The sequence below is a fragment of the Neltuma alba genome, unplaced genomic scaffold (genome assembly GCF_004799145.2).
Source record: "Neltuma alba isolate B1F8T4 unplaced genomic scaffold, ASM479914v2 tig00001566_pilon, whole genome shotgun sequence".
Lineage (NCBI taxonomy): Eukaryota > Viridiplantae > Streptophyta > Magnoliopsida > Fabales > Fabaceae > Neltuma > Neltuma alba.
The window spans coordinates 151,351-223,439 of NW_021632513.1; the positions used below are offsets into that span (position 1 = coordinate 151,351).

Sequence of the window (72,089 nt, forward strand, 5' to 3'; positions counted from 1 at the left end):
AAACATTTAAGGGCCAAAAAGGATCAGGAGAAATAGAAGCATTATAGTGGAAAATAAGTAGTATGATTTTCCAAGTCAATTATGAAATGTTTGACTAATTAAGAAAAATTGGTCAAGAATAATTATGAAAAAATATTTTCAAATATCAAAAATTAAGAAAAATGTTCCTTGAGAATTATATGAGGTTATATAATTAGTTTTATGACTAAATTAACCTTAAAGAAATTACAAAAGAATTTAAGGGTGATTTAGCCTAATTTAAGGCCTTTTATTTGGAAAATTTCCAAATAAATATTTAGAAGGAGAATAAAATCCTACGAAAATTCTTATGATACCCCAAGGAATTATAAGAGATTATAAAATTAAAAGAAGACTCTCAATTATCCAAGATTTTTCTAATTATTCAGAAAAGTGGAAAAATCACTAAAGAGGAGGAAATTAGTTTTTCTTTTCATTTAATTATTGAGAAATTGATTTTTGAGACAAAGAGGGCATTTTGGAAAGAGAAAAATAAGGAGAATAATTTATGAATCTGATAGAAAATAATTATAGAGACCAGAGTACTGTAATTATAGAAAAGCAATTAAACCCAGAATAAAAGTATACCGATAAAATGAAGACTAGAGTCTTGCACTTTACTTGGCTCACAAGTTGCCACTTGTCAAGTCACCAATAGAGAAGATTTAAAGTTACCAAGTGTCAAGCCTTGATTAGAGAGGATCTTAACTTTTGAAAATTAATTATCTTTGGGTTTATTTAATTAAGAGAGAGGTTACAAGATTAATCAGGCAAGTGACACATGGCATCTCATTAAATGGTGGTGGTTGAGATATTTGTGTTGGCATTAGATGAAGTTCATCCTCCCCCTTTCAAGATTCCCTCATTCAGCCAAAGAAGAAAAGAAGAGCAAGTTGGAGTTCTTGAAGAGTGATCAAGAGAAAGACAAGTTATTTTGATCCACCAAGTTAAGATATAAAGTTAGTAAGTGGCTCTATGTTGTAGCTTACTTGTTTTTCTTGAGATTGATGGTTGAAAACTCTTCTTTTTCCTCTTGTTGGTGTTGGCCGAATTGGTTAATGTTAGGGGAGGGAAGTTTTGAAGTTAAATATAGCTAGAATACTATGATTCAAGATAGTTTCAAGTGGTTCCAAGTAGTTATATGTTGTTTTGAAAAGTTTTTTCTTGGTTGAATCTTGAGGAGTAGGGTTCGGTCACTTCAAGAACTATGAGCTAGGATGAGTTTTTCAATGTTTTAATACTTCTATTGTGTTTAAAATGGAAAATGGTGTTGGATAAACCTAAAGAATGAGTGTTGGAAGCATTAAAATCAAAGTTGTGATTTTTGGAAAACCTATACCCCTATTCGGCCAACCTTGGTTCTTGAGGAAAAAAGTTTCTTTTCTTAAATCCAAGCCTATATTTGGATTCTACATGAAAAATCATGTAGGAATGGGTCAAGAGAGAATTTTTAGGGTTAAGGAAACAAACTCTAAAAATTCAAAGAACAAAGATGCAAGCTTTAAGGGGTTTAGGAGTACTTGAGCAATGTTGTTAATTTTTATGTGAAATGGTTGGTAATCTTACTGCCCTTTTGTGATTTATCATGTTAGGGTTCATTAATTATGGAGAAGAGGAAGAAGGTCAAAGAATTAAAGAGCATTGGATTAAGATATTGGGATTTAATTAGCTACTAATGTTAACTTTGCATTATTATTTATGGCATGAATGCTTGCTATTGTATGGTTAAACTATGATGATTGTAACATGGTTGCTCCTTTCATTTGTTGCCATGACCTTGCATATTGAGGTTGCCTATTTATAAGAAGATTGGTTCTCCTATGATAGCTAATATGAAATGCTTTATAATGATGCATGTTGATGTTTTGGTTGATTGATCTTGCTATTAGGATTTCATTGAAATCTCATCCCCCATATGTAACCTAACATTTTAGGGCTAAATCACAAAAAGGGAAGCTACAAATTCAATGGTATTTGTGGTGCTGTTCCATGAGGAAACAATGGTTATGTAAATGTATGATGATGGGATGTTGTAACTCCAAGCAGGACACCAACTTGGAGCTATGCTTTTATTAAGTTACCAAATGCATTAAATCATGAAATTTGGTATGAATGTAGATCAAGTTCTAAGCTTCAGATCAATGGGTAGCATGTTAAAAGTAGACAACTATATGACTTTTGGTGATTTTTCAAAGTTAAGGTTTAGAATATGAAAAAAGGTTTTTACCAAAATGACAGAGTTGATTTTCACAAAAATCTAGCACTTTCTCATAAGGAATTAATTTCTAAGATTATTTTTCTTGAAAGGGCATTCAAAAAAATTTTTACAAAATTTTGAACCACTCAATTTCTATTTTTCTGGATTAAGTTATGAATTTTTGAATTTGGACCAGAAAATTGGATTTTTACCACATGAACAGTAAAAATAAAAAAAATAGCATTTTTTAGATATTTTTGAGCCCAAAACCATCCAAGGTAGTCTAAAATGCCTTAGAATAAATTCTAAACTGTACTAGAAGTAAGGTGTAACACCAAGTGACCGAACCACCGGATTATTGAGGAGCACCTTGTTCAATATTTCTATAATGGTTTATTGCCCCACGATACTGAAGTATTAGATGCTGCAGCTAACGGATCAGTTAAGTTAATGGAGCCACAAACTACTTGGGCCTTAATTCGCACCTTTGCTTTGAACTGCCAACATGTTAGCCCTAGAGATGCTAGAGGGTACAAGGGAGACAGGGATCCACTCTTGTCAAACTAGCCCAAGACGTGGCTAAATTGGCTTCCATAATTTAGAATCTAAGGAGCAACTAACTTCATACTGAGCATCTAGCCTTGGTCACTGCTTCTTACAGCATATGTGACTCCCTAATGCATAGAACTTAAGATTGTATCGGTCTCGCTGAAAGTGTATCTGCTATGTATCAACAGAGGCCGACTCAATACCAAAAACAGGATCCAGATTCTAATACTTACAACCCTAGGTAGAAGGATCACCCTAACTTCAAGTGGGAAAGAGGCAACAGTCAGGGTCAAGTTGGGAATGATCAAGGAAATAACTACCAAGGTGGTTCCTCAGGTAACTATCGGAGACCTAATCCCTCTACTGTTGTAGTTTTGGTTAATCCCGCACAACAACTAAGTGGTGGGAGCAGTGAGTTGCAAATTATTTTGCAAGGGATTGAGAACTTGTCTAGCCAAATGTCCAAGAGTGATAGCAAGATAGCTTCCCTAGATAATAAGATGAGGCAAGTGGAAGAGAAGATGGTGGCTATAGGAAGTCAGTTTGAGAACAATTTTGTCACTGTATATTCAAAGATTGAATAGCTTGAAACTAGATATGAGAATCTGAATGGGTTTGTCACTCAAATGTCCAATACCATGAATGATCAAGAAGCCAAAGCTAGCTATACAATACCTTCAAACACTGTCATAAATCCTAAGTCTCTCAACACCACTGAGCTTAAGAGTGGGAAGTGAGTTCAGTTCGCTCAAAAGGAGGGCAATGATGATGAAGTAGAAAGCCCATCTCTTTCACCCATAAAGCTTTCTAAAAGCTCTAAAAAGAAGGAATTGCTCAAGAAATCCAAGGATCCACAAGGAGATGATCAAGAGGGTAATGACACCAATGAATGCCAAGAGGAGCAACCCAAGGAAGTTCAGAAAAATCAAAGAAAAGATGCTACAAAGAAAGGAGAAACAAGTAAAGAGGGAGCCTTAATGCATAATGGTAAGGAGGTAAATTCTAAAAAACTCCCTTTTCTTAATTCATATCTTACGTCAAAAAAGGTTGTAGCATCTAAAACTTTGAAAGAGGTTATGGATTGCTTTAGTAAGATTGAAATGAATTTAACTTTCATAGATTTGATTAAGAATTCCCTACCTTTTGCTAAATACCTAAAAGAGCTTTGCACTAATAAGAGAAGATTTAAACCCAATGAGTTAGTTCAAGTTAGCCTAAATATATCAGCTTTGTTTAAACCCCAAATCCTAGTCAAATGCCAAGATCCCGGTGCTTTCACTATTCCCTACACTGGGAAAAGTTGCCATAGCGGGAGCCTTACTGGATTTAGGGGTGGCCATAAATGTTATGACTTTATAGGTGTATAGAGCCTTAGGAGTTGGTGTCATGCGAACCATTACTGTTACACTCCACTTGGCCGATAGAACAACTAGGAAACCTAAGGGAATTCTAGAAGATATCCTAGTTCAGGTCAAGTGTTTGCTTTTTCCTACTAACTTTTATGTGCTTCACATGGCTAATGAGTTGTCTCATGAATCCACACTTATTCTTGGTAGACCATTCTTGAGGACTTTGAATATGATGATTAGAATGAAAGATGATGTTATAACCATGGAGGTAGGAGAGCAAGTATTTCTTTTAATATGTATAAGGCAATGAGGCATCCATATGAGGATTACTCTCTTTTGGGTCTAAATGTTATTGATGTTGTTGTTGATAATGCTATTTCTGAATTTGAATTGCCTGAGAGGTTATCTCTGATATCTCTGAATTTTATTCATGTGAGTCCTTACTAATTGAGGATGAAGCCCCCACTTCATTTTCTTCCATTTATTCTTTTTCCTCTGTATGTTCATATGGTGGCAGCGAGACGTGTCTTAACTGTGTAATAGTTAATTGTACACGACTGGCCCCATGTCCACTTTTATTGTCATCTGGTGAATCTGAATCTTGCACTAGCACCATACCTCCAATTATCAATATGACTCTTTAGGGAGGAACTTTCTGTTAGTGTTGCAAGAGATTTAGATCTGGAAGAGAGGTAGAGCATTACAATTTCTGAAGATGAAGCTTACTGTCGTCCTTATTCACTACGATGAGTTGAAGATTTGACCATGACGAACAATTCTATCCTGAGAGATGTTAGCTCTACTCTTTCATCTCATCATGACGAAATGTACTGGTTGCCGTGACAAACACCTCACAATGCTGCAAACCCAGAGTGCCCATCTACTGTTGTTGTCCCATCTTCGCATCTGCTCCATAGAAGGAGCCTCAATTTAAGGGCCATAGAAATTCCTACTTCACCTTGTGAACCAATTTCTTACACCATTTCTTCTCATACTTTGAAATATCTGTTTGATAGTGTCCTAACTTGTTGTTCAAGTGATGCATATATAGTGCCCAAGGCCATTGCTAACAATGATCAACAAATGGTTGATTCAACCCTTAGAGAAATAGAGGGATCAGTAGGGGACTCAATCAATCTTGGGGTTCATACTATAATGGATTGTTAACATACGTTGCCCAAGTCCTGGATGCCACTGCGAATGGATCCATGGAGAATATGGAACCACGGGCTATATAGCACAAGATATGTCCAAGCTTGCAAACATTATTGAAAGTCTTTGCTCCAATAAGCCGTAATCTCTTGCTTTAGTGGCTACAAGTTGTGGGGTTTGTGACTCTCTGATGCACACAACTCAGAATTGTCCCAGGCCGGTTGAAGAAGTTTATGCTATGTACCAAGGAAGAGAGGGGTAATATCAGAAAAGGGACCCCTACTCAAATACATACAACCCTGGTTGTAAAGACCACCTAAACTTTAAATGGGAAGGAGGAGCAAATAGACCAAATCAGTTCCAAGGCAATCAATTTCACCATGTTGGAGCTTCCTCAAGCAATCTTCAAGATCCTTCAAGAGCAGTAGCAACAACTCCACAAAATGCTATGGTATCTCAACCACCGCCAAGAGGGGATGACACTTCTCAACTCTTGAAAAGTATGGCTGAACAGATGACAAATATCGAAGGATGAATAAAGGAGAGTGATGACAAATTTGTCTTCGTAACTAACATCTTGCAAGGGATGTAGAAGGATAACTCAGATGTGCACAAGAAATTGGAGGAGCTTACTTTAAAGAACACTGATATCACTAGTCATTTGACCCAACTGTCTAACGCGGTCAATGACATACAAGCCAAGAGTAGGGGAAGCATTCCCTCCAATACAGTGATCAACCCAAGGGGGCTCAATGCCATAACCCTAAGAAGTGGTGGAAAGGTTCATTTTGAATGCGAAAGAACTGATAGAGTTGAAAGTGATCAAGATGTAGAAAGCCCTCCACTTTCCCTAATGAGGCTTGGCAAGTCTAAAAGCTCAAAAGAATAAGAGCTCATGAAGAGGGAAAGAGTACAAACTAATCCAGAAGAGGAGTAAACTCAAGTACAAGACTAAGCACCTTAAGAAGCCATGCCAGAAGATGAAAGCACTATAAAGAGCTCAGCTTACAAAGGCAAACAAAAAGAGGACAAGGCAGAGACTAGCATGTAAGGAGTCTCTAAGCCTTCAGTGAAGGAGGTAAGTGCTAAAGATCTTCCTTTCCCTAAAGCCTATTTCTATGGTAAGAAAAAGTTTGATGCTGAATTTGCCATTGATGCTTACACTTTTTTAATAAACTAGAAATCAATGTGCCCATAATTCAATTCTTTAAAGGAAACCCTAAATACTTTAAATTACTAAAGGAACTGTGTAATGATAAGCAAAGGTTTAGGCCTCTTGAGAGAATTCAGGTGAGTGCCAATGTGTCATCCTTATTCAAAACTGAACTACCAGTTAAGTGCCAAGATCCTAGAGCTTACGCCATCCCCTATACCATAGGAAAGGTTCACATTAAGCGTGTGTTTAGTATGAGGGATTTGGAGGGGAGGGGAAGGAAGGGGAAGGATTGTAATCATTTCCTTTTATTTGGAAACACACAAATTTTTGGAGGGGAGAAATTTTTTTAAAAAATTTTCCCTCCCCTCGGCTCTAAAATTAGGAGGATTTGGAGGGAAAGGGCAATATTTGCCATGTTGTGAACATTATGCCCATATTTTGTCATGTGATGACCATTATGCCTATATTTTAAATAAAATAAGGGCGAAATTGTCCATATCAAAATATTTTTTCCTCCCCTTTCCTCATGAATCAAACAAGATAATACTAAAACTCCTACCTTCCCCTCTTTTTTCATAAATCCAAACAAAGTAATATTAAAATCCATTCAGTCTCTTCCCCTCCCCTTCCCTTCGATAAAATCCCTCCCCTCCCCTTCCTCTCATTGAACCAAACAAACCCTAAGGGAGCATTTTTAGATTTAGGAGCTGCTATAAATGTCATGCCTTGGTCAGTTTATTTAGCTTTAGGGATAAATGGCATCAAAGACACAAGTGTAGTACTCCAACTAGCAGATATGTCTATGAAGTACCCTAAGGGAATCATAGAGGACATTCTTGTTCAAGTTAAAGACCTAGCATTTCCTGTTGATTTCTATGTCCTAGACATGTCAAATGAACTTGCAAATGAGAGTACTCTAATTTTGGGAAGACCTTTCTTGCAAACTTCCAAAACCATTATAAGTATGAAGCATAGCTGTATAATAATGGAAGTAGGAGATTATGTTGTAACTTTTAATATGAATGAAGTCATATGTTACCCCCTTAATAATTCTACATTTATGGGTTTAAATGCCATTAATTTAGCTATTGAGCAAGCTAGGGATAAGCATGAGCTGCATATGCATGATGGTTATGACATGTGTTCACCTAAATTGACTGATTCTTCTGCTGCACCATCACATGAATTTGATGAGCTTGACTTGTCTTTGAGTGTGTATGATGAATATTTCAATTCCCTCTCTTCTGTTTATTCATCTTTTTAGTTCTTGTGGAGATGTGGTGCCATGTATTAATTATTTAGAAATTGATAGCATACTTTTCATTTCTCAAGATTTTTCTTTTCTATCAAGTTTTGATTCCATTTCTGCATTTACAAATGATGTTGGCCTTAAAAAGGGTCTCTTAGCTGATGATGCAGGTGTTTAAGATGTGGTGGGTGCTGAGAGTGGAGTAAAATCTAATGATATGAGCATCTGTGACATGAGGTTGTGACCTGAGGGTTCTTAAGTCGCCACTTCAGACCAAACCTATCAAGAGGGTGGCCTTTGTGAAGTGTGGTCGTCACTTGGAGATGTGAGGTCTTAACCTGAGCCCCCTGTTTCACCTCCTAAACTTCAGACTTCAATTGCTTCACCACCTCATGTCTTGAAGACTTTGTGAGCCTCTGTGACATGAGGTTGTAACCTGAGGGTTCTCAAGTCGTGACTTCAAACCAAACCTGTCAAGAGGGTGGCCTTTGTGAAGTAAGGTCGTGACCTGGAGATATGAGGTCCTGACTTGAGCCCCCTGTTTCACCTCCTACACTTCAGACTTCAATTGCTTCACCACCTTATGTCTTAAAGACTTTGGTTAAAGGGCCAACACTTTCTGACTCAATTGTTACTCATATACACTCTAAAATTACACCCTATGCCTTGTGATTTTAAATTATCTAATCTCTAACAATGATGTAGGTATGGAGGTGAACCAACCCAAGGTTGTTGCTGCTATAGACCAACTTGAGCTTGGTGCAACATTTGATAGGGTTGAGGCAAGCATAGTAGATCCAAGTAAAGCTGGAAAATGCATTTCACAAGAGTCGACAAAGGGCAGTTTCTCTAACTCTATTGATCTTTCCACTGTAATTCCCTCTATTGTTCAACCCCCAACTTTAGAACTGAAAGACTTACCTCCCAACCTCAAGTATGCTTATCTTGAACCTGAGAATAAATTTCCTGTTATTATTTCTAATTCTTTAACTGAATATGAAGAGACTAGTTTAATGGGAGTCCTTAGCACGATGCATTGAGAAAAAGCTGGTTTTGAATTATGAAAAATGTCATTTCATGGTTAATCAAGGCATCGTGTTAGGTAATTTGCTCTTTGAAAAAGGAATTGAGGTAGATAAAGCCAAGGTAGAGGTGATATCTTCTTTGCCCTATCCTACAACTTGAAAGAGTTGAGGTCCTTTTTAGGACATGTGGGGTTCTATAAAAGGTTCATCAAGGATTTCAGTAAAATTAGTTTACCTCTTTCCAAACTGCTATAAAAAGATGTTGATTTTCAATTTGACTATGCATGTGAGCTTGTTTTTGATGAATTCAGGAATAGGCTAGTTACTCCTCCTATTTTGATGTCTCCCAACTGGGATTTGCCTTTCAAAATTTTTTGTGATGCTTTGAACTTGAGTGTGGGGGCAATGTTGGGTTAAAGGGAGAATTCTGTTTCAGAGCATCATAAGGACAAGGACAATGAGCCTATGGAATTTTCACATTAGAAGAAGTATGGGTTTTTTCCCCCTATTTTAATAAATATTAAAAATTCAATTTGTTTTTTAATTTATGTATTTGTACAATTTTAATTTAGCTGTTTCATTTTAACTTTCACATAATTTTCATTCAGTTGTTCAATTTTAAGTTTTATGCAAGTTCAATTTAGTTGTTTAATTTTAAGTTATTTGTTTAGTTTAACTGATTAAATATTGTATTTATACAATTTTAATTGAGTTGTTTACTCAAGTTGTTTAATGAACATATTTTTTATATAAAAATAATAAAAGCAACAAATATTGATAAATTTAATGAAAAGAAAAGATAATAATAGTTAAACTAAAAGTACAAAAAAGGACACACATTTGTAGTGATATTGATAAATTTTTTAGCAATCATCAAACCACTACAAAGTGTTAGATTTAGGCAAGAAACTGATTTTGGAGTGCTACACAATTCAATCTAAACAAACTAATCAAATTTTGAATTGTAGTAGTTTTAAAATCAATATAAGTATTGAAATTTGAATTTCAAATTTCTTTCCATGTTGAAAATTATTTATAGAATTAACATGCATATTTTGATATTAAACATATAGATTTTTAGGAAAATTGAAATCATATGTCAGGAATAAATGTCACCATCTGGGTCAATAGTAGAAGGTAATTCTAAATGAGGTTCTAACCTTCTATAACCTTCTATTCAGGGTAGTTTGATGACATCGAGACCTCTTTCAACAACTCACTTTGCATTAATGATTATCCAGCTGGTCCTTCCATATTAAGCAATTTCTTCTCTCCTATTGGGAATCCAGTTGGAGAATTTGAGCACTTCAAACTTACTCCTACAAAGAAGTTCCAAGCACACAGGCATATTTTGATAAATTGCAGTCAAGTTGAACCGTTCATCCAATAACTACTACACTCATTCACTTTATGTAATGCAAACCTACACAATAATTTCAGGCAATTTAGGCATGGTCTTGCATATTTAGGCCTAAGAAGCATTACTTAAAGATCAGTACAGCTAGAGTCTATTTATTTTCTTTAAGTCATTATATTTTCTGTTTATTATGTAATTTTTGTTTTTTTCCAATAAAGCCATGAGCCAAGAGTCAACAAGTAGTATTTAGGCGCCCTTTAATCATTAATGGCATATTAGGATTTATTTACTATTATATGTTTAATCTTTTAGTTTAAAAGTCCATAATATTATTCATGATCTAATTCCATATCCTTGTCCTATATCGCGTTAGGGTCTGTCAAAGAATTTATCAAATTGTAAGGATTGTAGCACAATGATGCAACTTGAGTCGTATTCAATTTTGGAAGCCTTTATTGATAACCTAAGTTAGCTAAATGCAATGAAAACATGTAATTGAAAAGGGGTAAATGGGTTTTTGGTTTAGAAAATCAGCTTGAACTATAACTAAATAAATGCATGAAATTAAACCTATGCTACCATATTTTTAGTATTTTTTTGGATAAAGTGTTGATAGAATGAAAATGGATGATAGGAAACCTCTTGAAATTGGTTTAATGGCAATCATAGTCTACTTAAGATATTGGGAGTTTTATAAAATTATTACATTTTCTTGAATAACAACCTCAATGACCCATTGAGTCTAATGTTTAAATCAATAAACCTTATTAATGAAAACATTGTTAAGCTATCCTAATGTTCAATTTGAAAATGATCAACGCAATTGGTCCCTAAAATCAACTCAATATAAAAACATAACCATGCAAGATAAGAGAGAATCAAGAAGGTTACAAAGAAATATATATGTAACCACATATATTGAAGTACAAAATTCAACATTAACTAATCCAAACTACAAATATAAATCATTAAACAATGATTACAGCAACAATCCAAGTGTCTAACTAAGAATTACAAATCTTAAGACCCACAAAGCCATAAATACATAGCTAAAAACTAAAGATTGAAGCTAAACTCCCCTTTGAAGCTTAGAAACTCAAGCACCATCTTCCATTTTCAAGAGGGTGGAACCCTAGCCCTTCGTAACTTCTAAAATAGCTCTAATTAGAGTAGAATCATAGGCCATAGCAACTAGGGTTAGAGGTAGATGAGATGGGATGAAAAAAAAGTGAAGGAAATGGATGGGAAAGTAGAGATGGAGAGGTAAGAAGATGAGAGAATAGAGATGTAGAAGATGAGATAATGGAGTGTTCTTTCAAAAATAGGGTTTTTGAGGGTTTAAGGGGTCAATCTAAGTCAGATCATATGAGTAGATGCTCGATTTTCATGTTCTGATTCGAATCTGATGTTACTAATATGAGGACTTTGCTATGGTGAAGTAAAATATTGGCTGTGACGAAGCCTTCCTAAAAGGATGTTTAGCAAAATCATGAGAGTTTGCCTTGGTGAACTATCCTAGAATAGACACTTATGCACATTTTTACACTTATGCTATGGCAAAGGATTTTCTTGGCTATAGCCAATAATTCCAGAATCAATACTCTTAGTTCTCATGTTGTGTAATCCTTTGGTCTTCAATCTTGGCTCTAATTCTCAAGTATCCTATAATGAAAAGCAACAATTTGAAGCATTAATTGTACTAGAAATTAATCAAATACAATTAATAACCAATTATGACAATTGTATCGTAAAAAAAACACTAACTCAAAGCAGAGACTCTTAATCCAAATTAAGCATAATTCTCACAAAAAAAGCCACTAACCCATGATAAAAACCTGAAAATGATAGGAAAAGATATAGAAGAATTGGATTCAATTAATTTCCCCACACTTAAACTTTTGTACTCCTGGACAAAGGTAATATAAAACCAAAGCAAGAGAATAGAATTGATACAAATAGGAGCCCCTATGAATTCAAAGTAAGAGAGCAATAGTGTCATTAACCCAACTCTTGAAACAAGCAATCATAAGGATCCAAGTTAATGAGAAGAAATCAAGCAGAGCACAATCAATACGATAGTGGAAGGGCTAAATGAAATAAAGTAAAGTGAAAATATATGAAAAGACAAAGCACCAAGCATTTCAAAAAAGATTTCCAACTATATTTACTCTATTTCTCTTAAAGCACAACTTTGTTCTTCAAACCACTAATGAACTGCTTTATTTCAAAACTTTATTCTTTAGTACCATTTTATTTTTGATCTTTCATTCTTTGATTTTTCTTGTCACATCCTACAAAAATTGACCCTGGTAATAGAGATGGAAAAATAAGTCAAGGGCCAATATGGAAGGGAGACCAGTTGACAAGCCAAGCAAGCCATGAAATCTAGATATGGTCTGGACCAGCATTTTTGAAATTATCGGTCCAAGAAGGGCAAAATGGAAAAATTTGGAAAAAATTCTAAATTTTTTAAAAAAAAATAGTAAAAAGGTAAATTAGAAGTTTTGAAACCTCAATGGAGGCCCTAAAGGTAAAAATGGTATAAAGATAGATTATTCTGGAATTTCCTGAAAACAGAGGTTTTTCAGGAAAAACAGTAGAAAATATGTGAAAGTAATTATTTTAAATAGTTAGAGGCCTCAATTGAAACGTCCTACCTTTAATCCCCTCAGAGCACGCATTCGTAAGTATTATGGTTCAAGCAGATCATGACACAAGCCCATGGATTTAAAATTTCAACATAATTACTCGGGTTACTATTTACTGTTTAAGTTCCAGATTACAGGCTCAACTTCAAAAATTTATAACTAATTCCATAAAAATCGTATTGAGGTATTCTAAAATTCTACAGAAAGATATTTTAATGATATTTAAGTAAAAAATATCCAAGTAGACTTATCCTTACCCAATTTATACAGTTTAATCAATAAATATTACAGTTCATTTCGTAAAATCTGGAACTTCCAGATTCTATGCCTCAATTTTGGAAATTCGTATCTCCTTGTGTACACATCCAATTGAAGTGATCTACCTCTCATTTTAAAGCTTGGGATGTGTATTATGAATCTGCCAAATCTCATGAATTAACTAATTCGTTTGATATGTCAAACTAGAGCTACAAACTCACTGCTCTAGGACCTACGTTTTATCCCTTAACATCTCTTTACTTTAATTCTTTTTATTTCTTTGGCATACATAACAAGGGCTTGCTCTTTCCCGTTTATGCTCATAAATTTCTATACATGTCATAAGCATTATAATTAAATACATGGCATCATTGGCATCCACAACATAAATTACATAATAGGAGAATTACACATTGAATAATAATATCATTCATTAACATGAACAATTCTCCACTTTCTTCTCCTTGCTTCTCATGTCATTATTACCCATTGATGATTGACCTAAATGGTTGGTTAGGGAGGGGTGAGATTCAAGGGAATCTTAGTAGCAAACAATACTATATTAATCATGCTAGATGGATGCTAATGTACTACACGTAACTTGTTTATTCTCTTCTTAATTAGTGACATATTAGCATGCTTAAAGCTACCTTCTTGATGCATGGCCATAGAAACATAATCTACTCATCATGAATAGCAATTATAGCAGCTAAAACTTGTCATAATGACATTGAAATAACATGTACACAGCAACACACAAGCATACAACATCAAGCAATGACAATAGGTAAGTTCACTACCTTACACACCTCAAGCTTTCCTTTTACTTTTCCTTTGACTCCCTTGACTTTCCAACCATGTGGACATCCGGTTAACATCACCAAATGTCTTCTTGGATGTTCTAAGGTCCTAAACATAGTCACAATGATCATACAATCTATTAGGACCACTATATTACATAAAGTTCAAGACTAGCTTTCTTGAACCTCAACCCTTTCTCTTGGTTTTAGGGTTTTCTTTCTAACTTTTCTAACATAAATCTCATCATTTCCCATCCTTAAGATCTATTTCTTGTCAATTAGGACCACTTTATATGGCCTTAGGTTCGAGAAGATCAAATCTGAAAATTTTGCTTCACGGGCACTGTTCACGCAGAAATTCCAGAATTTTTGCTCAACTTTGAAAATTTATAATTAATTCTAGAAAAATAAAAAATGAGTGGTTTCAAGTCTCAATGAAATATCCCTGAGTTCTCCTTAAAGGAAAAATATTTTTAGGAACCAATTATATTCCGAACAGTACCAGAATTGTACAGAATTTGACACTCTTTCAAAGGTTAAACACTATTTCAGATTTCAAATCCTAACTTTGAAAAATCACCATAAATCATACACATATCCAAATGAAGTGTTCTACCCATGGATTTAAATCTTACAGAGTGTACTTTAATCATGCCAAATTTTAGAATGAGATACAAAAAGTAACTTATTGAAATAGGCATCAAGTCAGATGCTATAACCATCACATACATGATCTTGAAGCTTGAATCTTGTTCCTTCTTCTTGGCCTTCACCCCTACGTTTTTCTCTCTAAATTTTGGCAGAGTTTTCCCTCTATAAATGGCTGCCAAAATACTCTTCTAAGGTGGTATTTATAGCCAAACTTTGGCTTGAATGGACCAAAATACCCTTGGTGGCTAATAGAAAGAGCAAGGGCAATCTTGGAACTTTAAGTTGACTTTTACATCATCATTGCATCATCTTCTTGCATCATCCTTAACTCATTCTTCTAGAAGGTGTAAGTGTCACAAATGTGGTAAGGAGAAGGGAGATTAGATCCTAGCCATTTGATCAAACTTGTTCCCTAAGTTTCCTCTTAATTTACTTGGCCTACTTTTCTCCAACTTTCTTGACGGCCTTCCGAAGCTCAGAAAATTCTTCTATCTACTCCATAAATTCTCTTTAATTCTAGAGAGTGTCTATGAATTTTCTTAGGCCATGACACTTTCTTTAAGCCTTGCATAAAAATTCATTTACTAAAATATCCTTTTATCAGTACAACCGGCTTTTTAATTTATTAAAGCCATTCCACTGGCCTTTGTGTACATTTTTGAGGTCTCTTGCTATTTTAAATAATTACCTCGAACCATGTACTTTTTGCCGGCCATAACCTTATACATTCTATTTAAGCTGCCTCAGGGGTATTTTCGTATTTTCTCTTTACAGGAGAGCCTTAGAATATTATTTCCCATTTTCTAGGATTTTCTTGAAATTCTCTGTATGCTCTTCCATTTTTACCCCTGTTGGTCATAACTTTCTGAATTTTGCGGTTTAGTCCCTCCTTGGACTTAACTTCATACAATCCTCTCTGAGGTTTCTGACTTAACCCCTGGCCTATTTTTTCTCTCTTTTCTCTTTCTGGGCCCTTAAGACTTTACTAGAGCCTCTAGCCTTGATTATACTTGAGCCCCTGAAAACTTTTATTTTGCAGTTTAGTTTCTAAAACTGCTTTGACTTCCTTTCTCATCTTTGGGACTTCTGCTCAAAAGGGGTCTAGTAGCCTATCCAATTCAGGCTATTTCTGGTACTTCTAAGCCCAAAAGTTTAGACGTTACATCAATAATTCTTAAAAAAAATATGAAATAATTGTCTAAATATTTGATTGAATTTATAAAATTAATTTTAGGCCTTAGAAGTACAGGAATTTATTTTAAGAAATTTATTCTCCCGCAATTTTACCAACAAAGGCCTAATGAGGAAAAATTCAAAATAAATAGTTAGAGGTGGAAAAAAATCCTAAAAATTTCTAGATCATGTCCTTATATTAAAATGGGATTTTTCATAAAGAGCAATGAATCTTTGGAGGCCTAGAAAAATTATGAAATGTTATTAGTGAATAATAACTGATAAAGTTTTGGAATGGTTTGGGATTGTGATTTAGTTTGTGAGCCATCTTTATGGACCAACCTAAAGTATTTGTGGGCCCCACATTGAGCCTAAATAAGGCCTAATTTTGTGCATATTCTGGACCCTTCCATTTAATTGGATTTAAGCCCAATTTCAGTAAAAATATCAGTTGGAAAGTTCTGGAGACTGGATACTTGGCATGATCTAAAAATTGGGGCATTGGATGGCAGCCACATGGCCATTTTGCTGGCTAAATTTTGTCCATAGATGGTGAGGGGAGGTCAGATTTATTTTTCCTATAAATACCCCCTAAATACCTAGAAATAGTTAGAAAATTGGTAAAACAAGAGGAGGTGCTGCCCATTTCGTTTCTTGAGTTGGAGACTGAATTTGATAAGGGCTTTTGGACAAGAAACCATCAAGCTTTAGTCAAGGATTCACCAAGATATGTCTAAGCTTTACTATGATTGAGATTAAAGCTTGTTTGATTAGGTTTTTGAATTGAAATTCCAAGGGGGAAGATGCTGTAATTTTTGTTTAACATGCCTATACTTTAGGGAAGGATAGAAACCTTAAATATGATGTGCAATAAGAATGTTTAAATGGTGTTTGGATTGACTTTTGGAAGAAAACCAAGATAGGGTCCTTAATGGTTCAATTCGACCACTATGCTTTCTTGGGGTAGGAGTTTGTTTTGATGTGTTTTGATGATTCCAATAAGTTCAAAAGGTGTTTTTGTGTAAGGAAACACTAAAGAAAAGTGTTTAAAATTAATGGAATCAAAAATAGAATTTTTAGAACATATACTATCCTATTCGACCAAGCTTAAATGAAAAGGAAGAGGTTTGATTTTCATAAACTTGAATTGATATTTGGACTCTACATGAAAAATTGTATAGAAATGGACTAAGAGATTAATGGAAACAAAGAAGAAATAATTATGTCAAAAATCAAGGAAAAAGGGGCTTAATTGAGTTTAATGTCAAATATTAGTGTTTATGCTCTTATTATTGATGAATTAGAATGTGTTTATGCATGAATCAAAGGCATTGTGCGAGAGAACAAGAAGGAACCCAAATGAATTGAAGAGGGTGAATTGGTTCGAGTATAAAAGAGGTAGCTTTGAATCTAATTTGATTGTTTTTCTTGCTTACTTAATGTGTATGTGTTGCTTGCTTTATGTTTCTATGAATTGATTGATTTATACCATAGTATGAACTGCTCTTTGATATTTGATATGCTTTGGCCAAATGCACATTGATATGAAATGTGAATATGTACTAATTTTCTTAATGGAATAATGTGCTATTCATGGTATTGAAATTGATTATTATACAATGTAACATGTCACATTTTGTGAAGCTTGATTAGCATGATAATTATAATTCATTACTACATGAGATTTATATGAAATCTCACCCCCTCAATGTTAAACAATACTAGGAACCGCAAGTGGTGTTGCCAACGGCAAGGAGAAAGGATTAGAAGTCATATTAGATGAGGATTGAGTTTATTGTTATTAAAGTTATGATTTGTAAATTATTATGAGTTGTTATGTATGATTGTAAATTATGTTGGAATATTATGTTAATGATTAAGGATGTTCTATCCATGAGTAATTAACTAAGATATTATGTTTATACATGCGCTATATGATTGGAAAAGGTAGATGAAAGGAAAAGAGAAAGAAAAAGCGAAAATTGTATGAAAAAGGGATAAAGGTTAAGTTTTTGGGAGCAAAGTTTGACCAACGTGATTTTGAGAAATTGGATGAATCTGAATCTAAAATTTGGTATGCTTATGGATCTCATTTTTAGTTTTAAAACAAGTAGTGACTCATTAAATTTGGAGTTTTGTACAGAAAGTTATGCCCTTTCAAAGTTGGGCATAAATCCTAAAAAATTAGAAAATGACCAAATGAACAGTACCATTTTGAACGAAATCTGGGATTGATGCGTGAGATCTAAATACTGATAAGTATTTTTTTTCTCTAAAGAGCATGTGAAGAGCTTTCTATAAAACTTGGAATCATATTGTTTTTATTTTTCTACCATTATTTATGAATTTTTAAAGTTGGCCCAAAATTTTGTGAAGAGTGTACAAAAATCCGAAAATGGAAATTTTAAAGTTGAAAACTTTCCGTTCTTAAGCTTTGGGAAATGACTTTAAATGGTTCCAATAGACATATAATGAGATAATAAAGGAGGTGTAACACTTTTTGGTATCAGAACAAAGGTTCTGGCTTACTGTAATATGCTCTACTTATACATTAAGTTTGTTATGAATTAAGGATTTTGATTGTGTTTTGTAAATGTTTTGATAGTAGTGCACTCTGGTATTGTATGGCATTGTGTTGGCCTGTGTTACCTTTAAGTTATATTGCATTATATTGTTACACTACTGGGGAAAGAACAGAAATTAGAAAGTATAACTAGTTGTGTATAATGGAACTATGTTGTTGTCATGTGTGTGAAAGGGCTTATGTATGAAAGTTAAAGGTTATATAGAAAGGTTGTTCCTCGTGAAGTTAAGGGATAATAGTAAGTATGGTAAGGATAAGATACGATATGTAAGGGGATGAGGAATAGAACAGACCCCCTGTTGATTCGATTCAAATAATAATGAACCAATTAGAGGAACAACAGTAAATGGTGCAAGAGTTATAAGTAACCTAAGCTCATCATGAGCAAGAAAGGAAAGTTGTAATAGTAACAATAGTAACAGCAACCACAACATAGTTGCAACAATCTAGACAAGGAGAGGCCAAGATAGCCCAACCCATCCAGCCCAACTCTAACGATTGATAGTAGAATAGGTAAGGCCTGCAAGAGAAGTGAATAAGTTGCAATAGTGGATTATGTACTTTGGCAAGTATAATCCACTAATGTTTGAGGGCACACTAGATATGTGAATAGCCAGAGACTAGACTAACGGTTAGGGAAATCTTTAGAATGATGGATTGCTCTACTGAGAACAAAGTGCAGATGGCAATCTATGAGTTAAGAAGGAAGAGCAGATAAGAGGTGGAAGAACTCGAAAATAGATAGCTAAGTTGTTAAGACCCCAGTTACTTGGGAATCTTTAAGGGCGATTCTTCTAGAAGTATTCACCTAAGATTAATACAGAATGAGGAGGAAACCGAATTCCTCACTGTAAGTAAGTGAATGATGGATGGTGGTTCTGAGAAGATGAATAGGGGCCTGAGACCAAAACTAAAGAAAAGGTAGCCCCAAGGCAAAGTGGAAATTGTAATAAATCGGTGAAAGCCTATCGAATCACTGAGAGTAGTTAGAGTTTTTATGGTCATATAAGGACAATGTTGAGGGTTAATAAACCTCAGGCAAAGATGATGACTAAGGAAACTTTCAATTTAGTGATAGCCCAAGAAGAACATGTACCAAGGAGAATCGAATATTGTTAGACAAGCCTAGAATTATGGAAATTATGAGAGAAGTTACGGAGACTGGTGATACACAACGAATCAAAATTTATATTTTCATATTAGAAAACCTGGACACTTTACAAGGAAGTATTGCCCTCTGTGCAGATGGAAGCTAATGAGTCACCTGAGGTGACTTAGGATATAATCCATATGAGTAATTGCATAGGGTGCAATATTTCATTCGGGCACTAGCTATTTATTTATATCGTATGGTTATGAATGGCAAATAGACTTTATTAGAAATATTATTACGTGATTTTTACTAGCACTAGAGCGATGACCTCTAGTATGTTTAAAGTATACTGTCCAGTATATACATTGCTGTGCTATTTTTGATCCGATATGTATACCATCTTATGATATTGAGTTGAAAACTGGCCTAAATTGGTTTTTATTTAATAGTATTCTCCTTGACTACAAAAATTTTAAACTTAAATCTTCCCTCCCAAGGAACTTGTCTATTGCCCAAAGGTAAGATTGATTTTCACTAGTGCGACCCTAACAGAGAAAAGTATGAGGTAGAATTGCTAAAGATATATGATAACTCTCAGTGTAGGCAGAAATAGAAAGTGGAAGTCAAGAAAATGCCAATGATAAGGGGAAGTCTGAGAAAATTCCCAAAGAGGTTAACGAACCTCCACTAAAAAAGAGGAATGGAATTTATGATTAAGGAGATGCTTAGGATAGGATTCATATTAAAGGCTCCCCATTACATGACTCCTAACAAAATGAATGAGGGTGTAGTAGACCTAACAGAAACAATAGTCTATACCTTGATAAGGAAGTAGAATGACCATTTAAACCTTGAGTAATCATTGTAATCGTGAAAGAGGTAAGGTAACAGGATGAAATGTTTGAGGTTTGTTAGATCCTTGAATAGTGGTGGAAATTCCTGAGATAGAAAACCAAGAGGGATAGAGATTGAATGATGTTGAGTGGAGAATTAATGATAAGCTAGATGCCAGACTAGATACAACCCAGTAAAATGAATAACTATTGCTATGTATTGTGATTAGCATATCATAATCAATGTTTGACCATGGGAATGTTTGGCCAAAGAATAAAGTTAGAAAGATTGTGTCAGGAAAAATCCCTCTTAAGGATAAAGTTGAATGGAAATAGATGAGAATGTGATTGTTAACAGTTGCATTGGGAACCAATATGTAATGAGAAATGAATGAGTTCTCGATGGTGCCTAAAGCTTGAGGATACTCAAATATCAATAATGTTAAGGACCATATGATATTCCTTGGTGTCCCTAGACAAGTACGGGTATCCAACCACGGCATCTAGGATAATATGAAATCCGAGAGACAAAGTTCCCAATGAGAAATGCCACTGCCCATAGACTTACATGATGTTAATAGAGAGGCTCTCTTTGATAAGGATATGGCATTGAGAAGTGTACCTTGACAGAAATTGAATGCAAGAAAAGCCTTAGCCATAAAGTACCTCTCCGAAAGTGGATATGATTCTTCGGCATAAAGTTGATGTTGCTCTACTAAGAGTGAGCTATTTTCTGAAGGGAAGGAAAGGAAATAGTTATAAGGAAGTTGACAATGATATGCCCTCTATCGGTGGCATTGAAAATAGGGGATTGCCAATTGCTTAGTATGAGCAATACGTTCGCCACGAGGGTAAATCCTCTAATGGGGATAAGGAAGATTGCTGAGCCAAAACACGGAAGGAATCTTATCCTGAGGAGAGCAAAACTGGTCAAGAATAATAGGAAAGGCATTTTAAGTAAATATTTGAAACTCCTCGAACTTAACAAGGTGCCATGGTATAATGACCAGTGATGAGATCATGATAATGTAAGCCCTCTCCCAATTCTATTTAGAATTGATAAGGGGCAACAAGGACTATAGAGTCCTAAGGCAAGGCAAGTGGGCATTAACTTGATGATAAGTTAATAAGCTCCATAAATGAGGTAGTGCCTGAAAATTCAAGAGGCACCATGTGTTAGTGGCAATCTCACCCAAGAGGGGGGTGAATTGGGTGAGTTATAAAAATTTTACGAAATTAAAACAATGAACTATCGAAAACAAAGAGTGTGAGTTAGAAAGATTTCACTGTAGAAAGGAAGACACAGGATTTATACTGGTTCGGTCTCAATCACTTAACCTACGTCTAGTCCTCAGAACACCTTTAAGTATTTCACTATGTTCTAAGATTGATCGGGCTCTTGGCATCTCAGTACAGTAATTGATACTCTCAATCACTCCCCCTTACTTCCCGTAAGGTTATAAACCCACTCAAGAGTCCACACTCTTGAGTATCACACAAGACGTCATTTATGATGAAAATGTAAACTCTCTTACAGAGTGAATAAATGATAATCACTTATGTTCAGTGTTAAGGAAGAACAGAGTATTGAATGCAACAGTAAATAATCAACAGAGGGTAGCTCGCGTATTCAATCTGTTCATTTAATGCTTCTTCGCGCCTTTTATAGTTGAGGTAGTTTAGTAACCATTAGACAGAAGAGCTTCTAGCTGTTGAGAGTCAGGCTACGTGTTTCAAAGTGTTATAGAAATAAATTTTGAGGCACTAATTTTTGAACACATTATCGATAAATAAATGATGGATAACCTTATCGATAAACAATAAGTAAAAGTATATTCAGTGAAAACACAAGCTGTGTAGGTTGATCGAATAGGTGATCAATAAATGGCTGATCGATAATTTTATCGATAGAGGTTTATTCTTGTAAAATCAAAGAATTGATTTATCGATCACGTTATGTGAAAACAAGGAAAACATGAAGTGCGGTGATCGATCATATTATTGATAATGAGATTATCGATTTCCTGATCGAAGAATCATGGTTTAAAAATAATGTGCTGATTATCGATCATGTGATCGATAATTTTCTGATCGATCAGGTGATCGATAAGCTACTGAAATCAATACCTGCACGTAGAGTTATGTAGCAATGTTTGATCATATTATCGATAAATGACTGATCGATAAATGGCGACTAAAGCAAAACATAGAATGAGTAGAGTGCATTACCATTTATCTGTCTTCTCATTGATAATCAATTTATCGATCATGTGATCGATAATTACCTATCAGATTTGTATCCTGATATTTGATCATCCTGATTATCGATCAAGTGATCGATAATTTACTCCCGACTTTCATACACAACTAAGTTAACAATGATCAATCAATTGATCGATCAACACATTATCTAACAAGTTATCGATTAAAGTTTCTGCTAAGTTACTTTATTGAACAGAGATATTATCTATCAGCTTATGAATAAATCTTTGATCGATCAGATGATCGATCAACATAATGAAACACAAATTACTTACATTGTTATCATCAAAACCTTAATCCTAACATCCTCCCCCTTTTTGATGATGACAAAACATAGGTGAGAAATATTAACCATGTAACATCAGAATCAGTAAAATTAAAACAATAGAGGTACTTGACAGATCAAAGTGAGATAAAAAAATTTACTGATAGCATGAACTGTCAGAATACATAATACATAATAGTAAACGGCATATCAGTAAGAAGCTAAGCATCAGAAAAAAAATTAAAACACATCAAAAAAAGAAACTAAGCATCAGAATCCTTCTCCCCCTTTTTGTCAGCATAAGATGAAGAAGGGGAAGGAGTAGAAACAGGAGGCATGGATAGTGAATAGGAAGAGGTGGAAGGTGCGAAAGTAGAGAGAATGGTGGAATATACAGAGAAGGGACTGGCTAGGGAACAGTGATGAGAGCCAAAGTAGGAGAAGGAGTGGAAGAAGTAGGGGGTACTGGTGGTGAAGTGGAAGTAGGGGAGGTAGAAGGTTTAGGCTCATGATAAGGAGGAGATGGTGGATGATGGAGTAAGTCCTCAAAGCTAAAAGTAGTGCTGGGGGCAGAAAAGTTGTTACAGAGAGAGGCTACCATCCCTCTGAGCTCTCGAATCTCTCTGTCAACATGATCAAATCTCTGAGAAACCTCCTTTTCCAAAACCATCATTGTTTGTCAGTGAAGGTCTAGGATTTTGGAAATGCCCTCAAATTTTCTGTCTGAAACTTCCCCATATTCTCAGGCAGTGACATAGACTCTCTTCTCAAACTCTTGAAGTTCAGCCTGAAACATCTCCTGAGTGATCTCTCCATAAATGATGGTCCAGGGGTATGAGAAGGAGCTGCAGTGGATTCGACCTCATCCTAAGTCCTAGAGGTGCTAACAGCTGGTCGCTTCCCTTTGTCCTTCTGAGGCACCTTTTGTGAGGGTCTAAAAGGTAGAGGGATCCTCATCTTATGCAGCTGTGTGATGCCAAAGGCAGGAACCTTTGTCTTGGACTCTCCAGGCTCAAAAAGAGCAATGTTATTTGCCTCTAGGATGTATGTGGCCAACTGAGGGTAGGGGATTGGTGTAGACTTGGATTTGTTAATACAAAAATCCTTCATCTCATTATAGATCAAAGCCCCTATATTAATCTTCTCTCCACTGACTATCCTAGCCAGCAGCAAATAATCATCTTGAGTTAAGTGTGAAAAGCTCCCAGATTTGTTGATCATACTCCTTGAATAGATATAGTGGATTATTCTATAATAATCACACATCTGTTTAGGTGGAAAGTTTAGCTCACCGGGGGTAGTCATCACTTTGCATCAAAATCTTATAAGCTTTTATTTCATTCATATCTCCTCCTCTCACTGATTCTTGAGTTCCCAGCAACTCATTCAGCTTAGTACCAGTAAGATGGAAGGTTCTACCTCTAAGTTTGACCCTTAAATAGTCATTTATCAAATTGTCCTGCTCATCATATTCTTCCACTGATTCCATATTGCAGTAGAACCTTTTAATCACTTCAAGACAAAATTCTCCACCAATTATCAGCCAATTTGAATAATATTCCAGGGGATCACTCAAGTCCAAATTAATCTGTGTATTTTTCTTTAAACTCTCAATATCCACAGACACAACAGACAGAATCTTTGGTTTGCAAAATCTGCCTTAAACTTAGCCGGATTCACGTCTTTATCTAGGTTTCTAACTAATAACTCAGAAAAGTCAGATGGAATACCTTCTGTGGGAATTTGCCATGCCATACCTTCACTGGCTCTCTGCTTTTTCTGCCTCAGTTGCTTGGGAATGGGAATTCTTAATGCGGTCTGCACAGCTTTCTGAACTAAGGCTCCGTCATCTGACTCAGTTTCTGATCTCTCAGTGACTGCTGGTAGCTTGGATTTAGACCAGGGAGATTTTCTTGGAGGAGTGGGTTGCTCTTCGGTCTGACTTTCTCATATTTTCAGGACTCCTCTCTACTTGGATAATTCTTCCCTCACTTTCAGTCTATACCGCTTCTTAGTTCCCGAGGGAGTAGTGTCGCTTGATTGAACTCATTTCTCAAAGCTTTCTTCCCTCTCAACATTTGGTTGTTTGACTCGCGTCATTTCAGAGGTACTGAAGGATTTCTGAGGAATTAATTAGTTGAAAGAGTGTATTTCAAGTTTGGTGGAGGTCGAGTAAGTAGTAGAGATGGATTCGAGTGGAAAGGTGACTGAAAATTTAATGGAATAGTGATTTTGGACTGTTGCTAGAAACAGGGGAGCGGTTTTGTTTGAGTTAGGGTTTGATAACTGACGGGGGGTTTTCAAAATTTTAACGTTATAAACTTCAGAATTATCAATCATGTTATCGATCAACGAATGATCGATCACGTGTTTGATAAATATGAAGAACACATGAGAATACTCAAGACAATTATCGATCACGTTATCGAACAAGCAATTATCGAACATTTTATCAATAAAATTGATAGAGGAAATGTATACCTGGTCTGTTTATTGATCATTTGATCAACAATCCACTTACCGATCAGCTTATCGATTAATGCTTACCAAAATTTGAACAAAGTGTCTCAAAAACTTATCGCTCCTGATCGATGTTCTGATTGATAATACATTTATTGATTAGCTTATCGATAATCATCATTCTGAATTTCTTCTTTCTCTTCACATGCTACATTTATCGATCAGGTGATTGATAAATTATCCCTTTGTGGCTACATGATTATTGATGTCTTGTTCGATTATTCCATACTCTGTTCACCTCTGTTTTTCTTTGATGAAACAGAGCTTTCTACAAAACAAATTTCTATCCACTCTGATACTTAAGTTAGTCATTTAATCATCAAAACATTAAATCTGAAGATTCAAATTTGAGAGATAATATGAGATTTCTTACAACTCATTGGGATTTACCATTCCCAATTCTCTTTAAAAGTAGTTGAATTTCTGTTGATCGAGAGGCTCCGTGAAAATGTCTGCTATTTGATATTCAGTGGGAATGAATTCTACCTTCACATCTTTCTTTTGAATATGATCCGAATGAAATGATGTCGAACATCAATATGCTTAGTTCGGGCATGATGGACTGGATTCTTGGACAAGCTTATCGTACTCGTGTTATCACATAGGATTGAAATCTCTCTCAAGTTGATTCCTAGATCCTGTAGTTGTTGCCTTAACCATAGAATCTGAGCACAACAGCTAATAGTGGCCACATATTCTAATTCTGTTGATGAGATTACCACAGTATTCTGCTTTTTGCTTGACCACGAGACAAGGCACCCTCCAAAAAATTGACATTGTCCACTGGTGCTCTTTCTGTCTATCTTATATCCTCCATGATCTACATCTGAGTATCCCATTAGATATTCTACTCCCTTCTTTGGATACCAGATTCCCAAATTCTGAGTTCCGACAAGATATCTGAGAATTCTCTTGACGGCTTCTTCATGTGATTCTTTTAGGGCTGATTGATATCTTGCGCACAATCCCACACTGAATTGAATATCCGGCCAGCTAGCAGTGAGATTGAGTAATGAACCAATCATTCCCTACATCTGGTCAGATTCACGTCCTTGCCCTGCATCTAGCGAGATGGTTGAGCTCATAGGAGTTTTTACACTTTGGCATTTCCTAATCCATATTTCTTTAGTAACTCCTTCAAATACTTTGTTTAGGATATAAATATGCCATTTTTCTTCTGCTTGATTTGCAATCCTAGAAAGAAATTCAGTTCTCCCATCATTAACATTTCGAACTCTCCCTGCATTAGCTTAGCAAACTCTTGACAAAGATCTTCATTAGTAGCTCTAAAAATAATATCATCCACATATATTTGAACAAACAAAAGATCTTTCCTACTTCTTTTAATGAAAAGAGTAGCATCCACTTTGCCTCTTTCAAATCCTTTTTCTATCAGAAAATTGCTAAGTCATTCGTACCAAGCTTTAGGAGCTTGTTTTAAACCATATAAAGCCTTTTTCAGTTTATAAACATGATCAGGAAAGTTTGAGTCTTCAAAACCAGGAGGTTGTTCAATGAAGACTTCTTCTAAAATATAGCCATTCAAAAATGCACTTTTAACATCCATTTGATATAATTTGAAATCTTTTATGCAAGCAAAGGCTAAGAGTACTCGTATGGCCTCCAATCTAGCCACTGGAGCATAGGTTTCCTCATAATAAATGCCTTCTTCCTGATTATATCCTTTAGCTACTAATCTGGCTTTGTTTCTGACAATTTGCACAGATTCATCGAGCTTATTTTTGAATACCCATTTGGTGCCTATGACCAGATGATCATTAGGTCTGGGTACCAATTCCCAAACTTGATTTCTCTCAAATTAGTTAAGCTCTTCTTACATTGCGACTATCCAGAATTCATCGGATAGGGCCTCGTCAACATTGGTAGGTTCAATATGCGAGATGAATGTAGAGAAGCGCACTTCATTGAACACTTGTCTCCGGGTTTTGACCTCTCTATTGACTTTACCAATAACTTGTTCCAGAGGATGGTCTTGGTTATGTCTCCAAGCCTTAGGCTGCTCTAAATTTTCTTATGAAGAAGGTTCATTTAAATCATTTTTGTTTTCTAAACATTCTTCTAAAAGTAATTTGTTTGAAAATTTGTTTAAATCCAATTTTTGAAAATTTTGAACGATCTCAGCATCATCATCTAGAGGTTTTGAAATCGGCTCAGTTTCAACAAACACAACATGTATTGATTCTTCAATTGTAAAAGTACGTTTGTTGAAAACCCTATAAGCTTTACTACGATTAGAATAACCAAGAAATAAACCTTTATCGGCTTTAGGATCGAATTTACCGAGATTCTCTTTGTTGTTGTTATGGATGTAGCACTTACCCCTGAATATCTTTAGATGAGCCAGGTTAGGCTTTTTTCCTTTATATAGCTCATATGGTGTTTTCCCGAGCAGTGTCTTAATGTAAGCTCTATTGGATATGTAACAAGCTGTGCTCATTGCTTCTACCCAGAACACTTGTGAAATTCCTTTCTCATTCAGCATTGCCCTTGCCATTTCTGTGAGAACTCTGTTTTTCCGTTCAACAACACCGTTTTGTTGAGGAGTTCTTGGTGCTGAAAAGTTGTGATCAATTCCATGCTCGTCACAGTAGTCTGCGAATTTGTTGTTTTCAAATTCTCCTCCGTGATCAGATCTGATTGACACAATGGAAATACCTTTCTCATTTTGGACCTTTTTGGCAAAAACAATGAATGCATTAAACGTTTCATCTTTAGAGGAATCCAAGTGAATCTCGAATAGTCATCAACTATCACAAGAGTGTACAGATTTCCACCAAAACTTTTCACTCTCGACGGACCAACCAAATCCATATGAAGCATTTAGAGTGGCCTTTCGGTTGAGACTGTCTTCTTTGATTTAAACGAAGATTTTATTTGTTTACCCTTCTGACAGGCATCACACATAATATCATGTTCATACTGAATTTTCAGTAAACCAATAACCAAATCTCTTTTTGTTAATTTTGAGAGTTGATTCATGTTAACATGTGCAAGACATTTATGCCAAACCCAACTTTCCTCCTTTTTGCTAATAAAACATTTTTCAGAAGATTTAGAGTCAATTTGGAGTGTATAGCAGTTACCATCCCTTGGAGCTTTCAGCTTTATATTCAAGTCTTCTTTCTTTAATGGCAAATCGTCTTTGCTTATTACTAGTCATTCTTCTGAATCGAAGATCACCCAATTGTTTTTGTTGGTACTCTAACTTACACTGAGTAAATTGTGACACAGACCTTTCACGTAGTACACATCTTCAACCTTCATTCCTTTGTTACTTCCTGTCTCTCCGATTCAAGCAATTCTTCCAGATTGATTGCCACTAAAACTTACTTTGCCTCCGTCTTTTGGTTTGAGTGATGTGAACTTCTTAGTATCACCCGTCATATGTCTGGAGCATCCACTGTCAATGTATCATTTGTTCATTCTAGATGCGTTGAGGCATACCTGTAACAACACAATCATGTTTTAGGTACCTATACCTTTTGGGTCCTTTTTGGTTAGTATGAGTTGTCCTAGGCACATAAGTACCTTTGGGCACCCATTTTAACGTCCCGTAAATTCCTTTCTTCTTGTGATAACAAGAAGAGGTTGTGTGACCTTTACGGTTGCAATAAGAACATAGTGCAAAAGGATTAGAGGAGTGAATATTATTTCTAAAGAGCCACTACTCTTCTTCTTTCCCTTCGTCTTATCTTGAACAGGATCATATCTTGTTCTAGTTTTATCCATCGAACACCGTTGAGCTCCCAAAATCACTTTGAGCGTTTCACTACCCTTAGTGAATTTTTCTAAGGTTTTTGTGAGATCCTCAGCCTTCTTTTGTTCTATTCACATTCCATACATACTGGAGGTGGGACTGCGTTGTCCTTCTGCTTTGTTTGATGTTCCTTCACAAATTTTATTCTTTTCTTGGAGCTTACCAACTCCTTTGCAATTCTTACTAATTCTAAATGTAATTCATTGTATTCATACTATAATTCATCATAAGAGGGTTCAGAAGTGATTACCTCATCTGTCTCTGATTCTTCGTCTTCCTGAGCCACAAGACAGATGTTAGCAGTTTCTTCGTCGTCACTTTCTTCTTTTTCTTCTGAAGAACTATCTCTCCATATTGATGTGACAAAGGCTTTCTTCTTTTTGAATCTTTCTTTCTTCTTTTCTTTGTCCTTCATCTTAGATAGCTGGGGACACTCTGCTTTGATGTGTCATGGTTTCTTGTATTCGAAGCAGATGATCAGTTCTTTTGGCTCATTCTGAGATGTGGAGATTCTGCATTTTGACTGAAACTTCCTTTCGACTTTGCTCTTGTAGAATTTCTTGAATCTTCTGATGATAAGACCCATTTCGTCATCCTCCAGGTCTTTTTCGTTGTCATCTTCGCTCTCCAGAGTTCTGAGAGTGATACTTTTGCGGTTTTCTTGTTCATCTCCTTTTTATATCTTTGCTTGCTCTTATATTTTGCAAGGCTTCTGAATAGCGCTACAACAGAGCCTATTGATTCTCCCTTCGTTTCTTCAATTGCTGTTACTTTCGGCTCCCATTCTTTTGTGAGACCACTTAAGATTTTTCTCACTCGGTCCTCCTGACTATACTTCTTTCCGAGTACCATGAGGTGATTTATGAGATGCGAGAATCTAACTTCCATATCTCGGACACTCTCTCCATCCTTCATTTTGAATATCTCAAATTTTGTGGTGAGAGTGTTGATTCCGCTCTGTTTTACACCGATGGTCCCTTCGTGAGCTATCTCCGGTTGTTCCTACATTTCTTTCACAGTTTCCAGACTAGAAACTCAGAAGTATTCTCGTTGGCTCAGTGCACAAGTAAGTATGTTGGTGGCTTTGTCGTTTAGAGTCACCAACTTTCTGTCTTCTTCATCGAACTCGCTAGGACTCTTATGTACTTGCTATCCGTCTATGATTTTCATAGGAACATAGTTACCATGCTCAATCACATCCCATAATCCATACTCGGTCATCTTGATGAAGATCTTCATCCTCATCTTCCAGAAGGTATAGTTTTCTCTGTTGAAGCCAGGGGTTTGGATGTTGAACACCCTTCGGGTAGCACACTATCTCCGAATCTTGCCATGGGATCTCTCTTCGGACTGTTATGTCTTTACTGAAGAGACCTACTCTGATACCAAATGTTAGTGGCAGTCTCACCCAAGAGGGGGTGAATTGGGTGAGTTATAAAAATTTTATGAAATTAAAACAATAAACTAACAGAAACAGAGAGTGTGAGTTAGAAAGATTTCACCATAGAAAAGTGGACACTGAATTTATATTGGTTTGGTCTCAACCATTTGACCTACGTCAAGTCCTCAGAACACCTCTAAGTATTCCACTATGTTCCAAGATTGATCGGGCTCTTGGTGCCTCAGTTTAGTAATCGATACTCTCAATCACTCCCCTTTACTACCCGTAAGGTTACAAACCCACTCAAGAGTCCACACTCTTGAGTTTCACACAGGTCGTGATTAATGATGAGAACTATAAACTCTCTTACAGAGTGAATAAATGATCATCACTGAAGCTCAGTGTATGAAAGAACAGAGTATTGAATGTAACAGTAAATAATCAACAGAGGGTAGCTCGCGCATTCAATCTATTCATTTAATGCTTCTTCGCGCCTTTTATAGTTGAGGTAGTTTAGTAACCGTTAGATAGAAGAGCTTCTAGCTATTTAGAGTCCGGTTGTGTGTTTTCCCAATTGCAACGATTTCTGCCATTAATGCTTCTGACAAGGCAGATTACAGGCTACTTAGACAACCGTTGGAGAGCTATTGGGTTTTTCTTTGTAATCTACAATGATACATTGATTCAATAAGTTTTTCTTTGCAGAGTAAGATGAAAAGCAGAACCGAACAAATGATAAAATGAACATTCATAGTTTACAGGTAGAATCAATCAGTTGTTAAATGTGCTGAGCAATAACTGATCGTGCTTAATCGAAGTAGTGATTGATTACTGGTTGATCGATCAGGTTTTCAATTATTCAGAGTAAGAGCTTTTGAAACAGATAACTAAGTTTATCGATCAAGTGATGGATTAATGATTTATCGATCAAGTGATTAAAAAGGAAATAGTGACATCATACTGGTATGCAGAAAAAGAAGATCAAGGTCACATTTGATTTTGAATCTCTTTCAATAGAGAATTAAGACAATCATAAAGGCTGAGAAAAGCTAGAATGAAATAGATGATAAATTTTGAGAGACATCGTGACTGGTTGAAGTTTAAACTGAAATCACTCCATAATCGAACAAGTGATCGAACACTTGTTGATCGATCAGGTTATCGATAAACACGGTGTTATAAAAATAGATTTTAAAGGAATAATTTTCAAACACATTATCGATAAATGGATGATGGACAACCTTATCGATAAACAATAAGCAAAAGTATATTAAATGAAAACACAGACTATGTGGTTGATCGAATAGGTGATCATTAATGAATGATCGATCAAGTTATCGATAAAGTGGTTTAATCCTGTAAAGTCAAAGAATTGATTTGTCGATCACGTTATGTGAAAAACAAGGTAGACATGTAAATGTGATAATCGATCATATTATCGATAATCTGATTATCGATCCGGTGATCAAAGAAGAATAAAATAAGAGCGATGTACCGATGATCGATCATATGATCAATAATTTACTGATCGATCAGGTGATTGATAAGCTGTTGAAATAAATACCTGCACAGAGAGTGTTATAAAGCAATATTCGGTCATATTATCGATAAATGACTGATCGATAAGGTGATCAAAAAATGGTGACTAAAGCAAAACATAGAATGAGTAGAGCACATTACCATTTATCTGTCTTCTTATTGATAATCTATTTATCGATCATGTGATCAATAATTGTCTATCATATTTATATCCCTTTATTCGACAGTTGTTCGATCATCCTGATTATCGATCAAGTGATTGATAATTTACTCCAGATTTTCATACACAACTGAGTTAAGAATGATTGATCAATTGATCGATCAACACATTATCTAACAAGTTATCGATCAAAGTTTCTGCTAAGTTACTTGATTTTACAGTGATATTATCTATCATCTTATTGATAAGTCCTTGATCAATCAGATGATTGATCAACATACTGAAACACAAATTTCTTACTTTATTATCATCAAAACCTTAATCCTAACAATATAATGAGGTAATAAAGGAGGTGTAACATTTCTCAAATATTTTCTTCTATTTCTTTGCCTTTTTTCTATTCTTTTTTTCCAATTTTTTTTGGGCAATTCCAAACCCAAAAAGACAAAGTTTAACACATCATAAATACAATAGTAAAGTGTTAGAGACTTGGATGTACAATGCATGCTTTGGCCCTTAAGAAAAGATGAAGGCTCAAATAGCTAGTAATAGGTAAAATCATGGGGGTTTGTGTTTGGGATGTAGGGATTGAGAAAAGAATGCCTCTATCATGCTTATAACATTAATACAACTAAGTTTTGAACAAGAATTAAAACCAGTTCTAGAAAATAGAAGATGTAAGTGGATGCAACACACTATGAATCAAAATTAGGCTCAAAAAATCTTCCAATAAGGCTAAATTTCAAATGCTCATGTACAAAGATTAATTGTACTTTAAATTAATCACCATACATTAACCAATCAATATAAAGGCAAGCTTGAAGAGTTGTGACCAATGAAACTAACACCATCAACTTTGAATTCTCATGAGTATCAATATAAGTTCAAAAACATTTACTAAAGTCCAAGAATATACAAATTCAAGTGTAAGTTAATTAAAGCATAAATTTTCAAGAATTTTGACTTAAAATCTTCAAATTAAGTTCCAAAATCAATCAAAATTTGAAAAAAAATTTACAAAACCATATTTTTCATTAAATACAGGAAAGCACAAGCACAACAAAGAATATCAATCCCTCCCCCACACTTAAATTTTACATTGTGCCCAATGCAAAACTCAAGTGCAACCCTAAACAAGAGAAGCCAAAACCAAAAAGGGAGAAAAAGAAAAGAAAACAAACTACTTTTATTACTGGATATGTCCCTCTCTTATACTTACAAAACAACCAAATAATTCAAAAGATAAGAGTTAAGGAAGGAAAGGGACAACCTTGAGGGTGAAATCTCTTTAAACTCTTGTAGGAGAAGTTCTCATCCGAGATGAAAAACATATATTTCTTCAGTGTGCTCACTTCTCCTACATTGATCTTCCTTGATAGTGGTAGTGTGGGGTCTTACAAGCAAGCAAAGCCAAAAGCAGTACCACACCCAAAAATAAGAACATAAAGAGAATGAAAATGAAATAAAGACATCTTAGAAGTTAAGCTCTCTAAGTAACCATCATAACCAAGGAAATCAATAGCACCCCCATCAGTAGGAGTCAAACTTTTATTTAAATTTTTAAAATACTCAAGCTCATGTAAAGTGGAAACTGAAGAATCCAACTGATAGTTGTTGGAGTATAGTACATTATTATCACATTCACAAGAGGTGATGTTTAAAGGGAGAGAAAAGAAATAACCAAAAGATTCATGTAGACTACTATTTACAATGCAAGATAAATTAGGAGACAAATCATATGACAAAACTTGTTGTAAAGACTTATTGATATTCATGATTTTATCAATTGAAACTTTAGAATCTTTCTCAACAATAATAGATGCTTCTAACTCAATGGAATCATCATGAATTTGACTCTTAAGGCAATGGTTATTTTCAATCAACTCTTCCACTGTGGCACTCAAACAAGGCTCAACAATTTCAAAATGCTAATGCTTATCAATAACAGCACTTCTAGTACAAGAAGATGAGCCATTAGCAAGTGTAGAGTGAGTATCTTTACCAGATACTTTAGTGAATAATCCAGCTAGCAAATGGCATTTTTGATCACAACGCTCCACACAAATGTAGTCACTCTCACAAGCGCTAGGAAAGAATTCATTCAACATTTCATAATCATCTACAGTGCTAGAAAGAGAAGCATGTTTATCATTCAATTCATCACACAAAGAAGTAGAGTCATCACAACTAGAAGTTACATATTAAGCATTTTTAATTTCAACCAATTAAGGGGATTCACAAACAATCTCTTTATCCACCTCACGACCACTCAATTCAAGAGTTTTATTAGGCAAAATAGTAGGAGAGCCTACTTCTATGAGAGTAGGATCATTACCAGATAGTAATGAAGACTCTTCTCCACTCCTTTGTAGTTTCTCTACTTCTTGTGCTTGAGTAGGTCCACTGGGTGTAGGTGTGAGAGGTGGGAAACTTTTTATCCTTGGTGTGGCATTTGACTCTTGGTCGTCAAGTCCTTGGTGCTCTTCTTCCTCTAAATCATCTAAGTCATAGGGCCATGGAGCTCCTTCTTCTCCTTTTGTCTTCTTCCAAAGCACATGGTTGACAAATGCTTTGATCCAATCCTTAATGTCCTTTAATCTTTCCTCTTCTTCTTTGGATATCCCAAATAACTCTTCTAGACAACTCAAAGAAGTAGATCTTTAGAGTGTCATACATGCCTCTCAATTTTTTTTGTTTGGCCATCCATGTTTAGTAGTGTTAGGAAGGAGTCAAGACCATGAGATTGAGGTTGATGGGAGGGTGGAGGAGAAGTTTCACGATATGAAGGAGGACATGGCTGGAATAATGGTTGGTGGCGGTATTCAACTGGTGAAGGAGGTGGTTCAAAGAAGGGATTACATGGTGAAAAGTTTGGCTCATGATATGGATAATGTGATGGAAGGTGTTTAAAGTTTGGATTGTATGGTGGTGGTGATAAGTCATAATGTGGTCTTGGTGATGGATATTGCTATAGGTGTGAATGGAATGAAGAGGTATAGTAAGGGGAATATGGAGGATCATTCATCCAATCATAGCCATGGTTATGTCTAATAGGTCCTATCATGTTCTCTATGATCCATGCATGCTAGAAGAAGATTTAGTTCTTATTGTATAGCATTAAGTCCTTGAGAGAAGTCATCACCCATCTCAGTATTATTGCCTACAAAAGAGGAAGGGTAATAAGATGGATCTAAATTATCATTAAATCAAGCTATAAGAAAACAAAACAATCAAATCCCAATGAATTCTTAAGTCTAGGGAATTCAAAATGGACAAATAAAACCTAGAAAGTAAAAGAAAACAAAGTATGAAGTTTAAAAAGAAAACAATTTTTTTAAAAAAGAGGAGGGCTCACCGCGGTGAAGAAGAAAGATTGCCGTGGTGACATTGTCTCAAGGTGATAGGGGAGTCTGGGACTACAGGTTATACTGTGGCGACAGACAAAGTTGGTCGCTGTAGACAGTTCCTGAGTGCCAGAAAAATCAGAATAGTGAAGCAGGAATAGTGGCAGAATGAAATCAAAAGGTACAAATACTATGCAAAACCTCTAAATACAAAGAATAGGGAACTAATTTCTTGGCTCCCCAGCAAAAATACAAAGAATGCTATGAAATGTATGAAACTATATGCAGAAGTAGAACCAAAATCAAGATCTTTGTTTGTATATCTCAAAATTTTTATGCAATACAAAACCTATTATGCACAATGCAAAAATATAACCTAAAAGACTCATAAGTCCCCAGTCAACCAAAGTTGACAATTAACTAGTCTAGGGAACCAATTTCTTGGCTCCTTGGCAACAGCGCCATTTGACAAAGCCTTGTCCTATATCACCTTTAGGTCTATCAAAGAATTTGAAATTGGAAGGATTATAGCACAATGATGCAACTGGGATCGTGTTCAATTTTGGGAGCCTTTATTGATAACCTAAGTTAGCTAAATGCAATGAAAACATGTAATTGAAAAGGGATAAATGGGTTTTTGGTTTAGAAAATCAGCTTGAACTATAACTTAAAAAATGCATGAAATTAAACCTAAGCTACTATATTTTTAGTATTTTTTTGGATAAAGTGTTGATGGAATGAAAATGGATGATAATAAACCTCTTGAAAATGGTTTAATGGTAATCATAGTTTACTTGAGATATTGGGAGTTTCATAAAATCATTAGGTTTTCTTGAATAATAATCTCAATGACAATCATTAATGAAAACATTGTTAAGTTCTCCTAATGTTCAATTTGAGAATGATCAATGCAATTGGTCCCCAAAATCAACTCAATATCAAAAATAACCATGCAAGATAAGAGAGAATCAAGAAGGTTACAAAGAAACATATATGTAACCACATATATTGAAGTACAAAAATCAACATTAACCAATCCAAACTACAAATATAAATTACTAAACAATGATTATAGCGACAATCCAAGTGTCTAACTAAGAATTACAAATCCTAAGACCTACAAAGCCATAAATACATAGCTAAAAACTAAAGATTGAAGCTAAACTCCCCTTTGAAGCTTGGAAACTCAAGCACCATCTTCCATCTTCAAGAGGGTGGAACCCTAGCCCTCTGTAACTTCTAAAACAACTCCAATCAGAGTAGAATCATAGGCCATAGCAGCTAGGATTAGAGGAAGATGAGATGGGATAAAGAAAAAGTGAAGGAAATGGATGGGAAAGAAGATGGAGATGGAGAGGTAAGAAGATAAGAGAATAAGGGTGTAGAAGATGATAGAATGAACTATTCTTTCAAAAATAGGGTTTCTGAGGGTCTAAGGGGGTCAATCTAGTTCAAATCATATGAGTAGATGCTCCATTTTCATGTTTTAATTTGAATCTGACGTTACTAATATGAGGAATTTGCTGCAGCGAAGTAAAATGTTTGCCGCAACAAAGCCTTCCTGAAAGGGGCTTCAACAAAATTCTAAGAGTTTGCCACAGTGAAGGAAAATGTTTTTCATGACGAACTATTCCAGAACAGACACTTATGCACATTTTTACACTTGTGCCAAGGCGAAGGATTTTCTTCGCCGTGGCCAACAGTTCCAAAATCAATACTCTAAGTTCTTATGTTGTGTAATCCCTTGGTCTTCAATCTTGGCTCTAATTATCAAGTGTCCTATAATGAAAAGCAACAATTTGAAGCATTAATATTACTAGAAATTATTCGAATATAATTAATAATCAATTATGACAATTTTATCATCAAAAAGACACTAACTCAAAGTAAAGACTCTTAATCCAAATTAAGCATAATTCTCACAAAAAGATTCATTAACCCACGATAAAAACCCTGAAAATGATATGACAATACATAAAAGAATTAGGTTCAATCAACCCCTCTAATTAGATTATCTTTCATAATCTAATTTACCCAATTTTAAATACTCTAATATCTTTCCATATCCTTAATATCCTTCATGAATTTATTTATCATCTATTAAACCCTTTCAAACAAATTAGATTATATAAATAATCTGATTAAAATATCCCCAATATTTTCATTTAACGATAACCACCATTATCTATCCTAATCCATTTGGATTTTTAAATTAAATCAATATTTTTAGAAGTGCCTTAGTGAGTTAAAAGTTATAGTTAGAGTCGGTTTATTAGATTATAAATAGCCCTTCTATATATGCTATTTTATGAGATCAATTATGGAATTATGGATAAGAATTTTCCTTTAACAAGTATTTACTTGTTGGTTATGTATTTTTAATAGAATACTATATGGGACAAGAGAGTGATCTACAACAATGCTTGTTATACTTGGAGTTCCTAAGCCATTGTTTCTTTTGGGTGCTGAGTTTCATTTACTTAGTATTTTTTAGAAAACATGCTCGTTGGGTTCCTAGTTTAAAGATCACTTACCCCTTCCTTATTCTTGTTATTTTATTACTTAATTACTTCCATAACCCGCTGCTCAATTTACAATTTTGGGTTTTCTAGGATAAGTTCTATCACACCTCCTTTAATATCTCATTATACATCAATTGAAACCATTATAATGCATTTCTCAACATTTCCGAGCGAAAATTTTCAATTTCAATTTATTCTGTCCATACACTGTTCATCCGAATTTAGGCTAACTTTGAAAATTCATAACTAATTATAAAAAAATCAAAACAAGGTGATTCCAATTTTCACACGAAGCTCGCTAAGAGTTCTATAGAGAAAAAAATTCATTGGACTCAATTCCATGAAGAACAGTACTAGTTGACAAAGTGCACTGTTCATATGGTCAATTTTTGAATTTTTAGTATTTTAGCCCAACTTTGGAAGGGCATAACTCTTAGCACAAAGCTCCAATTTTAATGGTTTACCACTTGTTTTAAAAATAAAAAAAAATATGTTTGCCTGCAAAATCTCAGGTTTAGATTCCATCATTTGCCTATTATTTTGTGTGTCACAATTTTGCCCCTAATTTGAGTCTTTTTATCCCCTATGTTTAATTCCCTTGAATTTTGTTTCCTTTTCCTTTTTCCCATACCCTTTAAGCATTCTCCCACACAAAATTACACGTGAGGGCATGGCATAAAAATATACCTTACATCATATTCTCATTTGTAACTTATTACAATTTAACACAAAGTTCATTGGGACATTACATAACATCCTAAAACAACGTAACATTCACAATGTTCTTTCATCCTAGCACCAATTCCTTACGTTGATCCATGGATGAGCCACTTCCTAAATGATAAATGAATTGACATAGGAGGAATGAGATTTCAAGAAAATCTCAATAGCAATTGAACTATAATTATCATGTAAATCAAGCAAGCTACAATGTGACATGTTATGAACTTCAAGAGATCCTCAAGCCACATAAAATCATATCCAACAACATGCTAGGAGAGGAACATTAACACTTCCATATTAACACAATTCAATGTATTTGGTCAAACCACAAAACAAGGTTATCCAACCAACCAAAATTACAACACAAGTTCCTCAATCCAAGCAACAACAAATCACATTAAACAAGCAAGATAAACAATCAAATTATAATTCAAAGCTACATCTTACTACTTGTCCAATTCGGTCACCTCAAGGGACAATGATCTTCCTTGACTCTTCCTCTGAAAGCCTATTAAATCAAGCATAAATATAGGCCACATTAACCATTAAACAACACAACACAAAACTTTAACTTTAACCAAACATTTTCCCCCTTTTTCCTTTGATTTTTAACAAAATGATTTCTCCTTTAGAATCAATAACCTCATGACTCATTCCTACACAATTTTTCATGAGGAATTCAAATATGAAATCAGATTTTTGGAAATCAAACTTCTTCCCCTTCAAGTTGAGTTGGCTGAATAGGGGGTATATACTTCTAAAAATTTTATTTTTGATTCTAATGATTTTAAACACTTCCCAATAGTGTATCCCTACAGAAAAACACATTTTAAACCCATTGGAATCATCAAATCAAGCTAAAACAATCTCCTATAGCATGAACAGTGGCTGGCCGAATTGCTCCCCTAAAACCCTAACTTGGTTTTCTTCCAAAAATTAATCCACACACCAATTATACATGCTTATTCCACTTGATATTTAAGGTCTCTATCCTTCCCTAAACATCACATGATTAGACCGAAATTTAGGCAGCATATACACTTGATTTTTCAATTCAAAACCCTAACTAAATTAGTGTAAAACTTAAGGATAGGAAGGCTTGAGCATACCTTAATGTTTCCTTGCTATAACCTAAATGATTCCTTGGTCAAAACCTCCTCAAATTCAGTCTCCCTTGGTCTGGAACGAAAGTGGCAGCACCTTCCCTTCTTTTTCTAATGTTCCAACATTTTTTTTGTATCTTACCGAGGGGTATTTATAGACAAATGGAGCTGCCATTCCCCTCTCAATTTGGACGTCCAAAGTGGCAGAAAATAAGGTGATTTGGAAGCCATCAAGTGCATCACAACTTCAAATTTAACGATGTGTCCAAACTCTAAAGTTTTTCAACAATTATCCCTTAATTTGCATTTTATTTTAATTAAAACTAGAGCTGTTCAGAAGCTGCACGAAATCAGGCTTGAATTGAGCGTAATGTGGGTCCTGCAAATGGTCTAGGCTGGCCCACAAGGATGGCCCACAATCCAAATCAAAATCCTAAACCATTCCAACACTTTATCGGTTACTATTCACTAGTAACATTACATAATTTTTTGAGACCTCCAAAATTTTATTTCTCTCCGTGATAATTCACATTTTAATATTAAAACATGATCTGAAAATTTTTATAATTTTTTGTCACCTCTAGGTATTTATTTTAAATTTTCTCTGATTAGGCATCTATTTGTGTCACTACGGGAAAATAAATTCTCTAAAATTAGTTCTTGAGCTTCCAAGGTCTGAAACCAATTTTATAAATTCAAATAAATATTTAGATGATTTTTTCATATTTTTTCCAAATTTATTGAGGCTTTTAACTAATTAAAATAAATATTTTTCTCTGATTTTCTAATATTTTCCCGAAAAACTTCTGTTTACGGGAAATTCTGTAACAATTTATCTTCACCATAATTTCATCTTTTGGGCCTTAACCAATTTTTCAAAACCTCTAATTTACACTTTTCCTATTTTTTGAAAATTTTCTAGAATTTTTTTTCAAATTTTCCCATTTTGCTCTTCCTAGATTGATAATTACGAAAATGCCATGCCGGACCTTATCAGGGTTTCACCTCAAAAGTTGTTTTGTCTCCCCGTCTAGTTTCTACATTGGCCCTCATCCCAATTTTTAATTTCCTATATCTAGATGAAATTTCTCGAGATGTGACAAGTTCCTATGGGGTCCACACCATTATGTTATTTTAAATTTCTTTACCACTGACTCTAACAAATTACACTCAATTACGGGGAGTTTAGAAATTATGTCAAGCAGGAACTAGGAGTCTGTACATAAACATTCATTGAGGTTGATTGGTTTGCATGTCAAATACATAATGACAACAACCCTCACACAACTGAACTTAAAAGTCTTGCAATCGATCTACTTGACCATGCAAGAAAATTTACTGTGTATAAGGTCAACAAGTTCAAGTTCTACACAATTACACCTAATCAAGGTTTGCTTCCATAAAACTCTGGAAATTACTGCATGTTTGGGATGATGAGTTATGCTAGCAACAGTTACTATAAAAAGTTGGTTAACATCACCAAATTAAATTACCAAGGGTTTTTTATCATGACTCTGTTACACCTTACTTTTAGACTTCATTTTACCTCAATTGAAATCATTTAAAATCATTTCTTCTGGCCTTAAATTAAAAAAATTTGAACTTTAAAATTTCTTAAATTCGAGTTACTATTCATTATAACCCTCACAAAGGTTAAATTTTGAAAATTCGTATCTAATTCTAAAAAAATCAAAATGAGGTGGTTCTAACTTTTTTTTAAAGCTCATAATACCCTCTTTAAGGGGAAAATACTTACCAGTATCCACAATTCACCAATTAATCTCAGATTCCACACAAAATGGTACTGTTCATATGGTCCTTTTTTAATTTTTCAGGATTTATGCCTAATTTTGGATAAGAATAACATTTTGTACAAAACTCCAAATTTAATTAAATATAACTTGTTTTAAAGCTAAAAATATGATCTATAAGTCTGCCAAATTTCAACTCAAGAATCATCCAATTGCACAAAATTTTATTGGTCAAACTTCACCCTCAAAAAGTCAACTTTTATCCCTTTTGTATGCAATTCTTGCTTTTTCTTTTCCTTTCTTTCCACATAACTTTTCCAAGCACATAATACATGCTCAAAGATGATTCCTTATTCAAATTCTCACATGTAAATCATCCTTAATCATTAATACAATATTCCAACATAATTCACAATAATACATAACAATTCACAATAATTACAAAAAATAATCTCAATGGCATTAAGCTCAATCATCTTCCAAGGTGATTTCCTTTCCTTTCCTTTCTCCTTACTTGATCCAACCCCTAATTGGTAAATATTTAAACATAAAGGAATGAGATTATATAGAAATCTTAGTAGCAAGGAATTAAAATAATAATGTCAAACATGTAAGGTAGATTACCAATAGATTCATAAACATTCTATGCCATGCAATTGTCATCACAATCCACTCATAAATAACATGTTAATGCATGTTTCCAAGGCATACAATGCAATCAACTAACATGTCATTTTCATCAAACAACCTCACACACGACATAGCATATATTCAAGTAATCATATTCTGTAACAATCAAGCAACATTAAAAATTGTGAATTCCATGCTTAATCCACAATTTCGGCCTCTTTGATTCCTTTGGGTTCCAGCCTATCCTCTTGCATAATTCCTATCAATTCTTGCATAAACACATTCCAAATTACCAATAATCCAAGCATAAACATTAATGTTTAACCTTAAATTCAATTATACCTCTTTTTCCTTGATTTTTGACATAATTATTTTCTCTTTTTTTTCATTAATCTCTTGATCCATTCCTACACAATTTTTGATGTAGAATCCAAATATCAAATCAAATTTAACAAAATCACATCCTTTCCCTTCAAATGATGTTGGCCGAATGGCAGGGTATTATGTTTCAAAAATTTCATTTTTGATTCCAACGATTTTAAACACTTTTTCCTGGTATTTTCTGATACAAAAAAAATACCTTTTAAACTCATTGGAATTATCAAATCACGTTGAAACAATCTCTAAACCCAAGAACACACTGTGGCCGAATAGGGTATCTTAAACCCTAACTTTGATTTTCTTCCAAACTTCAATCCAAACATCAATTAAACATGAAATTCTAAGCTCACATTCATAATTTCTATCCTTCCCTAATCTATCCTTAAACTGACCAAAAAATCGCATCATAGAATCTTAGGATTTTGTCATGAAACTTCAACCAAAACAACCTTTAAACCTAACCAAAATCAAGCTTAAACATACCTTGATGAACCCTTGCTTGAAGCTTGATAATTTTCCTTCCTTTTGCATGGTTTTTGGGGCTGTTTAAGGTCACTAATTTGGCCGAATTTCGCATCATTTAAAGGGGGTATTTATAGACAAAGTTTCGGTCCTCTCTTGCCTCCAAGTGTCTCTTAAAAATGTAGAGAAGGAGGCCATGTGGATACCTTAAAATGCTACAAAAATCTGGAGGTGTACAAGTGTCCCAAGTATAATAATGTTTAAGATAAAATCATGTGATATTTTACATTATTTTATTCCATAATCATGTGCAACACTTGGGCCACAAAATTACTGTTCATTTTTGGTCCAATATAAATTCCAATGGGCTGGAGAAAGAAGAAAGAAGTACCATCTTAAATCTCCAAACATTTTTCTATCCGATTTCGCTGTATCTACTAAAATTCCTTTATGATGTTCAAAAATATTTTTGGATCTTCAAAAATTTATTTCTTTAAATCAAATATCATATTTTAATATCAGAAGGTTGTCTAAAACATTTTAGAATTTATCTCAACGTCCAACTATTTATTTTGAATTTTTTCTAAAATCGGGCTTTACCAATAAGATTTCAGTAATAAATATTCTAAAATTAACCCTTTCACCTACATGGCCTAAAAACAATTTTATAAACTCCAATAAATCCTTAAATAATTTTTTCAAAATCATTAAAGCCTCTATATATTTAAAATAATTGTTTCGAGCTAGTTTTTCACTGTTTTTCCAAAAAAATCTATGTTTATCGAAAAATCTGTAATAATTTATTTTTACACTATTTCCACTTTAGGGCCTCAAATAAGCTTCCAAAACTTCTAATTTATCTTTTTACTATTTTCTAAAATTTTTTTAGAATTTTTCTCAAATTTTTCCATGTCCTTCTTAGACCGATAATTTCGAAAATATCAATCCGAACAACAGTCAGATCTCAACTCAAAAATTATTTTCCTTTGAATCTACTTTACCACTTGACTCTTTGTCTAATTTATTATCCATATTTTTATTGTCTAATTTGGCAGGATGTGACAAACTCTCTTCAAGTGTTCTTGGGTAAATATGAAAACTTCACAGGAACTCATTACTAACAAATTAGGTATTACATTTGTTAATTTCTCTAGACTCATTAATACATGTGAGTCTAAAGATCATGGGCCATATATTTTTGTATTTGAGTCACACTGGGTTTATTATGTTGAAGACGATAAACATAAAGATTAATATATAATAGTCCACCTGCAGTCACGAGATCTTTATGACATAGGTGATGATGATAACATTACTTATAATAGTAAGCCTTTTTCTTTTCCAGAAGAGATAATAGTTTAGCCTTTGTCAAGTGTATCTTCTTAATCAAACAAACTTTTTAAAATCATTTTCATTAAATTTCTTACTCAGAAATGAAGGAACTTGGCATTCAGAATCATGTTGGATCCCTTACCAAGTTGTTATCATGTTCTTGAAGACGAAAGTATAATTATACATTACATTAAGAAATTCTTGAAGATGTGAATAATGAAACAATTCTTTTGTTTTATGAAAGCTGCTTTAAATGATTATTCAAATGATGGGTTTGAGAGATGAAAGTTTGTCATCTTCTTTAAACAATAATTGGCAACGAAGCCAGCGTGCATGCTCAAGTAGACATGCCCATCAATAAGAAGAGAATGATATTTTCAAATTCCACACTTTCTTTAATACTACAACTGTCCTTAATATAAAAATTAATTAAGGAGTTATATTTGGTTCTAAATATAAAATATCAATTCATTGTGTCTCATATATTTCCTGAAAGTATCCCTATTGATTGTAAGAAATTCCTACCAAAAAATAGTCCCAATCATCCAATACATAGTATTGAAAAGGATGGTTTAAAGAGACTAACACACATTTGTGACAAAGGAACTAATTTCAGCGTTTATCATATTGATGAGCACCCTAAACTCATCAAGTCTGAATCTTCCATATTTCATTTGGATGATCCAGATTTGATTTCCTTTTTATTTTTATTTATTCAAAATAATTATTTTAATATGTATAGAATCTAAAATAAAGACAATCTCTTAACTATTATTTCTTTCAAAAAATAATTAATAATTAATTAAAGACTTTATAGACAGTCCAAATCTAATGAGTTTAAAGTGCTTATCAAGGTGATAAGCATTTTCTATGAAAAATAACTTATTTAACAAATTTGCTTACTATGCTCACATTATTTATCTAACTCTTATATTAAGAACTAGAGGTAGTAGTATATAAAAAAAAAAACAAGAACTGGAGGTAGTATTATTAATGATGGCATACTCAAAAAGGCAAGTTAGACCTTGCCTTGGGTTAACTTAGTTAACTAATTTACAGAGATTATAAAAAAATTTTAAATTAATTATCTATAACAAATACATATTAGTTCCTCTAAAATGGGCCATTTGATCATTACCTATAGAAACCCTTTAATATGCTATTAAAAGAGATAATTTGAGGAAAAATTTATAAATTTAAAAAACAAAATTAAGGTCTTATATTTAATATCAAAATAAACCTCTTAACTTGCCCCTACATTAAGTACTAGAAGAAGTAATTTATAACAATTTGATCAATGAGATGTGCAACGGTTTATAAACTAGCGGAAATCTTTAGGTACTGTTTGGTTGTTGGAAAGAATAAGAAGGAAATAGAATTGCCAGACATTATGTTTGAATATAGAAAGAACTATTCCCAGAAATTCTTAGGAGTATTAGAAAACATTATCTTAATTTCATGAGAAAGAGATGAAAGATTCATTAATTGCTGGAAATGAAGTTATGTGTGACAGCTGAAAACAGGAGGTTAGTAGTTCACATGTTTCACATTACAATACTAGTGGGTTGAATTATCATCACAATTAGAGGTAGGCTAATTTTCTTAGTGACACCATAACTATTCTAAGAAGATTATACATATATATATGTTGCTTCGCTAATTAGAGGCAATCCTATTCAAGATACTATTAAGCATTAAATGTAATCACTTCTTTTAGTGGAAATTCGAATATTAGTTCACTATGTTGTAAGAAAATTATCGCTTACACTTAAATAAGCTTTTAAAACTGAAGTTTTAGCCAAAAAGGATGGTTCTAAAAATAGATTAATCAAAGAAGAGTTGATCACTTGAGATTTTAACCTCCAAAATCATGATTGTAAACCCAAAAACTTGAATTTGGAATAAGCTAGAGAATTACTTTTAACCCCAAAACCATGTTTCTCTGGAATTATTTTGCTCTCCGGCTACTCTATTCATTTTAAGAATACCATTTTTCAAAAAAAAACAAAACAAAACAAAACAAAATTATTATTAACTTTGAATAGTGATCCTCCGAGAAATCACATCTCAAGTTTACAACCAAACCTTTTCCCCGAGGATTTTTTTTTTTTTGGTTGCCCACCAAGTTTACCGAAATTTTACTCTGACTACATCTAGATCCGACCCACGTCGCGCACCTGACTGTGTTGGGAGATTTCTGCATATGCTGAAGCTCGACCTTGAGACCTCGTTTAAACGATACCAAGCCGCTTACCACTTAGACTAACCCATGTTGGTATTATGTTGTTTCCCTTCATGCACTGTTTCTTTATTCCAATGGTTAGCGAGGTTTTGGCCAAAAAAAATAAAGGCAACCTAGCTGCCGTTAAAATTTAGCTTCGTTGCACCATCCGTCAGGGTCCAGTTAGTTACCATGCACGCTCATTCTAGCAAAACCATCAAGAGGAGGCACCATCAATATGGCAAGTTCAGTTTCAATACTACCATCTAAATTACATAAGAGTATTATTAAGTTTAAATAAGCAGCAGCTCTCAGCATAATTTGATCCACCAACTATGTTTGAACCAACAAACTCTTCGTGAATTTCTTACTACTCAACCAAAGTTCCATTGACAAAAACAAAAAGCATGAAAACCCCCCGGGGGGGGATGCCACAAGATTGCTCTTAATTATAATAATAATTCTAAAAAAGAAAACAGAAAAAGACATCCTAGTAGCAACATCAATATCGTGTTTCCCTAACCAGTGTCTTTAACACCAGTTCGACATGATTAATGAAAAAAATAATTTAAGGTCATAAATGCAATAGCTGAACCCCAAGCACGTGCTACAACAATGGGAGACAAACTAATCTTGGGATCCAAGTCCAAACACCTAGTCTTTGACAGGGAGAGAACCAATAGAGTTCACTTTTTCCATGAGGCTTTTTATTTCTCCCTCCAATTTGTCTCTCATTTCCGGTGAAATACCATGCCCTTTCTTCTCAAGGATTGAAGCCATCATCTCCAAGTTATGCTTAATGTAGTCAAGTGAAGGTCTACCACAATGCGGTAGCATGGATCCAGAATGTCCTGTCATTGTCTCACATTGTTTTAATGATGCAATAGTTTCAGAAGGATCATTGTGATCAATACTGGTTGCCCCAAATTGCTTGTTCTGCTTTAGATTACGAAATGCTTCTTCTACATCTGCACCTTTTAGAAAAGCAATTTGAGCATGACTGTCTTTCAATATCTGTGTTTCAGGTACATTCAAGGGACCGAATTGACAAAATGTAGATAATAGATCATCTTTTGAAGGCAAACAAACTCCAGGGTGAAATTGGAGGAGAAGACAAGATCCATTGATCTCCATTCTATTGTAATTAATTGTTTGAATGACTTCCATACCAGAAGAAATGCTTCTTGACAGTTCTGATTTAGGTTCTTGGTTCATCCTCTGGTTGTGGTTGGATTTCAGGTCAGGTGAAAAGCCATTGTCTCCCTCAAAGCCAATATCATTTAAATCTGGTATGACCGTCGCATGCTTAGTCTTGAGATGCTCCGCTGGTGGATTCGTAGCAGAGAGCCCATTATCAAGATTTCCAACCCCACCTAACTGGGAGGCATATAACTCTGGATTTGAACCTGTCAAATTTATTTCAACCTTATTCTCACCACTTATTTTTTCAGGAATACCGCTTCTAGGTGGGGGCACCATCTGCAGATCTATTACAAATGAACTGCTTTTATTGCTTTTTTCACCCCCATCAGGTAAGTTTGAAGAGACTTTAGTTCTTGGATCATCCAGAGAAACTTTTATCTTCTTTGTCTTTTTAGGTCTGGAAGCTTTAGGTGCTGCTAAACTACGTTTAGCTCTGCTGCTCCCTGCACAAGTTGTTGACCTAACATTTTGCAACGGAAGTGCTGGTTTTACATCTTCCATGGTCTCCTCTGGCCTTATGTTATTCATTTTTGCAGTACATCCTGAGAGATATTCACTTGCAGCAATCTTTTTATTCACATCTGATTGGCTTGGAAGGGATTTATTCCTGCGCCTCCGTGTTGGTTCCAATTTCTTTTTCTTTTCCTCCGGCTCACTATTGACCTTTAGGGAACCATTTCTGATTGGTGTCCCTGTATTTCTACTCTTATGATTTTCCAGGATAGCAGCAAGTTCAGCCTCATCATGGAATGTTGATAATCTATATGCGCTAAAGAACCACTCAACTAAATCAGATTTGCTATTCTTGTATGAAAAATTACAATCAAGAGCTTTAGAGTAAAGGCCGAAAAGCAATTCTGATGAAGATGCATTTATGAATTCTTGACTGCTAGACATAGTACTCCATCGGACGTGTTTTCTGCACCATTTACTTCGTAATTTCTTCTTACTAGATTTAGCAGTTATAGGAGATCTGTTAGAACGATTATTAGCTGCCCTTGAACCTTGTACTTGATGACAATGGCTTGGAGTCTCTGAGTCTTCTGTTTTAACAGTCAAACCTTTGTGTCCTGCTGCCATGTTTGTGTAGGGATAGGACAAATACCTACTCTTCCTCCGTTCTCTAGAATAAAAGGTTTCTGAAGAAAAAGATGGCCCAATAAGCATCTCGGGAAAAACAAATTAAAAAACATTTACTTTTATGTATATCATTCATAATGGAAAAGAAAAACGCAAATTAATTCAGAAATATCCAGTGCAACAATGTAAAGAGAACGCCACTGTAGAGAAACAGCATACTAATGAACTAAAATAGCTGATGCAAAACTACTACAATAGTTTATCAACTTAGCTTACCATACAAAGCCTCCTTACACTTCTTCACATGAATGAGTTAAAGGGGAAAGATTTCAGCATAGAAACTTAAAACAGGAATAGATATTTAAGATAAATGCTGTCACTGCAACCTGTATTACGATGGAAAATGTTGAGGATCACATTCATAAACCTAGCAAACAGCAGAGATACCAAGGAAATAATTCTCACCAAACCTGGTTTTTGAGAGACCAGGTCCTCTCCTCACTCAAAACATCTGCTTACCCTCTCACAACTCGCCCTACAGCCTTTATATGCATTCCCACTACCCTGCTATTGTCAGAAATTCGTTGGCCATCAATCTTTCCCATTCTGCCCTCCACTTTTAGTCTTGTATGCTATGTTCAGGTTTGGGCCTGATCCTTTTCCTTTGTCATTTCTCTTAGACACTTGGCCCATAGTTTGGCAGACCCATCAAAATAGTGGAAGGAACTTTCAGCAACAGGACATGTACAGATACTGTTTATTAAAACAATGTTTTGCATATACAAAAGAAAGGAAAAAAATATAAGCATGTTGACCATTTTCAAGAATTGTTGTGCCCAAAAATCTTGAACACGATCAGCAAAAAATATGAGATGATCTCTTATCCACAAGTTTGACGAATACATACCATCTCTTGCACCAGCTCTTACTGAAAACTCAAATAATATTATCATTTTCATATCAAATAATAATATATCACTGGGGACCTGTTGATACATATTTTGACAGGGTCACCTTTAAATAGGAAATCCAAAAATTTTCCTGAACCTTCGCTCTCAATTTCAATCAACAGATAATCATAATATCCTAGGGAACCTATTTGCCATCCACAGAGCTACTCTAAGGTTGAACAAAAACAAAACGAATGAAGTGAACAATATCTACCAAACTTACCATCTTGTTTGTACATAGCTACCTCCTGGTCTGGGTTCAATGATGCTTAGACACTGCTTACCTTCTACAAGAAATAATAAATAGTGAGGTTCAAAGTCAACGAGTACAAAATAAAGCACAGCAACTAAAGCGATGGGCTGGAGCACAATTTTTTTTCCTAAATAAAAAAAAAAATTCTTTGATAATGCCATGACTCAATGTAAACATATAAAATTGGCAAGACTCAGCTTGAGAAGTTTTATATCATGACTACACATATAGGACACCGAAGCTTTTTGCTGCCTCAAGGTGTCCACATTATCTAAGTCAAATTAACCAGCTAAAACAACAAGTCTTAATCCTACTGGGTAAGGTTGGTGCATGGATCGCACAATGCCATTGTGCTCTATCAACAACCAAATCTTTAGATAAACTGTTAACTAAAAAGTTTTGTTCAACGACCTCATTGAACATTTTCCTTGGTCTTCTTTTGTCCCCTTTTAAAAGACTCCAAACTATCAGATCTACTCTCCTCATCAGTGCCTCTAATGACTTTCTCTGTACATACTCAAACCATCTCAAACAATGCTTAACTATTTTCTCTTTGATAGGCGCCATGCCTATTCTTCTCTTATATGACCATACATTTATCTCAACATCCTCATTTATACTACCCCTACTTCGTGCTCTTATTTTCCCTTTAAAGCCCAACATTTACTACCATATAATAACATGACTAGTCTTATATCAGTTTGATGGAATTTTCCTTTAAACTTGTCAAGTACTTTCTTGTCACAAATAACTCCGATAACTTTTCTCCACTTTAGCCGCCTAACTTGTATTCTATGAAAAAAAATCTCCATCAATTTCACCACCCTCATATATAATGGATCCCAAATACTTGAAGTTTGATACTTAAGGAATGATTTAACATACCATCTTAACCTCGAAATCACTATTGATTGTTTTCTCCCAAATTGCAATGCATACATTTTGTTTTGCTCTTGTTCAAGCAAAAATCTTTCGACCCCAAGGTCCTCCATAACTCAAATCTAGAATTAATCTCCTTTCAATTCAGCCATGAAAACTGTCACGCCTAGAAAATTAAGGGGTGGCTACACAAAATATGAGAACTCATTCCTAAAGCCTTAAAAACATACAAACAAATCTCTAACATAATAATTACAATAATCTTGAGGGTTCATTCATTACTTCTAGTTCATCTATATATATATATATATATATATATATTTCTCGTTATCAAAATATTAAGTGTTTTGTAAAGATTTTGGAAGAATCTTCCATATAAGTTGAACTTTTTGAAAATTCTACAACTTAATAGATGAGTAGAAAAATAGATCTTCGGTCTATAACAATAACATCCATATATCCCAATGTATCAAAAGGAAGCAAGGATCCTGCCTACAAACTACCTGGAGCATCTAAACTACAAAAATTAATACTTAAATGCAAACTTAGTTTTACATTACTATCAAATGTTGTGAAATATATCTACAAGCTTTAATTAGCAATGAGTTTCTTTGTTGTTCAACTGAAGGTGCAAAGTCAATGATGTCTGAAGCCAAAATAGATGCATTCATAGAAATAAGGTAAAAGAAGTACTAAAAGAATAAATTTTGCAAATAGAATTATATAAAATAAATAATTTACCGTTGCTTTAGAATTTTAAATAAGCCATTAAAACATTAAAGAAAATATATAACGAAAATCTGATATACTATCGTTGATAATTCACTTGTAATTGATTGATTATTCCAACAGGAGAGTCGTACATAAATAGGATAGGATTTCCTCACAATATATTTGGAAATACGATCAGATTAAATGAAAAATTAAGGGAGAGAAATCCCACTGATTTGGGACCAACAATCTAGAAAACAAAAATAGAAAAAGCAAGTGGTCAGGGATCTAATTCTAACAGCTAGAAGGGTTTGATTCTGACACTCCCCCTCAAACTAGAGAATAGATGTTAAGCATTCCCAACTTGCTTCGTAGCCCTTCAAATTGCATTCTTGCTAGTGGTTTAGTCATTATATCTGCGAGTTGGTGAGAGAACTTTATGCAAGATAGATTGATAATCCCCACTTCAACCTTTTTCTTGATGAAGTGTCTATCTATTTCCACATGCATAGTTTTGTCATGGTAAACCGGATTCTTTGTCATCTCAATACGAGCCGTGTTGTCACACCATCTGGTACAGGGGTCCTTCATAAGGTACTTTGAGCTCCTTAAGGAGTCGGGCATTCCCGGCCCACCAAGCTAAACCGATAGTTTCTTGGTCACGACTTGTAATCTAGATTCCCTCACACACTCCTAGGGCAACAACCCTAAGTTCAAATTCAGCACTACTTCTAGACACAACAGACTACTTTTTGCTTCTCCATATTACCAAATTTTCCCATACATAAGCACAGTACCCTGCAGTGGATCTTCAGTGTTCCACTACTCTTCCATGGTTACTATCCATGTATATTTCTATACCTCTGATTCTTTTTTTCTCAAAGAAAATGCCTTCCTAGGGTTTAAGTTTTAGGTAGCTCTAAATGTTGAGCATGGCTTGCATGTGTCTTTCTTGAGGGTAGTTTATGAACTGGCTTACCATTCCTACTGCATAACTAATGTCAGGGCGTGTGTGAGTAAGATAAATCAGTTTCCCCATTAGCCTCCTGTATCTCTCAGAGTTTACTGGAATACCTTTAGGTTTAATTTCTAAGTTACATGTGGTCTCCATCGATATTTCACTAGGCTTGCATCCTAGAATTCCTACTACTTGGAGAAGTTCAAGGGTGTAGTTTCATTAGGATACATTGATCCCTTTCTTGGTTTGTGCTATTTCCATGCCTAGGAAGTACCTTATTTGTCCAAGGTCTTTAACTTGGAATTCAGTAGCTAATGCTTCTTTTAGTAGCTCAATTGACTTGTTGTCGTTTCCCGTGATTATAATGTAGTCAACATAAACAATGAGCACAATGGTCATCCCATTGTTATGTTTCACAAACAATGTGTGATTAGCTTGCCCTTGGAGGTACCCTAGTGTTTTAGGACTTTCCAAATCTGTCAAACCATGCCCTAAATGATTGTTTTAGTCTATAAAATAACTTTATAAGTCTACACACCCTAGTGACATTTTTAGTTTCTCTTAAACCTTCAGGGATTTCCATGCAAACTCCCTCTTCTGAGTCTTCATAGAGAAAGGCACTCTTTATGTCTAGTTGATATAGTGGTCAATCATAATTAGTTGCTATGGATAGTAGAACTTTAATTGTGTTGAATTTGGCTAATAGTGCAAAAGTTTCTTCATAGTCGATCCCATATATCTAAGTGTATCCCTTTGTGATGAGTCTCGCCTTATTGAAACTGCCATCAGGGTTGAATTTTGGGGTGAAGACCCATTTACAACCTACAACCTTCTTTGCAGAAGATAATGTTGTGATGTCTCATGTTCTATTCTCTCTTAGAGCCATGAGTTCTTCTTCCACAACCTTTTTCTAGTTAGAATTGTTCATGGCTTGTTGGAAGGTATCCGGATCTGGTATCTTTACTTGTACACTATTAACAACAAAGTTTTGCATTCTGGTAGATAGATTAGTATATGAGACAAATTTCTGAATAGGATGTTGAGTACAAGATCTTACGCCCTTTCTTAGAGCTATTGGCCACCCATATCGTTAGGGTCTAGATTCATGTTGGACTCTTGGTTCTACCTTAGAATGGGAGGATCTTCTTTTATATCTTCATCTTCTGGACTACTATGGGTATTGGAGTTATTAGTTTCTTGATTTTCAAATTTTCTAGGTGATTTGAGTTGTTGTTGGTTCTATTTTGAGGTGTTTTAGATCTGTTTCTTAACCTCCATTTGCTGTTTGAATGTTAAGACTCTCTGTGTTGCTTCAAGACTGTGTAGTATGGTTTCATACGGGTGTTCTATGGGTTCAAATCTCTTTTCAATGTCTCCAGTTGCTCTGTTTTTTGTATTTCCAGTCGTAGGCAAGGTATCTACAGGTTCTCATGGTCTGTGAGCTATTTCTGCCTCTATTTCATCTATGTGATGAGTGTAAGTGTTGACGGGTTCTTGAATTAGCCATTCTGCAATCCCATAATCCTCCCTTTGAATAGGTTATTTAGGGTAGTGACCGTATTCTTCATAAAATACAGCATTCTTAGTGATGTGAACAATTTTAGTAATAGGAGAGTAGCATTCGTAAGCTTTTTAGGTTGATGAGTACCCTAAAAAATACATTTTTCCGCTTTTGATTCAAGTTTCGCCATATTTTTATAAACAAAGACCACAAAACCAAGACTTTGGGAGGTAGAGTATTGATTAAAGGGGAATTAGAGTAGTGTTTAAGTAATTTCTAAATTGGAGATTTGAAATTTAAAACCTTGGAAGATACTCTATTTATAAGATACATTGCAGTTAACAATGCATCTCCCCAATAAAAATTAGGAATGTTCTTTTCAATCATAACAGCCCGGGTTACTTCCAACAAATACTCTTTTTTTGTTCAGCTACCCCATTTTGTTGGGTAGTGTAAACAAAAGCCGTTTGATGATGTACTCCTTGTTATTCAAGAAAGTTTTTGAAAGGTCCACTCATGTATTCCTTGGTATTATCACTTCTCAACACTTTAATTGTAGTTTGAAATTGATTTTGCACAGATGAAAATTTTTTTTGAAGTTTCAAAAACTTCGGATTTTTCTTTTAAAAGGACAAGCCAAGTCATTCGAATATAGTCATCAATCAAGGTGACAAACCACCTTACATTAGAAAGAATTTTAGGTTTTGCAAGACCCCAAATATCACTATGTATGAGAGTAAAAAGGGCAACAGGTTCATAAGGTTGTTTGGAATAGATGGCTCTTGTTTGTTTGCCAAATTGACAAATGTCACAGCTTAGAGACTTCAAAACATCTTTATTAAAAAACTGTGGAAATAAGTATTTCATGTAGTTGAAACTGGGATGGCCTAATCTATAGTACCAAAATACAATATTTTTGTTTTGAGTATGGTGGCTAACTACGTCTTGCTTCTGCCTTATTGTTCATGTTGAAGTAATAGAGTCCATCCCAATCTTTAGCTTTGCCAATCGTCCTCCCCGCAACTATGTCCTAAAATACACATTCTAATTCATTAAATAGGACATGGCATTACTAACCTTTAGTTAGTTTACTCACAAAAATCAAGTTACAAGTAAGTTTAGGTACATATAGAGTATTATGTATAGCGATATGTTCAGTCAATTAGACAGTCCCAAGTCCATATACACAAGTAGAGATTCTATTGGCCCCTTGTACTTTTAGGTTTTCAAAATAGTATTTAAGAGTCTTAAATAGGGATTTGTTACCAGTCATGTGATCTAAGGCTCCAGAGCCTACAATCCAAATTGGTGTTGAAGGCAATTATAAAGTTACCTGACTGTACCAAGTTGGTGTTGGGAAGACTGCTTTGTTTTTCTAGGACTCGCCTTAATAACTGGAGTTCTTCCCTCTCTCCTTCCTCTTCTTTCTTTTCTGCACGGTAGCTCTTCTTTTCTTATCTTTGTTTGTTGTTCATGTTAAGTGGTTTTCCATAGAGTTTCCGACAGATTTCTTTAGTGTGACCCTTGTTGTTGCAATAATCACATATTGGCTCCTTTAAAGACAAGTACAGATGCCTCAACTTGTGTGATAGGGGCTTGGGTGAGTTACGTTATGCTTTCCTCACACTTGACCATGTTAAATGATTCAAACAATGAAGGCACATGCTTGAGGCCCATAACTTGGTCTCTAACATCTTCAGAAAACTCAGTTAGTCCTAACAAAAAATCATATGTTCTTTCTCTTTCAATTAGTTCTCTATAGTATTGAGCATCCTCAATATATGTCCATGACTGTACCTCAAATAAATCGAGTTGTTGCCAAATTCTCATGAGAGCACTAAAATAATGTGTTGCAGTCATCATACCTTGTTCAAGCTCCCAAAGTTGTTTGTTTAATTGGTAGAGTGCAGCTTTGTTGCCAACTGAAGAGTAGGTTCTTTTAGCAACATCCCAGATTTCCTCAACCGTCCTAGCCAACAAGTACCTTTGCTGATCCCTAGTGTCATTGAGTTGCATTACCAAGTCATGACCTAGTCATTTCTAACAAACCATGTATAAAAAGAGGCGTTGTTTAGTTGTGGTTGTGGCGCTTGGCCATTTATATATTTCCCCTTGCGTCGATCTCTTAGGCACATTAGGACACTTTATGACCACTCTAGATAGTTGCTCCCATTCAACTTGTGGGCCATCACCATCTGTTGGTTTTCAGTGGTGAGCTTCGGCACCACGGTGGAGCCACTTGCGGGTCGCATCACCCCAAAAGAAAGGGATTCTAGAGAAGCCAAGATGCTTGATTCACTGGGAGAAGAGAACCCAGCCCTAAGAGCCAGCACTATTGGGCTCCTATCAGCTTGACTGTGTTGCCATGTTCCAAATAAAGGAGGGAACTCATCATTGCTCATTCTTTCCAGAGCCCTGATATCATATCGTTGATAATTCACCCATAATTAATTGATTATTCTAATAGAAAAGTAGAACATAAATAGGATCAGATTTCCTCACAATATATTTGGAATTCTGATCACATTAAATGAAAAATTAAGGGAGAGAAGTCCCATTGATTTGGGATTGACATTCTAGGAATCAAAAATATAAAGAGCAAATGGTCGGGGATCTGATTCTAACAACTAGAAGGGTTTGATTCTGACAAATAAAAAATTAACCAAACATTCAAAAAAAACTTATTTATAAATTCAAATCAAAAAACAGTGTGAAAAACTCCTTTCAATTAAGAACTTCAACAGAACGCATAACAAGCCTTGACACACAGCACAAGAGGAAAGCAACCAACAAGTATGGGAACAATGCCCACAAATATTAAGCAAACTCAAGACCATGGCACATCAAAACAAACGAAGTCGAAGCCACCAATACAAGCGTGACCAAAGCTACGAGTACAAGCATGACCAAAGCTACGAAACAAATGTAGCCGAAGACACAAATACAAGCTTGACTAAAGCCATGAAACAAGCAAGCTCAATATTAACCATGGTGTGCCAAGCACTAACAGTACTACTGTTAGCAACCACCATTCTATATTCAATACTTTAAAAATCATTTTTAGGCATACATAGGATCAATTTACCAATAATCGAAAGATACCCTTTTCCAATAATGAAATCTCATTAGAAAGATATTTTAACAAATAATCCCAGCATGAAAATTTTTAAATAACATTTCCAAAACTTTCTTTCAAATTCCGTTAGTCACTGACAAAGGATTCATCTCAAACGATATAAGTTCATATAGGAACATTTTCAAAACAAAAACATAGATCATAATTCAAAATCATTATTTCATCCAAACATTCAAATATCAACAAATAAATGTTATAGTTCCAACAAACCTATTTTCAACCAAATAATGTTAAAAAAATTGATAATATATATAAACATATAACATTTGAAAAACATATTTGTAAAAATTATCATGGGATACTATTCACTCACCTATTGCACTTAACCAAGTATAATTTACTCCTATTTACTCAACTCCGAATATGATCACCGTTCAATTTCCCAATGTCCTAAAGTATAATATACAATTTCGTTCGGAAATGCTCCTCGTTATATTTCATGATAATCCTTATTATTTATTTATTTATGTAGCTTTTACAATCATCAACATAATAACTTCATAAACCATTTACCATAATCATCTTGACAATTAAAACCACAACATCTAAATACTCAAATTGCAACTCTTTAAAGTAGAAAGAAAACCTTAGCCTTAAATCCCGTCTTATGAAAAATATAATTAAGAGTGCAACTAATAACTGAATTTTTTTAATTACTCTTAACTATTAAACCCAAAATCTTGGGTTTGGAGGAACATCTTCCATCTTTTTCATTTCCTTCAAGCATTTTATCAATCCATCAAGTGTGTTCTACAAATCCATTCATAAAATAGAGCAATCTCATTTTAATTAAATTCCTCTCATCTACAAAATTTCACAATCACTTTTTAGGCACAACATTCATACCAGATTATTAGATTTCTCACCTTTCAACTCTTTCGCCTAAAGATTACCAAACCTCAATTTCTAAGATATATATATATATATATATAATTATCATACTTCGCAATTTCAGTTCTTTACCAGGTCTCAATACAGAAGAAGAGATATGTCTTACTTCCCTAAAGTCTATTATGTGTAATCGAATTGTAAACCAAAATCCATATCATACTCGTTACGCATTTAGTCTCCAAGATCAAGTTACAACACCATTACTATTGTCCTACATTATAAATCAAGCCACTTCAATACCCTTACTAAATCGCAAAGTTACACAACGTCTCAACAGTATTCGCATTATACATAAATAAATACCACGCATGTTCTCTTGAAATTCATCAAAATTTTAATAAAATATACATTCAAAAAAACTTTATTCACTCATGCCTTAATTAACCAAAACCCTCAAATCTCATTCTTCTTTCACACAATTCACCAAACACCTCATAGGCATTCGAACTGACCCAATAAGAAAGCGTCTTAATTCACAAATTTTCCAGCATCCACATTCACATAATTTCATTAAGCCCGTTTAATCTTACATCTTTCCTTTTGCACCACAAACAGCCACAATACATCAGAAAAAGGCACGGGAAAAAACGATCAAAGTTCAACAACTACACCTACGCCGCCACATAACGGAAGAAAACTATTTCAAGCCCACATAGCAGCAGCAACAGAACAGGGGAAGAAAAAATGCAGAAAAGATTCCTCTCATACACACTGCTTGCTATACAAGCTTAGAAAAAGAAAACACTTTGAGCTTACCCAAAACTTTAATAACAGCGATGTTGGAGGAGGAGGAAGGAGGGAACGAAGCATAATCCTTCCCAAACTACCAAGCCACTAAACAGAGACGAGAGAGAGAGAGAGAGAGAACAGCAAAGAAGACGTAAATCGAAAACAACCACGAACCCAAACTTACACACGCTGGCGACAGCTACTCGGGCTACGGCGGACAGACGACAACGATTCCCAGCCATCGGCGACGGCAAGACGGATGATGGGAGGATCCATGAAAAGTTGGGGTTTCAGTTAGAGAGCTACCCAAGGTCTCGAAAGTTCTCCCCTCCTCCCCTCACCTCTCTCTCTACTGAGCCTTTTAGTGAAAAAAATCTGATGCCCATTTGGAAAAATAAAATCAAAGGGTAGCTTAGTAATTTCATCAGTATCAAACAAAATAAAATTCTCCTCTGAGGGCAGTATTAAAAACCAAACAAACCAAACGATTTTGTCCGAAAACCAGCAGATTGGCCGCTTGTCTTGTCTGATTGCCTTCCTAAGCCAACTAAAAACAAACTGGTAGGAATCGACATAAACTAGTGTGGTTCGGTAATAATCCGGGTAACCCGTTAGATTAGACAGGTTACTCAGGTTAATTTTTTTAATCACAAGAAATAATGGAAGGCGTGGCAAACTGATGAATTTCGAGCGTACCTAAAGTGCAAGATGATTTCAGATTCAGATAGCCACGTGCGAAAGTCCGTTCACAGTAATGGAGTCAGACTGTATACTCACAACAAATACACTGGAGGGAGAGGAAGAACAGAGAACGAAGGGGGGAGTCTGAAGAACAAAAATCGGGGTTCACGCATACTGATCCCTTTTCGGTTGTTCAGTTTATTAACTCCACATTTTTGAAATAAAAAACTGCCTCATTCGTCCAAACGTTCCCTCCTTTTTGCAAATTATATAAAAATGCAAAAAGTACAATTAGATACCCATATGTTTTGTTATTTACATCAGAACCCCAAAGCTTAATGAATTTGGATCCAATCCACCAAAGGTGGATTGACCCATTTTCTTGCACAAACAATAAGAGAGAAGAAAAGTGACAAGAGAAAAATGAAAGAAAGAGCAAGTGGCAAGGATAAATGCTAATGATGCGTTTACATTTAGAATGGACGACCCAGACTCACATATCACCATAGTGGATTTTGATGATGGAAGTAAAGAGTGAAGAGTTAGCGTTGATTAATAAAGGAAAGAGGTGGCGTCCACGATTCTAGATGCAAATCTTCTTTTGTGTGGGAGGCTTGCGTTTAACTTACAAGGTTTTGAAAAAAAACTGGGGACTTATAAAAGAACGGTGATTTAAAAATAAAAAAATAAGTGTTTAGATAAATTCAAATCATGATTTGCAGAATAATTTCCGGAAAAAAAAAAAGGTGATTTTCAGAATAATTTTGTAAAAAAATAATTTTAATAAAGTGAGCATGTCTCGACAGTTATTATCAGTAGCACTTTTTTTATGTACAAATTATCAAAAAGTACATAAGTTAATATGATAATTATATAAAAGATAGATTTTAATTTGTATTTTCATTTGAAGTAATAAACTTGCTAATAATTTTTTCCCAATATAATAAATGAAATATGAAAAGTATAATTAATTATTTGTTAATATGTGTATATATATTTATAAAACATAAGATTACAAATGTTTTTGAAAAAAAATGTATAGTTTTTTGTCAATAGAAAAAATATTATTGTATTGTAAATATTATAAACACGAAATGCCATTATTTTTTTTTACAGAATTAAATAAACACCTATCAAAACAAAATACAGTGAAGGGCGAAACTTTTATCGAACGCAGTTGATGAGATGAGGCCAAGTTTTGATTACAATCTAAAGGCTAGGTTTTGATTTCAATTTGAATGGCATTTTTGTCCAAATGCCTTTGCCTCCCTTCCAATACTCATAATAAGTACTCCAACAACTAGTTTTTTAGCCCCAAAAGCAAAAAAAATTTTGCTTTCTCCAAAATCATGGTTTGGGAAGCTAAAACTATTGTTTTAGTTCAAACTATGGTTTTGCAAAAAAATTAGGGTGTTTGGATACTTTTGGACCTAAATCATAGTTTGGAACTCAAAAGTGCTTTTTGAACAATTGAAAAACACTCTAAGAGTACTAGTGAAATGATAAAATGGCATTGGAAAGAAATAAAATCTCACAGAGGACAAGAGAGGGCACGTGAATGATAAAGAAGCGATGAGAGAAATGCATTTTATATACTAAAAATAAAATAATTTAAAATTATACTTTTATTAATCAATATTTTTTTACACATTTTAATTTAATTTTATTATTTTAATTATCATTTGTTTGACTTCAAGTTAATTCTGATATGACCTATTAACCTTTCAACTCATTACTTTGACCGATCTATTAACTAATCCGATTTTGGGTACCTTTACCTTTGAGAACGCTAGGAATTGAATAGGGACTTACTAGCATCTCTTTTTTGGCACTCTTTACCGGAAGTTACACTACAAAAAAATATGTCAATTGTAGTAGTTAAAGTGAGACATTTCTAGCAGTTTTAATCGCAACAAATAATATTTGTAGCGGTTAACAAAACCGCTAGAAAACCAGGCGCAAGAAAAAATTTCTAGCGGTTATGGCAACCGCTACACAGCATGGTCAAAACGCTAGACAATTTCTAGCGGTTAACCAACCGCTAGAACATGCTGAAAGGAAAAAAAATTCTAGCGGTTTTATAACCACTAGAAAAATTCTGAACCAAATCTCATTTTGCCAAGAATTAAAAATTTTCATCAGTGCGCCAAAATTTCTAGCGGTTGAGGAACCGCTAGAAATTTCGGAGAAATTAAATTTTCTCGCCAATTAAATTTTTAAATGGCGCCAAAAAAATTTCTAGCGGTTTGAACCGCTAGAAATTTTAGAATCACGAAATATTTGTAGCGGTTCTAAACCGCTAGAAATGTTTTCCGTGCCAGAAAAAAATTTGTGGTGTTTCATTATTAGAAAATATAATATTATAATTTTAAAAACCATTAAATAGATTATGTTAAAAATTTTTGTTAATTTGTATAATTACTTGTGTTACATTTTATATATTTAAATTTTGTAATAAACAATATATAATTAAATTATGAGTGTGTTAAAGGAAGTGAATTTAATTTAATAAGATAATTGAATTGAATATTTAATGAGATAGTTGAATTGAAGATGAGATAGTTTGTAATATTGAACCTATCGTGTTAGGTTGAGGAATATTTGAATCAGTTGAGGAGGGCATGACAAGTGTGAGGAAGAAAAATCTGAAAGAAAAGGAGAAATAAATATGTTAGTAAATTTTAAGTAAAAACAAATAAAAGATACAATGACTTATAAAATAAAATTCACTTACCATACAGTAAAGAGAAAGAAACCACCATATGAGAGAGTAAGAAAAAAAGAGAGAATTATGAGGAAGAATAGGAGAGGAAAGAAAAGAGATGGAGTAAATAAATGTAGAGAAGATATGATATTTATAGAGATCAGCGACACATTTGTAGCGGTTTTTTTGTAGCATTTTATTGCATTTTGTATCTGTTAGTCATTTTCTAGCGTACACATAACCGCTAGTATTTTGTAGTGGTTATAGTTTGTAGCGGTTACATAACCGCTACAAATGATAATTTTTATAATAAATTTGTAGCGGTTATGTAACTGCTACAAATTTATTATTTATTATTTTTTTAAAAACTGTACCAATTTTAATTTATACATATGTATTTATGGACGAAAATTTTTTTTAATAATAAAAATTTTGGATGCTGCTATTCTCCATCATCATCCGGCCTGAAAGGACACATTTTAAAAAAATTTGTTAGAATTATAATGTATTTGGAAAAAATTAGTAATTAGTAGTTAATTATTTAAATAATTTAAGAAAAGACGTATACCTGATAATTGACAAATTATCATCTCCTTGAGGAAAGAAGTCTTCAAGATTCGAGGGTTGAAAGGGTTCACTGTCGTAAATAATGTCACCATCACCCATATCATAAAGATCCCGTGGCTTGAGGTGAACGACCATATTCCAATCTTTATGTTTTTCGTCCTCGACATAGTAAACCTGGTGTGCCTCAGAAGCAAGGATATATGGCTCATCATCTTCAGATGCCCCCGTATGAATTAGTCTAGAGAAATTAACTAAGGTGATGTCCAAATGGTCAGTAGCGAGTCCCCGTGAAGTTGTCGTATTTGCCTAGGAGCACTTGAACAGTGTCACGGTTCAAAGCTGGTAACTCAACTCAATAATGTCAATTAGCTTTCCATAGTAAGTGACGCCTCCAAAGCGCATATCGCCATCACTACTGCTAGCATAACATCTCGTTCCGAATATCCCGCAAACTCCAGAGTTTTGTGTGAGCAATCCCTGATCACGTCCAACCGTACAGAACTTGAAGCCGTTGACATTATACGCAGTAAACCTTCGTGCATGGTCTAACGGACCGAGAGAAAGAGCTTTGAATTTATCTGTGTATGGGCTGTTGTCATTACGTATTCGACGTGTAAACCAACTGGGAAACTCTTTGTGGACTCTTTTATCAATATCAGCAGAATGCGCACGCCCCCGTAGCTGACGCCTGAGGTAACTCCTAAACTCACTACAGTAAAGTGTAATTTGTTAGAAGAGTCAGTAAGAAACAAATATAAAGTGTAAAAGCTAGTAAGCTTATATGATATATATACTTACTGCATGAAGGGTTCAACTTGGCTGCAATTTATCAAAACATGTCTGTGTGCGTGGAGTTTCTCTGTAGGAGTGAGTCTGAAGAATTCATATCCTCCAACTGGTTTCCCAACAGGAGGAAATAAAGTTGACGTGGAAGGACCAGGAGGAGAATCATCTACGCGACGCGGGCGGTTAAAAGATGTCTCCATGTCATCAAAGTACCTTGAACAGAAAGTTAGGACCTCATCTCCGGAATAACCTTCTGCTATTGACCCCTCAGGCCATGCCTTATTCCTAACATATGATTTTAATTTTCCCAAGTACCTGTAAGTTAAAATTGCATTAATAATTACGAGTAAATGAAAGAACAATATGAAATTTAAAGAGGCGGGAATAAAAGATAATCTAGTACCTCTCTATAGGGTACATCCATTGATAGTGAACTGGGCTAGCAACCTTTGCTTCTTGAACAAGATGGACAGTCAAGTGAACCATAACAGTAAAGAATGATGGAGGAAATATCATCTCCAAGTGACAAAGTGTAAGAATAATTTTATTTTGCAGCTGATCAAGCTCTTCCGCTATCAAGACCTTCGCACACAACTTCTTGAAAAATGAACATAATTCTACCAAAACCACTGATACATCAGAAGGAAGTGTGTTTTTCAAGGCCAATGGAAGTAACTGTTGCATAAGAACATGAGAGTCATGACTTTTCAACCTAATAACCTTTCGAGCCTGCAGATCGATACACCTTGAGATGTTGCTAGAATATCCATCTGGTACTTTTATGTTCTTCAACGTCGAGAGGAAGATATCCTTGTTTTTCTTTGTCAAGGTGAATTTAGCTGGTTGAAACTTGTCGTTTTTATCAGGCCAAGCGTCTTCACGAATTCCCCAGGCCCGTAAATCTTTTCTAACTGCGAGATGGTCTTTGGACTTTCCAGCTTCATTGAGCAACGTATATAGCACATTATCGCACACATTTTTTTCAATGTGCATAACATCCAAACTGTGTCGTAGCAAATTAGATTCCCAATAAGGAAGAGTGAAAAATATGCTTCTCTTCCGCCATTGCATAGGTTGCGTATTAGATGTGCCACGAGATCGTCGTCCCAATCGTTCGAGATCCACACTCTTACCAAACTCGACATTAACATCTTCTAACTGCCGCAAAATATCCATACCAGACAAAGTAACAGGAGGATCTCTCTTCTCCTGTTTCCTATCAAAGCGAATCCGTTGCAATCTAAGTCTGTGCTTGGAATCAAGGAACCGTCGATGTCCTATGAAGCACCACTTGCGACTTTGTGGAAGGCGACATGGCACAGAATCAAAATTGCACTCAGGACAGGCCAACCCAGTATGCACGTTCCAGCCAGACAAAGTTCCCAAACCTGGAAAATCACTTATTGTCCACATCAAGGCTGCACGGAGATTGAATAGTTGCTTGTCATGTGAGTCATATGCCTCAACACCATTCGTCCATAGGTCGATCAATTCGTGTATCAACAGTTGCAGGTATACGTCAATATCATTTCCCAGTGCTTTCTTGCCAGGAATGATCATGGAAAGCAAAAAGGAGCTCTGCTTCATGCACATCCAAGGTAGTAGATTGTATGGAATTAACACCACCGGCCAGATACTGTAACTTGTGCTCATGTTTCCGAAGGGATTGAAACCATCGGTTGCTAATGCAAGACGTACATTTCTAGGATCATTGGAAAAGTCCGGAAATTTCGCATCAAATGATTTCCACGCCTTCGAGTGTCGTGGGTGCCTTAACCTACCATCTGGATTTTCCTCAGTCGCGTGCCACCTCATGTGCTGAGCCATTTTTGATAACATATACATTCTTTGCAACTGTGGTTTCAAAGGAAAGTATCTAAGAAAATAATATATTAAAAATTTAAAATACCGAATATTTAAATACTAAATATCAACTCAATTTAAAAAAAATTGATGACATAATCAATTGTTTTAAGAATTTCAAACATCGAATATTTAGAGACAGAACAAGTAACACACTGTAATAATTTGTACCTGAGAATTTTGGCCGGTTTCTTCTTTTGCTTTTTGCCCTTCCATACCGACTTATAGCGTGACGTCTTGCATCTCGTACAAATCTCTTTATTGGCATCATCTCCCCAGTATAGCATACAGTCGTTTGGGCATGCATTTATCTTCTTATAGCTCAAGCCAAGCTTGTTAATAATCTTTTTTGCTTCGTAAAAGATGGAGGGAATTCAGCTTGGGGGAAAGCATCTCCCAGTAATTCCAACAACATGGACATCGCCTTGTCAGTCATACCGCACAAGCATTTGATATGATACAGCCTCACCAAGAATGACAACTTCGAATACTTTGTGCACCCAGAATAAAGAGGCTTGTCAGCTTCGGTCATGAGGTCAAAAAATTCCCGAGCAGTTTCGTTTCTTAGAAACTTCGGTTGAGGTCCCTCTACTTCATCTTCGTTGGGATTCGGGCTTTCGTGAACACCAAAAGCATCACGCACAGCATCATTCACGGCATCGGCTTCATCCACTCGAACGCCCATCCGTGAAACTACTGGAACTGACTCAGCACCCATATTTGGCCGTTCCCCATGTAGTTGCCAAAATACGTACTCTCACGGAAAGGGCTTAAAGATTAAATGTTCTCTAACAATATCTTTGGGATGCCACTTTTTGAAATTACATTTAGGACAGGGACACTGAATCTTACCATTTACGGCAACATTGGCGAAAGCAAAATCCAAGAAATAGTTTAGACCAGCCAAGTATTGCGGAGTCAACCGGTGCAAGTTGATCCACGACCTATCCATCACTAATCTTGCTCAAATTTCGTGAATATATGACACAAGAAGCTCAAAGAGAAGTTAAAATGGAATTCAGTTGGAGTGCTTTAGCTTATAAAGGAGGCTGCCAACGGAGTACAATGGTCAATTTTTTGTAGCGGTTTTGTTTGTAGCGGTTTTAACAGAAATTTTCATTTTCCAGCGGTTAATAACCGCTAGAAATGCAAAATATTTTTTGTAGCGGTTATAAACCGATAGAAATTTCTAGCAGTTTTAACGGCAATTTTTATTTTTCCAGCGGTTAATAACCACTAGAAATTGAATCTCCAACGGTTTTAAAATTTCTAGCGGTTTGTAACCGCTACAAATTTCAAAACCAGGGGAGTTTCGGTTAAATTTTCTAGCAGTTTTATAACCGCTAGAAAATTTTCGCCTTGATTTTCTTGTGGTTTATTAACAGCTAGAAATGATATTATTTTTAAATATTAAATATTGCAAAAGTATTTAAAATACTGCGCAATAAATTAATAACATTACAAAATTATTAACAAATTATTAACATTTATAAATATTTATTAAATTAATAAATAATTATAGAATTATTTTGATTAATTAACATGTTTAACGTGTTTAATAAATTGTAATGTTCATGTAGTAATAAATAAATAAATATTTCAATATTAATTAATACTTGACATAAATAAAAGTATAGAAATAAATAAATAAAGTAAAAAATAAATATAAAATTTAAATAAATATCTAAATAGTGTATAAAATCATAAAATCAAAATTCTAATAAAATCCTATACAATGAAAACAAGATAAATCATGGGTGAGGGGTAGAAGCAGCATCATCGTGATCGTCCTCCGCTGGATCCTCCGGCTGGGGGTGGATAGGCCGCTCAACGTGCTGGGACTGGACTAGCGGATGAGGGGTAGGGGCGAGACTGGTGACAGGTGTAGGTCGGGGATCTCAGGAATCGAGATGTTTGGAGCCATACTGACCACCACATGACGCATAGCCGTAGCAGCTGCCAAGAGCTGGTCAAGCTGCGCTTGGAACTGAGCATCACGCTCCTGCAGCTGACGATCACGCTCCTGCAGCTGACGATCATGCTCCTCAATCCTGGCCTCCACCCTGGCCTCGATGCTGGCCTCTAACTCTTGTCTGAGCTCCTCTCGCAACTCCTCTGAGGATAAGGAACCCGGCCGCTTCACTCTCGCACTCGCCTGAGAGCTCCCGGCAGTATATGAAGGGTTAGCGCCACTTGAGCGGGGCAACCTAGTTGGTGTAGGTCCAAGTCCAAGCCTGCTAACTCGACCAGGGTGCTGCGGCCGGCCACGACCCGCTAAAAGTGAGGCGGTGGGATCCAAGGCAAACCCCTGGGACTCATGCAACTTGGTAACGACCTGAGTCATCCGTGCCTACCAAAATTAATACAAAGAAGTTAATTATAATAAAATGATATTTACACTGTGATATTATATTAATATTTAATTTATTACTTACCGCTATCTCCTCAACCTTATCCGACGCACGCCCGTCTCGAGGTCTATACACCATCGGCCACATCTCGCCATAAGTGGCCGTGTATCCCCACTCCTGCTGTATCTTTTCCCTCTGTAAATGAAATCAAAGAAATAATTAGTTACAAATTAAATACATATACATATTTAATAAATTTATTTCAAGTACTCACAATCTCGTCATAAGTGATCGCAAAGCTCCTGGATCTAGCCCTATGACGTATCGTCTGATGCCTGACGCTCCCAACATTTCTCCTAGAAAGAGCCTGAAGCAAAATGTAAAAAAATTAAATTAAATTAGTCAAGTTGGATAAAAAATAAAGAAATTATAATTAATACAATATTATCATACCATCTGGTCAGCCGTCATCCTAAAATAGATGTAACTGGACCAGTCTTACTCCGGGACTCCACCAGGTACATCTGCCAGTATCTCCTGGAGGGGCCTCGTCCTGTCACCTTTCTTCTCCCTCCATAGGTCGGCCCTCCTGTTTTTCCATGCCATCCCAAACCTCTTGATCGTGTTAGCCCTCAACTCCTCCCCCAGAATAAATTTATTCTATGATTAAAATAATAAATTAACTAAATAACAAATTATAAACAAACAATTAAGCAATTTCAATAAAAATTTTTAGTTTTTAACTAATTTAAAAATATTATAAATAAAATACAAATTATATCAAAAACAAATAATAATTAAACAATTAAGTAATTTAAATGAAAAAATATTTTTACTCAACTAAATTTAAAATTATTACAAGTAATAAATTAATGAAATCAATAACAAATTATTTTCAAATAATAAAATAATTTAAATAAAAAATATATATATTCATTTAACTACTTTTAAAAATATTATAAATAACAAACAAATTAAATAAATAAAAAATTATAATCAAACAATTAAATTATTTGAAAACAAAATATATAATCATTTATTTAAATTAAAAAAAATTATAAATAACAATTTTATATTACGTTCATCATTTCCCAACCTTGCTGCTTCTTCTCTGAGGTGATCTTCTTCCAATCCTGCACGTAGATAGGGAACAATGTCCACTGCTGACCAAGGAGGCGCACGTACTTGTTGTACAACTGGCCACCTTTCTTCGTCGATTGGCCCAACTCATTGAGCGGCACAACCACTCGTCCGCTCGTCATCATAGACAGCTCTCTGGCTGTCAGCCTCCTATAGGACCTGTTCCCCTCAGTGTCTGTAAAATTTAATTAAGAAATAAATTATATATCAATGAATTAATACAATTTCTATATAAATTAAATACTTATCAAATTTAAAAAAGTTAAATAAATACTTACCCACAAATTCCACCTCAAAACCAGCCTGACATCTGGGAGCAGGACGCTGCGCAGCCTGGGGATTCTCATTCCCCTGAACCTGCTCCTCCTCCTCCTCTTCGTCAGCAGCATTAGCATGGGGTTGCTCATCTCCAGTAAAATGAGCCTCCTTAGTCCGCTCAATATCATCCTGCTCCATAAAACTGAGGATATCCTCCTCGCTGAGATCGTAGTCATGAATGCTGGGGAATGGCTCACCAACATCATGACGATCCTCACTGGGTCCAGCTCTCTCAGGATCAACTGGCTCTTTCCCTGGTCGACGACTCATCCTAATAACAACAAATAGTAATTATTTATAAATAAAATAAAAAGAAAAATTATTTATAAGTCACAACATAATAAATTAAATAAAACATAAAAATAAAAATTATTTATAAATAAATTACTACTTCTACCTGAAAATAACGATCTGCAACTGAATCAGAACTCGGATATATTTTGTAGAGAAAATTCAGCAGAGCTTCGCTTCCTGAACGACTGAAGAAGTGAAAGTGAAGGGGGTATATATAGACCTCGCATTTCTAGCGGTTCTGGACAAAACCGCTACAAAACACTAACGGTCACTCACCACATTTACGGTACCTTGGGAATTTACAACTTTTCTAGCGGTTTCTATAAGAACCGCTAGAAATTTCTAACGGTTCTTATAGAAACCGCTAGAAATTGCAACGGTCACATAAATCTCCTCGAGAAATTAAAACTTTTCTAGCGGTTCAGATGGCAACCGCTAGAAATTCTTAGTCTCTAGCGGTTTGATGGCCTAAACCGCTAGAAAGTAAACGCTACAATTTTGGCACCAAGTTCCCGCCAAAACCCGGGAAATGTTCTAGCTATGAATTTCTAGCGGTTAGGTTATAACCGCTAGAAATATGCCGGCAGTGGTCAAAGCGTCGCTAATTTGCAGCGGTTTTTCTTAAAATCGCTATAAATGTTAGAATTTCTAGCGGTTTAGTTGAACCGCTAGAAATGTTCCGCTACTAACTTAACATTTTCTTGTAGTGTTATGGGATAATAGGAACAAATATATTTTCATAAACGAATCCTCCACTAATGAGGGAATTATCACATTTGAACTCTTGTCAATCACACAACTAATGCTAGTGAACTCCTTAGCTCTTTAGAGTCCATAGCCTAGTTGTCATGTTTTGTAAACTATTATAATATCTTCGATCTTTAATATAACACCTAATTAATTAATTTGAAAAATTAAGAAAATCAATTAAGTTAGTTGTTTATAATAAATAGACGTAATTTTTCTTAAAATATTCTTACTAATCATGTATATTAACTAAAATTACCATTTGATGGAATCTTTAACATGTGTAACTACTATAAGAACTACTTTAAAAAAATAGATTAATATGAGAAATAAAATAGATCAAATTAAATGTCAAATAATCTTTTATATTAATGACTGAAAATAGTACTTCTTGTCAACGTATTCATTCCTGTTCAACAAAAAAATGCTAGGATTCGAACTTCTTACCCCAAAGCAGATAACAAGTTCAGATGACATTGGAACACAAACTCATATTTCTTACAAGCCTACCATAAATGATTAAAATATTAATCTTCTTATACTACTGTCTCTGGTTCTTAATATAAAAACTATTTAATTAATTTGAGTAGATTAAGAAAATTAGTTAAATTAGTTATCTGTAATAAATAGGTTTTGTCTTTCCTAAAGTATCATTGCTAATCAAATGTATTGACTAGAATTATCATTATTACAATGACCATTTTAAAAAAATATAGATAAATATAAAAAACAAAGTGTATTATGGTATCATATTTAGGACAAAAAAAGTTAAATAAGTTCTTATACTAATAATCAAAATTAGTATTTTATTTTAGTGTCACTACAAGAACAATGCCTATAAATAACAAGTTAGTGTGGCTCAAGTTATGAATAACAAGCAAGTTTGATATTAACCGTGGAGCATCAAGGGCCAACAATATTGCCGTTAGCAACTAACATTATGTATTCAATTTTCTAAAAATCATTTTTAAGCATACATGGAATCAATTTACCATTAAACAAAAGACACCTTTTCCAATAATAAAATCTCATAAAGAAAGAATATTTTATAATAAATGATCCAAGCATGAAAGTTTCTAAATAAGATTTTCTAAACTTTCTTTCAAATTTTGTTAGTCATCGAAGAATGATTCTTTGAAACACTATAAGTTCATATAGGGATATTTTCCCAAAAAAAAATATAAATCATAATTCAAAATTGTTATTGTGTCTAGACATTCAAATATCAATAAACAAATGTTATAATTTTCACAAGCTTGTTTTGAATTAAAAAATGTTTTAAAATTGGTAATATAAATAAATATGGGGAAAACTAATTTAGAAGTTTTTATAGTTTGTCTTAGTTTTTAGTCAGGTGCCTAAACTTTATTTTTCGTTTTTATTGAGTCCTTAAGTTAGTCCTTTGTTTTTAAAACCATTAAATAAGGCTTAACGGTGTTAACATTTCCGTTAAAAAGTGCTGATGCGGCAGGTATCTCGGTTATTTTGCCAACTTAGATTTTGACTAAGATTCAACGTGCCACATAGGGGGAAAAACTAAAAACCAAATCGAAACCCCTCACTAAGATTTTAAGAAAATTCCAGTGACAGAGAACAACAATTATAGTATTACTGATGTAAGGTTTATTCATGCTATATACAATCAAATTTTCTCACATATCTATTCACATTTTCATGCCATGGAAAGGGAGCATAAGATCATCTCATTAACAAATCAACTACATACATTTTCAAGACATAAATGTAAGGAGTTAAACACAGTTCATCATACATAACTCAACCACATCATGGTATAACATACAATCGATGCCTATCAATCACACAACAATGACCTTCTACATTACTCAAACAATTCCATCAAACACTTAACTTAAAAACCTA

General features: G+C 34.7%; 1 protein-coding gene across 12 annotated transcripts; it reads right to left on the reverse strand.

The window, feature by feature from the left end:
• Positions 1-46,758: 46,758 nt before the first annotated feature.
• Positions 46,759-59,109, reverse strand: LOC114759229 (serine/threonine-protein kinase ATM). 12 transcript variants are annotated; one of them, XM_028948425.1, is made up of 6 exons: positions 58,785-58,935; positions 55,335-56,416; positions 49,923-49,986; positions 49,269-49,432; positions 49,026-49,135; positions 46,759-48,808 (listed from the first exon to the last, which is right to left on the reverse strand). In XM_028948425.1, exon 6 carries the CDS (start codon positions 48,747-48,749, stop codon positions 47,121-47,123), a length of 1,629 nt encoding a protein of 542 aa, XP_028804258.1. In that variant the 5' UTR covers positions 48,750-48,808; positions 49,026-49,135; positions 49,269-49,432; positions 49,923-49,986; positions 55,335-56,416; positions 58,785-58,935; the 3' UTR covers positions 46,759-47,120. The 12 variants fall into 12 exon arrangements, with proteins under 12 accessions (XP_028804258.1, XP_028804251.1, XP_028804243.1 ...); XM_028948418.1 differs by having other exon boundaries at positions 49,269-49,475; XM_028948410.1 differs by lacking the exons at positions 55,335-56,416; positions 58,785-58,935 and adding an exon at positions 58,942-59,109 and having other exon boundaries at positions 49,269-49,986.
• Between the last annotated feature and the right edge of the window lie 12,980 nt (positions 59,110-72,089).